The sequence below is a fragment of the Nicotiana tomentosiformis genome, chromosome 7 (assembly GCF_000390325.3).
Source record: "Nicotiana tomentosiformis chromosome 7, ASM39032v3, whole genome shotgun sequence".
Classification (NCBI taxonomy): domain Eukaryota; kingdom Viridiplantae; phylum Streptophyta; class Magnoliopsida; order Solanales; family Solanaceae; genus Nicotiana; species Nicotiana tomentosiformis.
Genome location: NC_090818.1, coordinates 61,866,605 through 61,938,693, shown reverse-complemented (window position 1 = coordinate 61,938,693; position 72,089 = coordinate 61,866,605). Strand labels below are relative to the sequence as shown.

General features: G+C 39.9%; 1 protein-coding gene across 1 annotated transcript; it reads left to right on the top strand.

Annotated features, from left to right (window-relative positions):
* The first annotated feature begins 32,340 nt into the window (after positions 1-32,340).
* LOC138895669 (uncharacterized) lies at positions 32,341-48,297 on the top strand. The gene is made up of 4 exons (XM_070180384.1): positions 32,341-32,548; positions 46,902-47,221; positions 47,757-48,029; positions 48,175-48,297. The coding sequence occupies exons 1-4, from the start codon at positions 32,341-32,343 to the stop codon at positions 48,295-48,297; spliced, it is 924 nt and encodes a 307-aa protein (XP_070036485.1).
* The last annotated feature ends 23,792 nt before the right edge of the window (positions 48,298-72,089 follow it).

The following is a 72,089-nucleotide window of genomic DNA, read 5'->3' as shown; positions in this document are numbered from 1 at the left end:
AGGAGTAAAAGCTTTGTGCAGTCATGATATTTGTATGGTTATAAAAGTTTCTCATTAAGGGTAAAATGGGTAAAATGAAGAGTTTAAAGTTGAATTATTTCCAAATTTAGAAATGTGTCTTCTATTTTGGAACGGACTAAAAAGGAAAGTACCTTATCTAATTTGAAATAGAGGGAGTATACAACTTGTATATAACTTTTTGTTGTATAAAATCTGGTAAATCACATACAACTTACATAAAACTTATACGCATTTATGTTAGTTGTATGTATTTTGTATGACATTTGTACACCCGACATACAAAACGCATACAGTTTATTTATGTCTTCTTCTTCGAGTTTTAATCTGAAATTTCAACCAAAAACAACTTCGAGTTTTCATCAAACTCCCTCAAAATTGAGATATAAACTCCAAAGGATATTCCCAATCATTTGTAACAATACCCAATCAAAACAAGTAATAATTTCGCAAATTCAATTTTTCAAATTTAAAGTTTCGAAACTTTTAATGGTTGTTAATGGAGTTTAACCTCTTGTCTTCACATTTCATACACCTATACAAAGTCTAATTTTCTTTCACTTCAATTTCAATAAAATTCTTTGACAATATTTTCCAAAAAATTAATTCTTAAAGACAACTATTGTATAAATTTTCAAATAAGCATCGCTCTCATTAAGAAATTATATCATAATTGAATGACACATACTTTATTTGATAACCCTATGAGCCCATGATTAGTATTTGGTCTAATATAACGGCTCCAACAACCTTGACATCAGCTGGGTGGAATGAGGGAGGAAGAAGAGGGAGAGAAAAATAGGGAAGATTGGAGTCTAATTTATTACTTTGTACACTATTGGTAATTATGTATATGATTTGTAATTAAATACGAACCTCTTATCACGACCCAAAATTTCATCAATGATCGTGATGACACCTTATTCCTATTGGCTAGGTAAGCCAATAATCATAATCAACCCAAACCAAACATATCAAGATATATAAGCTGTCATAACATAAATTGTCACGACCCGTATTCCTAACCTCGGAACCGTGATGTCGCCTAACATCAACTTACTAGGCAAGCCAACATTAGATAACCAATTAATTATTTTACCAATTTAAAGCAGAGTGAAAATAATTATTAACGATTAATAAAGCCGTAATACATAAGATAACTCATAATACAATACGGTCTAGTCTAATCCCAGAAATCTAGAGTCACCGGTACATGAGCAACTAGAAGTCTACAAGTATGGTTTGAACGAAATATAACTGTTCGAGATGAAATAAATAGTAAAGATAGAAATAGATGGGGACTTCAGAGAGTGCGAACACCAACAACTCTACCTCAAGTCTCCATTGTAGATATGATTCGAGCAAAAGTACCACTAGACACCGTTAGGACCAATCACCAATCCAGAAATCAAATAGCGCAGTGAAATCAACAGTGATAAGGCATCACCCTCTCTCATCCTCACCATATAATAATGATATGATAAATGAAATGGTACGGAATCACCCTTCATACTTTTACTCTCTTCCTCATATGGTATGATAAATGATAATAAGAAATCAAGTACACGATATCACCCTTCATACTTTAATCCTCACAATCTCTCAAATCAATGATAGTATATGCAAATGAGGCACGACAACAGCCTTCGTGCTTTCACTCTTCCTCACCGAGAAACCAAGGTACCAAAGCAAGGTGGAAAATAAATTTCACTTCAATCATAGCATTATGATGAATAAACACAACCTTCAATATCCCATAACTTCAAAATAACCAATAAAATATGAAGGCGGACAATTGGAGAAATAATAAGCTAACTAAGGCATGGAAAGCATGATCAATGCAACAACACTATAAAATAAATAATTTTCACCCTCTTGCTTTAACCCAATGACAATACATATGTACTCGCCACCTTACATATACGTCATCCCCATACATAATTCACGTAGCAAATAGACCAACAAATCCTAATTCTCTCAAGTCAAAGTTAACCACGATACTTACCTCACTCCGCAACCAAGTCAATCAACCAACCACGACCTTGCCTTTTGAACAAGCCTCCAGACCAACCAAATCTAACCAATTATTGATCAAACAATTCAAAATAAGCTTCATAAACTACTCATGAAGGATAAAGGTTCAATCTTTGATGAATTTTAAAAAGTAAAAACCGGGCCCGCTTAGTCAAAACTCGAGATTCAGACCAAAATCAGATTTCTCATTCACCCTCGAGCCCGGTTATATGATTTGTTTCGAAATCCGACCTCAATTTGAGGTCTAAATCTCAAATTTACAAAATCCCAAATTTCCACCCAAATCCCTAATTTCTACCATGAAAATCCTAGATTTGATGTTGAAAACACATGAAAAGTATTGGGTAATTGAAAGTAAATGGAATAAAGTTGCTTACCAATGATTTTGGAAAGAAAACTCTTGAAAAATCGCCTCTAGAGTGTTTAGGGTTGAGAAATGGTGTAAAATGAGCAAAGTCCCGATTTTTCCTTCTTTTACCTAAATGCGGATGTCGCAATTGCGAAGTCTTGTTCGCAATTGCGACCACCGCAAATGTCGAACACATATCGCAAATGCACACTTTGCCCCCAGCCTACATAAGTTGCAATTGCGACAAAACCATCGCATTTGCGATATCTCATCCAACCACAAATGCGATCAAAGGTTCGCATTTGCGAACCTGCCTAAGCCCAGTGCTCAGACGCAAAATCGACCAAGTCATCGCAAAAGCGAAGTCTGGGATATGCGTAGTTGCAAACAATTCTTCGCAAATGCGAAGATAACCCTGCCCAGTCCTCCATCGCAATTTCAACTTTGTAAAAGTGGAGTTCGCATTTGGGAACAGGTCATCGAAAATGCGAGAGCTGCAGCCCAGTACTAGAACTGAAGCACACCAGTAGTCTTCAACCATCCCAAACTCATCCGAAACGCGTCCGAAACTCACTCGAGCCCATCGGGCTCTAAACTAAACATACACACAACTGTAATAACATCATATAAACTCGCTCGCACGATCAAAATACCAAAATAACATCTAGAACCACAAATCAGATATCAAAACATATGAAATTCAAAAGAAAACTCAAGAACCTCTAGAATCGCAACCAAGCGTCCGAATCCTATCAAAACAACTTCGAATGACACCGAGTTTTGAAGAGAAGTTTCAAATAGAAAAATGGACCTATTCCAAGTCCCAAAATTAAATCCAAACCTGATAACTATAAAATCAACCTATGGTCAAACCTAGGAAATTTCCAAACTTTCAAATTGCTAACTTTCGGCAAGACAAATCAAATCAACTTAGGGACCTCCGAATTTAATTTTCGGAATATGCCCAAGTCCAAAATTATAATACGAACCTATCGGAATCGTCAAAACATCAATCTGGGGCCGTTTACCTAAAATGTTGACCATGGTCAACTCTAACCTTTTTTTAGTCAAACATTTCTTGTTTTAATCAAAATTTCATATAAAAGCTTTTTGAAAAGCGATACGGATCATGCACACAAACCAAGAAACATCAAATAAATCTAATATAGGTCTTGGAATATGGAAATAAGGGCTAGTACTCAAAATAACCTATCGGGTCGTCACATAAATAGATATAATAAATCTCACAATAATAACCCAAGCAAAAATACTACAAATAACTCCAAAAATTTGGTATTACGAAGTCATGAGTTTTTAGAATAAAATACATCCGTGTCTCAAAAAATATAACAATACTGTTTGAATCAAACAACAATAAAATAAATAAGTGTAATGACCCGGCCGATCGTTTTGAGAGTTGTAGCCTTGTTCCCCCACTTACTACTCATTTTGTACTTTATAGCTATTATGTGACTTGCCGTGGTAGTCGGTTCGGGCCCGGTGAGGTTTTGGAATGAATTGAGACACTTAATCTCAAGGTTGAAAACTTAAGTCGAAATGGTTAACCGGATATTGACCCATGAGTAAATGACTCCGGAATGGAGTTTTGATAGTTTCGTTAGCTCTATTGGGTGATTTTAGACTTAGGAGCATGTTCGGATTATGATTTGGCGGTTCGTAGTGGAATTAGGCTTGAAATGGCGAAAGTTGGATTTTTGAAAAGTTTGACCGGGAGTGGACTTTCTGATATCAGGGTCGAATTATGATTCCAGAATTTGGAGTAGGTCCTTAATGTCAAATGTGACTTGTGTGCAAAATTCGGAGTCAATCGGACGTGATTTGATAGGTTGCGTCATTTGTAGAAGTTGGAAATCCTTAATTTCAATAGGCTTGAATTGGGGTGTGATTCGTGTTTTTGAAGTTGTTTGATGTGATTTGAGGGCTCGACTAAGTTCGTATGAGGTTTTAAGACTTGTTGGTATGTTTGGTTGAGGTCCCGGGGGGCCTCGGGTTGATTCCGGAGGGTTAACAGATCAAAAGTTGAAGTTGAGAAATTGCTGAAGTTGGACCCCTGCTGGTGTAACTGCACCTACGGAGCTTTGATCGCAGGTGAGAGCTCGCAGGTGCGAGCTGAGGACACGACCAAGATTGGGGAGGACTGTGGTCGTATGTGCGAGGAGTTTTCCGCACCCGCGTGGCCGCAAGTGCGGCGTGAAGGGCACAAAAGTGGATGGTGCGCAGGTGCGATGGGGATTTTTGCACTTGCGATTACGCAGATACGGGGGATAGGACCGCAGAAGTGGAGGCCCAAATCCAGTGGTTCACCGCAGAAGCAGGTGGATTGTCGCTTCTGCGACGCCGCATATGCGGTTAAGTGTCCGCAGAAGCGGAAAGCCTGGGCAGATTATTTAAAACAAGGGTTCACGATTTTGGCTTCATTTCAAACATTTTGAGCTCGGGTTTTTGCAATTCTTGAGAGGGTTTTCGAGGGGATTCTTGAGATAAGTCCCTTGTGCCCATTTTTGATCAATAATCTTGCTTCCCCATTGATTTTTCCACCTAGTTGATGTGTATATAAGGTGTAAATTGGGAGTTTGAGGCTAGAGATTTGGAGAGTTTGATTTGGGGATTTGGGTGATAATTTGGTGTCGAATTTTGATAAATTTGGTATGGTTGGACTCATGGTTGAATGGGCTTTTGGGTTTTGTGACTTTTATCGAATTTCGAGACATGAGCCCGGGGGCCGACTTTTGAGTCGATTTTTGACTTTTGATTAATAACTTAGCATTTTGTTATGGAGTTGATTCCTTTAGCCTGTATTGATTATATCTAATTGTTTATGGCTAGATTCGAGGCATCAGAGGCTATTTCATGAGGTAAGAGTGTGTTGGAGTAGAGAGTTGCTCGGATTGAGGTAAGTAACAGTTCTAAATTTGGTTCTGAGGGTACGAAACCCCGTATTATATATCATGTATTTTGCTTTTGAGGTGACGCACATGCTAGGTGACGGACGTGCATCATAGGAACTATGGATTCGCCAATTATATGGAACTGTGTAGTTGAATAATCTGTTGTTTTCTGTACATTTTTCCACGTATTAGAGGAATTGAACTACTAATCATGTTAGAAGTCATGTTTAGACCATCTGTTGACACTGTAGGGACCCACAGAGGTCGTGTACATGTTGAATTATCTGCTAAATTGCTGTTTTGTACTCAGTCACAGTTTTACTTGCATATTACATCTCAGTCTCTATTGTTCATTATGATGTATTATATCATTGCTGTTTGGGCTACTTATCATGATTTATGAGATTCCGGGAGACTAGAGAGGTTGATGACTGAGTGAGACCGAGGGCCTGATTGTGAGGATATTTATAGGATCGGGTTGCACGCCGCAGCATGTTTCATTGATATATTCCATGATTGGCTTGTTATTGCGCTTGGGCTGAAGGAGCCCCTCCGGAATATGTACACATCCCCAGTGAGCGCAGGTACCTACTAAGTGCGAGTGCTGAGTGCTGAGTGACTGAGAGGAATGAGTGACTGTGAGGAATGAGTGATTGTGAGGTTGGAGTGAATGGGAGGACTAGGTGACTACTGCTCTGTGAGGATGCATTTGACTTCATTATTTTTGCACTTCAGCTGTTATATATCACTGTCTTGAAATTTTTGAGGGATATTATCTTATGTTTCAATTGAACTTGACATGAATTAACTGTTTTGGCCTTAATTGTCGAACTTGAAAGCATGCCTACCTTCCTATGTTGAAATCACTGTAGCTGAACTTTAACTGTGAAGCTCGTCACTACTTTTAGTTCTTTATTTAGTCTTGTTACTTACTGATTTGGTTGTACTCACGCTACACCCTGCACTTCGTGTGCAGATCGAGGTGTTTCCGGACACGGTGGGTGTTGATTCCATCGCACAGTTGATCTTTTGGAGATTTCAAGGTAGTTGCCCGGTGTTTGGTAGACCTTGTCTCTCATTCCCTATCTTTCCGCTTATTGTATTTAGTTTCAGACTTTTATAGACAGTATTTTCTTTCCAGGCTTGTGATGTATAGATGCTCATGTACTCTGTGACACCCCGATAGTTGGGAACTTCCGCATTGTGTTTTGGGTTTCTAACCCGTTTATGAGAACTTGTATTTTTTTAAGCTACCTTAATTCATTTTATATTAAAAGTGTTGGAAATACTTTGAAATGTCAGCTTGCCTAGTACCACGATAGGTACCATCATGACAGGTTAGGATTTTGGGTCGTGACAATAAGAAGGGACTTCATAAGCTGTGAAGAAAGAACGACAGCTTACCACGAAGTCTCCAAATAACCTCTTAGTGCCCTTTGGAAAGCCGCTAGGTCTAGTACCAAGATATGAAAAAAAAATATACAGAAGTATAGTATGATTATAAATACAACGTGTACTTAGTAAATATCAAGTCTAATCTCGAAGAAGTAATGTAGAGATTTTGACAAAAGCGTGATACTCACTTTTTCAACCAGAATAGTTCATAATAGCATGAAATCATAGAGAGTCGCCAAGAATAACATATAAACTAATGAAGTGCAAAATCAGAGATAAGATAAGCATTCTTTTTAAATAAGATAGCAAAAATACAATACAATAGTTAAATCCGCAAATAAACTTGATACTATAATGACCCGATCAGTTATTTTGAGAATTAAAGCATAGTTCCGCTAATTGATGCTTTTCATATGTGTATTTGATATTTAATGACCTGCAGGGATGGTTGGTTTGATTTTGGAAAGGTTTGGGAGTGAATTGGAATACTTAGTTCTATTTTGGAAGCTTTAAGTTGTAAGAGTTGATCAATATTTGACTTTTGAGTAAACGACCATGGATTGGTGATTTGATGGTCCCAATAGATCCGTATGATGATTTTGGACTTAAGTGTATGTTCGAATTTAGTTTTGGATATTCATAGGAGATTTTGACTCTATTTACTGAAAGTTGACAATTTGAAGAATTAAGAGTTCATAAGTTTGACCAATGGTTGACTTTGAGGTTATCATATGTCGATTATTATTCCAGGACTTTAGATAGGTTTGTGTTATTGTATGAAACTTGTGTGCGAAGTTTGGTTAAGATCCGAGGTGTTTAGGCATGTATGGGATGTTTGGTTGGAAGTTTAAGAAGTTTTTGAACTTAAGAGAAGTTCAATAAGTAGTTGATTTTTTATTCTTAGATGTGATATTTTCGTATGTGTTTTGAGGTCTTGGATAGGCCCGGATAGTATTTATGAACTTGTTGGTATGATTGGACGGAGTCATAGGGGGCTCAAGTGAGTTTCAGACCACCTGAAGCATGTTTGAGATGGCTAATATTTGCTGGTGTCTGGTGTGCATCACGAATGCGGGGGTAGGATCATGTTCGCGATGAAGAAATTCGGCTTGGTAGTTTTGGACTGTGCATTCGTGAAGGTGGAGTCCCATTCGTGGAAGGGGATGAGTCCTTGGCCTTATCATTCGTGAGGGTGCTGATTGCATTCACGAAAAATTGAGGTAGATGGCCTTCGCATTCGTGTATTCCTATCACGTTCGCGAAGAAAGATTTTGGGCGGTGGCTTTTTGTGCTTCGTGAACGCGAGACAGTGGCTGTGTTCGTGAAGGGTATTGTTGGCAGTGATAATTTTGAGCCCTAATTTCGAGACTTAACTCATTTTTTACCATTTTACATTTTGTAGAGCGAGAGGGGTGAGATTATTAAGAAAGATTTCAATACTATCTTGGAAGTAAGTAATTTTCACTTGGATTTGATCATATATTCTACACCTAAAATATGGAATATTGAAGTGTAATCTGGGATTTTTGTCTACAACTTAAGAGAGTGAAAATTAAGGTTTTGAGCATCGATTTGGACTTGGATTTGAAAACTAAGCACATATTTGGACTCGGGGGATAATGAATAAACGAGATCTAACCTTAGACTCGGGGTTTGACCATGTGGGCCCGAGTTGGCTTTTATTTAATTTTTGAAAATTGATTAAAGATGAAGCTTTATTATTTGGAGTTGATTCCTATGAGTTTATTTGATTTATTTGAGTCGGGCAGAAGTAATTTCTAAAGGAAAGGTGATTTTGGAGGTTGATTTGACTTTCAAAGGTAAGTATCTTGACTAGGCTTGGCTTGAGAGAATCCACCTTAGGAAATTAGCCTTATTTGATTGCTTGCTATGTTTTGGGAGCATTGTATATGCGTGGTGACGAGCGTATATACGAGTGCCATGGGCTATTGATGCTCGGGTAGATTTCTAGGCTATTTTATGCCTTGATTTAACTTCATATGCTATTTATGACTTATTATCTATTTTGTATGATTACATGAGCTCTATTTATCATGATAGAAATCATGCTTAGGCCACTATTGCTTCGTTGATCGGAACCAGCTATTCTTGACATCATGTTCTATTTGTTCTAGCCGTAGTCGTACTATTCGCTTGCCTACATCCTTATATGTATATTTCGCATGTTCATACATATTATTCGTCTTATTTATGGCACATATGCATATATTTTGATTATGGAGACTTTTATATGTATTGAGGTTAAGGAACATGAGTTGTCTGTGCGATTGGCATGGTTAAGGCACGTGAGTTGTTCGTGCGAGTGATATTGGTATGAGCACGTGAGTTGTCTGTGCAATGTATGTATTTGGATGCATCCCTTCGGAGTTAGGTGATCACCATTGTACCTTGGGCCTGTGCGCGCAAGTTTGTTGGACACTTAGGGAGTGTCGGATGTTGGAACTAGTCTTATTCATGCATAAACATTATATACTCTAATACTTGGAATGATAATAATGCTTTGTGATCCATATCATCTTTATATGCTGATTTGATGAACCAATGTGAGTTTTGATTATTTTTTATCTGAAAGCATGATATTGTTCCTGTTAGTTGCTCAGGATCATCTTATACACTATTTATGCTAGATTCTTATATTGTATTTCTTTATGGGTTGTTCAGATTATGATAGTAAGTATCAATTGACCAATCTCACCACTACTTTACCGAGATTAGTCTTGATACTTAGTGAGTACATTGAGTCGGTTGCACTCATACTACACTTTTGTATATTTTTGTGCAGAACTAGGTGTTGGGACTAGCAAAGCTGAGGAGTAGATCATTGTAGTGCTATGATACTCGAGGTAGTGCAACATGTTCATACACAGATCTCGAAGTCACATTCTTTTTTGTATTTTGAGACTGTTTTTTATTTCAAACCGTGTTATATTTATTCAGACTATTGTATTTAGACACTCTCAGAGCTCATGTACTTGTTGACACTAGTTTCTAGGAGATTATATTACTATTTTTGCTTGATGCTGATGTTTTAGACTTATTTATGCTAAGAATTGTTTGACTTATTATATTGCTTCATTCTGTTATTTATTCAGTTGTTGAGTGATTGGTTCATCTACCTGGTGTGTTAGGTACCATCATGACCATTTGGTGGGATTTTGGGTCATGACAACTTAGTATCAGTGCCTAGGTTGCATAGGTCCCACAAGTCATGAGCATGTCTAGTAGAGTCTCGTAGATCAGTTTAGAAGCGTCTATTCTTATCTTCTAGAGGATGTGGGACATCTAGGAAACTTCACATTCTTTCATTCTCAATCGTGTGGATTTAATTTATCGCATAATTTTGAATCTTTACCCTTCTATTCTATCACAAATGGCGAGGACACGTCCGTTAGCCTCAACTGCGCAAAAGCCAAAGCTCTGGGGTGTGGCCACCACTAGGGGTAGAGGCCGGGGTAGGGGCAGGGCTAGGGCCCAACCTAGAGCACATGCAACAACACCCATAGTTACTCACGCTCGTGTTAGAGCGACAACAGATAAACCGCAAATAACTCCGGACGGTGAGCAGATTGCAGTTTAAAATGAGACTGTAGGGCTAACTCAGGTTCCAACAGGGTTTATTTCCACCCTTTGGGATGCGTTGGTCCGTATTATTAGTTTCTTGGAGAGCATGTCTTAGGAAGGTGTACTTCCTATGGCTCTAACTACTTCTCAGGCTGGGGGAGAAGCTCAGACCCCCACCACTCATATCCAGAGCAAATAATGCATGGGTATCAGACCTCGGAAGTGTTACTAGCCGGTGAGGTTCAACCTATCATTGTAGCATGACCCGAGGTTAGGCTCGCTATGTTTGTGGATGAGCAGAAGAGGATAGATATGCTCCAGAAGTTGCGGCCCCTGCAATTTGAGGCCGGTCCTTTGGAGGATGCTCATGATTTCGTAGATAGATGTTATGCATTTTTGCGTACTTTGGGACTTGTGGAGTCCAACAGAGTGGATTTCACTGCTTTTCAGTTGTGAGGGCCAACCAAGAGGTGGTGTGTACGACCCAACCGGTCGTTTTATGCATCTTAGCCCCATTTTCCCTTTTAAAGCTTCTCATATGTGTACTTGTGATTATGTGACTTACCGGGGTAGTTGGTTTGGTTTCGGGAGAGTTTCAGATTGATTTGGGATACTTAGTCTTTGGTTGGAGGCTTAAATTGTAAGAGTTGACCGGAATTTAACTTATATAAAAACAACCCCGAAATGGTGTATTGATGGTTCCAATAACTTCGTATGGTGATTTTGGACTTAGGCGTATGTCCGGATTTAGAGGTTCCTAGGTTGTTTTGACTTTAATTGGCAAAAGTTGGAAAGTTGAAGATTGATAGGTTTGACCGAGAGTTGACTTTATTAATATCAGGCTTGGATTACAGTTCTGAGAGTTAGTATAGGTCCATTGTGTCATATGAGACTTGTATGCAAAATTTGAGGTCATTTCGAGTTGATTTTCTATGGTTCGGCATGAGTTTTGAAAGTTGAAGGTTCATTAGTTCATTAGGCTTGAATTAATGAGCGATTCGTAGTTTTAATATTATTTGGTGTGATTTGAGGCCTCGAGTAGGTCCGTGTTATGTTTCAGGATTAGTTAGTGTAGTTGGTCGGGACCCAGGGGCCCCAGACATGTTTCAGATTGATTTCGAATCATTTTTGACTATTGTATTCTGCTTTTAGTTATGCTATGGTACTCTTCATCTTTCATTAATATTTAAGTTGGTATTTTCTGTTGATCTCATTATGTGACAGGCTTACCTAGTCTTATGAACTAGGTGCCATCACGATCTTTAAGGTGGTATTTTAGGTCGTGACATGGTGGCTAACTTACAAGCATAGTAGGCCACTAGGGTCACTTCCTCTCTCATGGGTTCAGTTTTCACATCTCTTCTTGGAGAAGTTCATCCTACCAACTAGGAGAGATTAGCTCTATAGCCAATTTGAGCATTTGGTTTAGGGTAGTATGTACTGTATTAGTACGAGATGAGATTCTCAGAGTTATCACACTATGCAGCTTTTTGATTCCCACCAAGAAGGAGAAGGTGCAGAGGTTCATTCAGTGTTTTCCCTTTGGTATCAAGGTTGTGAGGGCATGTGGGACTAAGACAGAGACTACTTCTCATCAAGTAGTGGAGATTGCTAGGAAATTGGAGCACATCCGTATATAGGGTAGGGAGGAGCACGAGGCCAAGAAGCCTCGTAGTACTAGAGGATTAATTTTTGCCTCATATGGAGGCAAGGGGAATTATGGTAGGGGACATCATGCCAGGCAATTCAGTCAGTACTTCAGATCTCCTGTGGCACCCTAGTCATTCATGGCTCCCATAGTGCTCGCTCTGGACAACTACTATATAGTGCACCTTTAGATTATGGCCCTCATAGTGTACCCTCAGGGCGAAGTCAATTCAGTGGGTATCTAGATCGTAAAGGCTAGTCATAGGTTCAGAAGCCTCACGAGAGGAGATGACAATTTGAGTGTAGGGATTTGGGGCATATAAGGATGCATTGTCCTAGGTTGCAGAGTGCTACACCATGGCAGTGCACTCAGGCTATGGTTCCATTCCTAGTTGCTACACCACCTACCTAGCCAGCTAGAGATAAAGGTCAGATAGGTAGAGGTTGTTCTAGAGGTAGAGGCCAGGCCCGTTGTTATGCTTTCCCAAGTAGACATGAGGCGGTTGCCTTTGATGCAGTCATCAAAGGTATTGTTTCAGTTTGTCATAGAGATGCTTCAACATTGTTCAATTCGGGTTCGATTTATTCATATATGTCATCTTACTTCGCATCGTATTTGAGTATGCCTTGCGATTCTTTGGATATTCCTATTTATATGTCTACACTTGTTGGAGATTCTGCTATGATAGATCATATCTATTGGTCTTGTGTGGTTATTATTAATGAGTATGATACTGTGGTGGATCTTTTGTTGTTGGACATGGTGGACTTTGAGGTGATTCTTGGCATGGATTGGTTGTTTTTGTATCATGCTATCTTGGATTGTCATGCCAAGACTGTGACTTTGGCTATGCTAGAATTGCCTAGACTAGAGTGGAGAGGGTCACTTGGTCATTCTACAGGTAAGGTGATCTCATTCCTGAAGGCTCAACATATGGTTGAGAAGGGTTGTCTAGCATATTTGGCTTTCATTCGGGATTCTAGTGCATAGGTTCCTTCCATGGATTCAGATTAGTACTGAGAGAGTTCTGAAGGTGTTTGCTATGGATTTGCTGGGCATGCCACTAGATAGGGATATTGACTTTGGTATTGACTTGGTACTAGACACTCAACCTATATCTATTCCACCATACCATGGATCTATCTGAGTTGAAGGAATTGAAGGAGTGGTTTCAAGATATAAGGGATTCATTAGACCTAGTGTTTCCTTGGGTCACGCCAGTGTTGTTTGTGATGAAGAAGAATGGTTCCATGAGTATGTACATTGATTATAGGCAATTGAACAAGGTTACTATGAAGAACAATATCCATTTCCTTGCATTGATGATTTGCTTGATCATCTTCAGGGTACTAAGGTGTTCTCTAGGATTGACTTGAGATCGGGTTATCACCAATTGAATATAGGGCTCCGGATATCCCTAAGATGATTTTTAGGACTCGTTATGGTCATTATGAGTTTTCATGGTTCAGCGACGTTCATGGATTTGATGAACATGGTGCTCAAGCCTTATTTGGACTCTTTTATGATTGTATCTATTGATGATATCTTGGTTTACTCTCGTAGTAAGGAGGAGCATGAGAAGCAATTGAGAGTAGTACTTCAGACTTTGAAGGATCTAAAGCTTTGTGCCAAGTTTTTGAAATGTGAGTTCTGGTTGGATTCCATTGCATTCTTGGGCCAGGTTGTTTCTAGTGATATTATTAAGGTTGATCCCAAGAAGATTGAGGTGGTTCAGAATTTGAATAGACCTACTTTAGCTACAAAGATTTAGAGTTTCTTGCGTTTGGCAAGATACTACAGTCACTTTGTAAAGGGATTTTCATCTATTGTAGTTTGATAGACTAAGTTGACTCAAAAGGACATTCTTTTTAGATTTCGGGCCATACATGCTATATTGTGATGCTTCTCCTATTGGTCTTGGTGCAGTTTTGATGCGGGAGGGAGGGTGGGTTTACTTGTGCGTCATGGAAATTGAAGCCTTATGAGAAAAATTATCCAGTTCATGATTTAGAGTTGGTAGTGATTGTGCATATAAGATTTGGAGGAATTGCTTGTACGGTGTGTCATGTGTGGTTTACACTGATCATCAAAGTCTTTAGCACTTGTTCAAGAAAAATAATTTTAATTTGAGGCAACGAAGGTGGTTGGATTTATTGAAGTATTATGATATCACTATCTTGTATTGCCCGGGTAAGGCGATTGTGGTAGCAGATGCCTTATGCAGAAAGACGGAAAACATGGAGGAGTTTGGCAAATATTCAAGCTAAGGAGAGGCCTTTGGCTATGGATGTTCAGGCTTTGGCCAATAGATTTGTAAGATTGGATTTTTTGAGCCTAGTAGGGTTCTTGCTTGTGTTGTTGCACGTTCATCCTTGTATGAGCGTATTAAGGCTTGCCAGTATGATGACCCGTATTTGTTGGTGTTGAAGGAAACAGTGCAACAAGGTGGTTCCAAGAAGATGATTATGGGAGATGATGGTGCATTGCAACTTCAGGGTCGAGTTTGTATTGCTAATGTCAATGGTTTGAGGGAGTTGATTCTTGAGGAGGCTCACAGTTCGAGGTATTCTATTTATCCAGGTGTCACAAAAAGATGTATTCTCACTTGAAGCAACACTATTAGTGGGGAAGGATGATGAAAGACACTGTTAGACATATTTTACGGTGTTTGAATTGCTAGTAGGTGAAGTATGAGCATCAGAAACTAGGTGGTTTGATTTAGAGGTTGGTGATACCAAAGTGGAGGTGGGAGCACTCACTATGGACTTTGTGCTAGGCTTTCCATGACCTTGAAGATGTTTAATTTGATGTCATTTGGGTCATTGTTGATAGATTGACTAAGTCCGCACATTTTATTCCGGTGATGACTTCTTACACTTCAGAGAAGTTAGTTCAGATCTACAGAAGAGAGATTGTTCACTTGCATGGTATACCTATTTCTATCATCTCGGACCGGGATACTTAGTTCATTTGGCACTTTTGGATAGCCGTTCAACGTGAGTTGGGTACACGGGTGAAGCTTAGCATAGCTTTTCACCCACAGACAAACCAGTCCGAGTGGACTATTTAGACCTTGAGAATATATTGAGAGCTTGTGTTAATAGTTTTGGAGGTCATTGTGACTAGTTTCTACCATCGGTGGAGTTTTCATACAACAACCGCTACCAATCCATCATTCATATGGCTCCGTATGAGTCTTTATATGGTAGGCAATGTCGTTCTCCTATTGATTGGTTTGAGCCCGGTGACACTAGGTTATTGGGTACAAGTTTGGTTTGCGATGCTTTGGAGAAGGTGAAGTTAATTTAGGAGCAACTTTGTACAACTCAGTCCGGGTAGAAGAGTTACACAGACAAGAAGGTTCACTGTGTGGAATTTAAGGAGGGTGAGAAGGTACTTCTGAAGATTTCACCCATGAAGGGAGTGATGAGGTTTGGGAAGAAAGGAAAGTTGAGTCCGAGCTTTACTGGTCCGTTTGAGGTGCTAGAGAGAGTTGGGGAGATTGCTTATAGGCTTGCTTTGCCTCCTAGTCTTTTGGGGGTTCATATGGTAATCCATGTTTCTATACTTCACAAGTATCATGAAGACAAGTTGCATGTTTGGACTTTAGCACATTGCAGTTAGATGAGAATTTGGCTTATGAAGAAGAGCCAATGGCTATTTTGGATAGGCAGGTTCAGAAGTTGAGGTCAAAGGAGATCATATTGGTGAAGGTGATTTGCAGAGGCCAACCGAGTGAGAAGGCTACTTGGGAGACCGAATCAGATATGCGGAGCAGATATTCACATCTTTTCAGTATCTCAGTATGTTCCTAAACCCGTTCGAGGACAAATATTTAATTAAGAGGTGGAGAATGTAACAACTAGATTGATCATTTTTAGAATTAGATCCATGTTCGCTTATTTGATTCTTTATGTATGTGTATTTGATATTTTTAGACTTACATGGATAGTTAATTTGGTTTCAAGAAGGTTTGGGAGTGAATTGGAACACTTAGTTCTATTTTTACAGCCTTAAGTTATAAGAATTGACCAAGGATTGACTTTTGAGTAAACGAACCGGAATTGGTGATTTGAAGGTTCCAATAGGTTCGTATAATAGTTTTGAACTTGCATATGTTCGGATTTGTTTTTGGATATTCCTATGAGACTTTGACTCTATTTGTTGAAAGTCTGCAATTTGAAGAACAGGAGAGATCATAAGTTTGATTAATGGTTGACTTTGAGGTTATCAGATCCGATTATTGTTCCGGAACTTGTGATAGGTTCGTGTTGTCATATGGAACTTGAGTGAGAAGTTTGGTTGAGATCCGAGGTTCTTAGGCATGAATCAGACTCATGGTTGGAAGTTAAGAAGTTCTTGAACTTAAGAAAAGTTCATCATGTAGTTGATCATCAATCCTTAGATGTGATATTTTCATATGTATTTTGAGACCTTAGATAGGTCCAGATAATATTTATGGACTTGTTGATATGATTGGATGGGGTCCCAAGGGGCTTAGGTGAGTCTTTGACCACCCGAAGCATGTTTGAGATAGCTAATTTTTGTTGGTGTCTAGCATGCATTACAAACGTGAGTGTAGGATCGCATTCGCGAAGAAGGAATTTGGCCTGGAGGTTTAGGCCTTCGCATGAGATCTGGTAGCGTTTGCAAAGAGGTGAGGCAGATGTCCTTCGTGTTCACGTTACTCCTGTCGCATTCGCGAAGGAGGAATTTGGGCAGTGGCTTTTTGTGCTTCACAAACGCGAGGCAGTGGCTGCGTTCACTAAGGGTATCATTGGTAAGGGTATTTTTGAGCCCTAATTTCGGGACTTAGCTTATTTTTCACCATTGTGAATATTGGAGAGCGTGAGGGGGAGATTCTGAAGAGGGATTTCACTACTATCTTGGAGGTAAGTAATTTTCACTTGGATTTGATCATATATCTTGATTTCTCATGGATATCTACACCTAAACCATGAAATTTCGAAGTGGAATTTGGGTTTTTTTAACTACAACTTAAGAAAGTGAAAATCGATATTTTGAGCATCGATTTGGACTTGGATTTGAAAAACTAAGCACATATTTGGACGCATAGGGTTATGGGTAAACCAGATCTACCCTTAGACTCGAATTTTGACCATTTGACCATGGAATTTGGACCCGAGTTGACTTTTGTTGACTTTTTTAGAATTGATTAAAGATTGAAGCTTTATTGTTTGGAGTTAATTCCTATGGGTTTATTTGACTTATTTGAGTATTTGTTGATTAGATTTGTGCAGGGTGGAGGTGATTTCTAAAGAAAAGGTGATTTTGGGGGGTTGATTTGACTTCCAAAGGTAATATCTTGACTAGGCTTGGCTTTAGGGAATCCACCTTATGAAATTGGTCTTATTTGATTGCTTGCTATATTTTGAGGGTATTGTATATGCATGGTGGCGAGCGTATATACGAGTGACATGGCCTCAAAGTCTCGAAATTGATGAAACGAACTTATTTCAATTCTCAAAACAACAATCTAACCCCGATAGCCTCAAAGTCAACTATCGGTCAAACTTATGAACTTTTCAAACCTTCAATTTTTCAACTTTCGACAATTAGGGCCAAATCAACCTAGAAATCTCCAAATCCAAATTCGAGCATATGCCTAAGTCTATAATCATCATACGAACCTATTGGAACCATCAAAACATGAATGCGAGATCGTTAAGTCAAAAGTAAAACCTTGGTCAACTCGTGCAACTTAAAGCTTCCGAATTGAGAATTACCCTCCCAAATCAACTTCGAACTTCTCAAAAATTGAAACCAACAATATACACGAGTCATAATGCATAATGTGAAGCTACTCAAGTTTTCATACCGCCAAACGAAGTGTTAAAACTTAAAACAACTGGTCTGGTCATTACATTCTCCCTTACTTAAACATACATTTGTCCTCGAACGTGCCAAAAGTCATGCCCAAATTAACACAAGCAATCATATCCAACATAACCCGCAAGTTTAATAGATACAAACATAAGAGCATAATGCTATGAATTCATTCCACAAAGGAGAAGAAAAACACACAAAATGAACACAAGCAATCATATCCAACATAACCCGGTTGCGGCGTACAACCCAATCCATATATAACACCATTACGACATGCAACCCGATTCACATATATTAATCCACATGGGAATACCCATCGATACGCAATACTCATACTCATTAAACATATGTGTAACCACAAAACGCACGTATAGTGCATAAACACGACTGTGAGAAGATGGATAGAATAACGTGCTACGATAAAGACCAAGCACAACTAAGGTGCAATAAGAAAATCAACATCTCAAGAACCATCTTGCTCAAATATCTTCACAAGGCTTAAACCGGACCCCAACATACGTGTGAATAATCAAGTAGCCTCACAAACCATTATAGCATAAGGAAGTAACACATGAAATGGATCAAGGAAGGAATAACATCTATTCCGCCTGATGGCACACCCGTAGAAAATGCTAAGCTGAAAGAGCGAATCCAATCCAGTGTAGAATGCGCATTCTCATTAGGCCTACCAATGGGCTTCAAACCGATTCAGGTCATTCCAAAATAGGTCAATAACTTTCCAAAAGTCCACAGTGACCCCATCCACGACACATACTATCAGTTGTCAAATCCTGAATACACTTCCATAGTCCATAACCATAGGTATAGTCCGCCTCTCAAAGATATGATCTCCAAACCATGAGAATACCAAAATCTCCATACATGATCTCTAACTCTCTCACTCAAATGACTGACATATCATGCATACACAATCATTCCATGAGAGGTACTCCCATAACCTTCTGCACCAAGTAGCAAAACCTGAACATAAATGGCTACCAACCATGCGATTCCTGTAGTACTAGTCAAGCATCTGCAATTAATATATAATGCATCTCCACAACGTACACCCTTATTGGGCAATACAAAAATAGTGCTAGCATTTTCTTAACATCTGATATTTTCCATGGTGTCTAGAACTCATCACATTCCTGTCAAAATTAACCGCAACCTTGTCCATGGAATCCTAATTTCACACAGCTCACCGTATCAATCATGCTAAAAATACGAGAATTCCATTATCAAACCTGAATCACGAATAAGATACATACTCCATCAACCAGAAACCTTCCACTAAGCTCAATTCAGTATACAATCACAACACACAACAAAATTTCCATACTTATAGAAGACACCAACTGCAAGTCGTAGTCAACATCATCGTGAACTCTTCGAAACCCATATGCACACTACCAAACCAACTAAACTGAATCCCTTTAGACCATCCAAGTCGTACAGACTGCTAATCCCTACAGTATTACCACGAAATACCTTCAAAGTCCTATAATACCAAATGAATCGATCGTCTCTGTTACCAGGCTGACCCAAGCCACTACTAAATGGACCCAACTCCTTCAGATTAATCACGACCTGCCTTTATGGTAATGCTGCTCTTCCCAAGTATACTATGAAACTCAATCAAAACTCATTCCAAGTGATCCCAACATGAAATCTCACTGTCCTAAGGCTCGTGAGCCACTTTATTCCCTCTTATACATTCGATAGTACCTCAAACCGAAATGCCTACTCAGAAGAGGCCTTCTTTGAATCTGAAGTTGTTTCTTTTACCTCTCAAACACTGTTTCACAGAACCGATAATGATAAAGAAATGCTCCAGTCTCTTTCACAAACCAACACCAATCTCGAATCTTCAGTAACACACAAATCCGGAAATCCTTAGGTACCACATATTGAATTTTGAATCCATTAAAAAATTCTCAAGATTCACCCACTCAATCCTAGTCCCGAATACATAACCAATCATGCCAAATGATTAGTACTCCATTAGCACAAGAATACTCCAAAAGAAACAACCGCTCTAATCTCCCCTTGCACGGTACCTCCACAGGAAAGTATTGAACATGTGTCCTCCCACAGCCTCCATATATCACCAAGGTGAAATAAAACATGCACTCAACAAATTCCTTCATTGAATCATCCTCGAAGTCTTTCCCCTAAAATTCTATCAAATCCACAAACATCCCTCAGTCCAAAATTCTTATCAACACATGACTAAGTGGCCCAATCGCTGATGGTAGACTCCCCCACATGGCTCTAAGCCACAACCACATAATCCACGAACCCATAATGGTTGCTCCTCTATAACTACCATGATCCTACACTATTAATTTGCTGAATTTCTCATAAGATCATGCCGCACCAACCATAATGCAGCCCAAATTATCAATCCAATTCACTCTCAACCTCGAAAGTCATGCCATCTTCTTCAAGCGATCCAAACCCATATCATCGCACACATACTCTACTGTATAGAAGGTAAAACTCTTCATAGGAATCTCATAAGAAATCAGGCAACCCCTAACTTCCTCACAGGAGATAGCCCACCCATGTGACCTCATATCAACATCTTTCGATGACCTGTCATGGTAAAATACTATGCAATCAATAACTCCTCCCGAGTCCACACTCGTCCACAAGTTACAAAAATATATTACGTTCCACTAATGAACAACTAGAAGACCCTTCAACACATCCCAACTCAAAACGGTATGCTCACCAAGATGATAACCAAGCATTCACTATCCCTTAGTAGCTCAAGCAAACCCTTCTCGTCAAATTTGAACTCTCAAAATGTAAGAAGTCGCCGCCAATATGAAATACCCTCAATGGTCCATAGTGACCTCATAACATCAAACATCCTCGATATCCGTGGCAACCCTACCACAATACCTATAATGATATGTTCTCACTTTTACATCAGTATAGTCATTTCCCAAAGTAAACCACTCGGTCTCTGATGCTCATTGTCGACATGCTGAGGATCAAATACCATGAAACTAGCCCAAAAATTCTACCTCGAATCATGATACCTCTATGTAATACCTGGACGAATAGAATAGCACAATTACACACATCCTTAATCATCTCCCTCGAATCATCAACACTGGGAATGAAAATCCGACCCGAAAGTTGCAACACATCGTCCCCACCAAGTACCACCTCCTTAGCACCAACTCGCAATACCGTGTCCTTGAAGACGCGCAAATAGAAACCATCATACTGATGGTTCTTTATGCGCTCAAACAAGGATGACTACACAGCAACAAGAGAGAACTCTACTAAACACAAAATACCCAATCTCGTAAATCTATTGACCGGGTCCTGAACATCCATAGCCCAAATGCCTCTCCTCCGATGGAACAAATGCCAAACTCCGAATCCTGAACTAAGTAATTCTTCTCATGGGCTGCTATGGAACCTAAGCAATCACCATATCATTCTGATCTCACTCTGTGTCAAGAACAACATGTGAATCATCACAATATGTTGTATAAGCCCTCGAACCTATGGGCAATGCCAACATTAGGACTGCAATAGACGGCAATTCATCCGTAAAGCGACAATAGTAGTCTGACCTCCTGCACAAGGGAAAAACATCCCACACCATGTTCGTATTATTATCAAATCTCACCGGTGCCTAACTGAGATCGAGTACTCAAAGTCGCATACAATATGAGTAGGAAGGAACTGAAGATACATGATTCAAGCCGAGATAAAATCACATGAAAAGGGAACAAGGAATTGGAAGTTTTCTAAAGCCCTAAAGCCTCTCGAAGATAAGTACATACGTCTTCATATCGATCCGCAAGATTCTACTAGGCCTGTTAATGACTCATGGGATCTATGCAACCTAGTGCTCAGATACAAACGTATCACGACCTAAACTTCCACCGGAGCCATGATGGATCCTAACACTTCTTGCTAGGCAAGCCAATAACAAATATGCTGAAATAAACTTCAATAATGATAAGAAATAGTCTCAAAGTCAGAAATGGTATAAATAACTAAAGTTAAAATATCAATACAAATGAATTCACCCTAAACTTGGTATCACCGAGCGCATGAGCTTTATTGAATACTAAATACAAAGGCCGAACAAAATGCAATACTCTCTAGAAGACTGAAAAGTAAGCACATGAGATAAAATAGGGAACTTCAAGGCTTTCGAAAACCATAACAGTGCTACCTCGAGATGTCTTAGCTAATCCAGATATACTCACTGGCAACCACCACTATCAGCAATACATAAATCTGCACATGAAGTGCAGAGTGTAGTATGAGTATAATAGACCCTATGTATTCAATAAGTAGCGAGCCTAACCTCGGGCAGAAAGCGGTGACGGACTTTTTAAGATCCGATGCTCACTTTCCACAACCAATAATAGCAATAACAATAGAATAATAACATATACAGAAAAGCATCTCAAATAATTAAGGCTCAACTTAACACAACAAATGAAAAACTATACATGCTTTTCAGATATAACAGTCAAGACATCAACTTCCACATAATTCACATTGAAAGACTTTTAACAAGATAAAACTGTAATATCAAGTTCAGAACATCAAGCGGAGACATCAAATACCAACTAGCATGAGGAATACACGTCACCTCACTATCAAGATTAACACTGATATATAGTCCAAGATCAATCATCAATCCTCTCAAGCCTCAATATAATCACATCTCATAGTAACAACAATCAAATACCGCACAGAATATACCAACGTGCCACAATTTAACTCAAACTTGTGTCACACAGGGGCACCAACAACATGTGAGATAACATTTAAAAATGCATGGAGACAGAGACATAACACACGTATTTGATATCATGACTGAAGAATATGACTACGGCTAAGGCAAATAGCTCAACATAGCAAAAATGGTCATATCATGCCTCAACAGATAAGCAAATAGCATAGACATGATCTCAAGAATGAATAATAGTTCATGTACTCGTAGAAGTGGAGAAAACATGATATTAAAAAAGCATGATAGCAAAACAAGGCATTTAATAACCTAAGATCTACCCAAATCATGAATAACCACGGTGCACACATATATGCTCGTAACCTCGCATATACGTCGCCCCCAACATATAACAAATATTGTAGCCAACGGGGAATTTATCCTCAAACCAAACTTAAGCAAGATACTTACCTCACTCGGGCTAGTCTTCAACTTTGAATTATGTCAAAACCTCGATCTAGCTCTCCAATCGCACGAATCCAAGCCAAACATCATCCAAGGAAGTCAACAATGACATAAGAAGCGATCCCAATCCATAAAACTTTAATCTTTGAAGAAATTCTCAAAAGTCAACAATAGTCAACCAGGGTCAATGTGCCCGAAATCTGAACCAATACCAAAATCCAATGACCTATAACCTGCCAAGTCCAAATATATAATCAGTTTCCAAAATCAAGTTCAAATCAGTACTCAAATTCCCAAAATACACCATCTTAAAGTATCGATAAAAACCGCAAATTTCCTTTTAAAATTCAAAGGGGTAAAAATCTATGGGTAATCAAGATATAAAGACAAATCTAAGTAAAATTTACTTACCTCTATGCAGTAGTAAAATTGCTATTTAAAATCTCCTTATCTCGAAGTCTATGGCTCAAAATATGAAATAATGGGTAAAGTCCAGAAATTGGCAACTTAAATATCTTCTCCAGGTAAACCCGTCGCGATTGTGGTCTAAAATTTTGCGATCGCGAAGCACACAGTGCCATTGCCAAGAAAAACTTCATCGCGAACGCGGGATCCTCATCGCGAACGTGATGTCCAATCGACCAGACCAATGCGTACGCGAGCTTTCAACTGCAAACGCGAAGGCCCAGACCTTCCAACTGATCACTTACTCTTCACGAACGGGCTCCTGACTCGCAAACGTGGAGCATCTGCTCCCAGCAATACGCGAATGCGACTGCCAGGTCACAAATGCAATACACTAAACCCTAACGACCAAATTACTCTATGCGAACATAGCCCATTGACTGTGAATGCGAAGAACATCAGAACACCAGAACCTCAGCAATCTCAAAGTGGTTCAAAATTATCTGGAACCACTCTGAAACTCACCTGATCTCCTCGAGATCCCGTCTAAACATGTCAACAATTCCATATACATAATTCAAATTTATCCAAATGCTTCAAATACCGTAATTAACATCAAAACCAAGAATTGTCGATCAAGATCAATCTCTTAAGTTCATAAACTTCCAACTTCAAACCGTGCATCCGATACAAGCCTAACCAGTCCAAAATGAATTCAAACTTTGTACGCAAGTCCTAATTGACGAAACAGACCTATTACAATTCTCGAAACAATAATCCGACCTTGATAGCCTCAAAGTCAACTTCCGGTCAAACTTATGAACTTTCCAAACCTTCAAATTTTTAATTTTCAACAATTAGTGCCAAGTCAACCTAGAAACCTCCAAATCCTAATCTAAATATATGCCTAAGTCTAAAATCACCATAGGAATCTATTGGAACCATTAAAATACAAATCCGAGATCGTTTACTAAAAAGTCAAGCCTTGGTCAACTCTTCTAACTTAAATCTTACGAATCGAGAATTATTCTCCTAAATTAACTCCAAACCTCTCGAAAATCAAAACGAACCATATATGCAATTCATAATGCATAATGTGCACCTACTCAAGATATCAAACTACCGAACAAAGTGCTAAAACTCAAAATGACCAGTCGGGTCATTACACGCACACACCCTCATGTGTCTGCAATTTAATCCCAGCCAAAGCTACGCGATTACAAGACTACAAACGCTATTCACTGCCCTGGCACTAGAAAACTAACAATTCCATCTTAGCTCAAATGATCTGAAATTATCCCGAAACTCTTTAGAGCCCCCAGGCCTGCACCCAATCATCCTAACAAGTCTATATATCCTATACAAACTCTCCTAAGACTCGAAACACTAGAAACAATATTAATACCAAGAATCATGCATCAGACCAAGAATCTCAAATTCTCTTAAGTAAAATTCTAACTTTCAGCCAAAAATTTAGTAGTAATTAAATTTATAATATAGTATAGATAGGTAAAAATCCATAGAAAAAAAAGGACTGACAAAGAATCTTTGGCTTTGCATTATAAATCAATGATAATAATACCAACAATCGCCCATTAATGCAAAGGCAAAGAATATGAACAATTACTTGGAAAAGGAAGGATTAAATACTTAAGTACCAATATCTTTTGATTTGAATTGACACATAGTAAGGTGGGGAAAAAATGAATGTCCAAAAATATAATGTACTCTTGAACTGAATAGACTTCATTTCAGACCTCCACAACATATTTTATATTCTTAAATTTATGTAAACTCTGCAATACTTATAAAGTGCTTTTATGGTCATGCACACACGCCGGTTCTCATGAGCGATCTAGAATGACATTCTAAGTCTCTCATAAAAGGCACCATACATTTACACTTACATAGATGATTCTATCAAGTTTATCTCTACTCAGACCATCTTAAGGCTATGAAATCATGAAGAGAAAAATAAGCTCAACCTTATAAAGCACTACAACATGACATAAGGATAGAAAATATAGTGCATATTGAGGGCTCATATGGCGTCGTTTGACTACAAACGCGTATCCACCGTACTACCCAATTTCATAGGCTTAAGCACCACCCCTTTTGATGTTTTAATGATCTCTCTCCTTGTAAATTACTTTCTTAAAGGATCTATTAAATTATTTTTGAACCTAACATATTCCAAAGAAATCTTATTTTGTTTCAACAACTGTTTGGCCACACCATGTTTTAATGCGATTGTGTCTTTTTTTTTTTTTATTGTACATTGTTCTTGATAATTACAATTGCTTCCTGTGGGTCATTATGTAAAGAAACTAGTGAAGCTTATCTTCCCCACAATAGTATATATGCCAATAGGTTATCCACTCTGCTTCTTGCCTTGAAAACTCGAGAGCAATAAATTCAGATTCTTTAGTATGTTATACGAGTCTATTTAGAAGACTTCCATAAAATAGAACCTGCACCCAAAGTAAACACATAACTACTAGTAGAACTAACTTCATCATTGTTACTTATCTAGTTTGCATCAGAAAATTCTTCTAATTAAACAACAGAAAATTTATTAAAATTTAAACACCAATCCCTAGTGAATTTTAACTGCTTAAGCAATGAAGAACATTCTAATGTTACTACTTCGGTTTTGAGTGTATCGATTCAATTTGCTAACAAGATACGCTATGTCCGATCGAGTATAATTCATTCGAAATATTACACTAATAATTATCTTAGCATATCAAGTTTAAAAAAATACCAGACTCTTTATTCTTCTTCAAGTGCATGCTAGGATCATAGGGAGTCTCACAGGATCTACATCAGAACAATCAAATATTTTAAATTTTTTCTCAATATAATGAGACTCACATAATAAAAAACCATTAGCAATTCTTTTGATTTTAATCCCTAAAGTCACATATATTTCTCCAAAGTCTTTCGTTTCAAATTCAGAAGACAAAAACTCCTTAGTATCACTAACAACATCCAAATTAGGGCAAATGTTAATATGTCATCCACATACAGACATATAATCATACAATGTTATTCTACCATCTTAGAATAAACACAAGTATCAGATGCATTAACAATAAATTCATTGTCCACTAATGTGCTATTAAATATTTTATACCACTATTTAGATGCCTGCTTTAGGCCATATAGGAAGTTTTAAGTTTGTATACTTTACTCTCATTTATTGGGATAAAAAATCCCTCATGTTGAATCATTTAGATGCCTTCTTCTAAATCACCGTGTAAAAGGTTTTTTCAACGTCTATTTGGTGTACCATAAAACAATGAATAGGGCTAAGGCAACAAGATTTGTAATGATCGCTATTTTGGTCATATAATATTAAGTATCAATTGTCACCATCTGATTTCTAGCTGAGTTACAACTGACACTCGGTACCTTAACTTGATCGAGAGAACCGTCTAATCTTTCTATTCAACTAAGCAGGTAAAGTATTTTAAACGAAACGAAATATTATTCTTGAATTCTGAAAACTTTGTCTGGGAATATTCATCATAACTTGAATATAAAAAACACATGTATGATAAAATATACTTTCTCCATTTTAATTTATGTGAACCTATCTGACTAGGTACATAGTTTAAGAAAAAAGAGAAGACTTTTGAACTTGTGATGTAAAATGAGGCACATATATTTTGTGTGACTATAAATGATTGCATAGAGGTAAATTATTTCCAAATATGAAAATGAGTCATTCTTTTTGACACAGACTAAAAGAAAATAGGTTCATATAAATTAAAACAGAGGGGGTATTTGTATCAAACCATTCTTTCTGATTCTACAATGTCTATGAAGCCTCTAAACCTATTCCTACATTGACATAAGCCAATATAGGTTCTGAAGAAAAATTAATAGAATATTAGTACACCATGGTAAAATTCAGTGAGTAAAGCAATCCTCTCACTAAACTTGACATTGAAAGAAGTATGCACACATGAAATAATAAAATTCTAACAGCTTCTACTATGTAGTTGAAATGAACAAATTATATCTTTCTGGTAAGACTCATATACTTCTCTAGGAAAATTGTTTTTCGTTTCTTTTATGAAAAGATCTTTTTTTCTTTTACTATTTCTAAGGAGTACCAAGGATTCTGACATAATTCTGATTCTTGCATAAATCAGGGACGATCCCAGCCTGATCATCTAAGGCTCTGTCCATGCGGTTCTGCACAATTTCAGGTTCTATCATGCTCCAGTTTGTATGTGTAACGATCCGGCCGGTCTTTTTGAGAGTAATAGCCCCGATACCTTATTTTCCGCTTTCCCTGTATCTGTTTCTGCTTATGTGACCTGCCGGGAGGTCTTGTTTTTGGTTTCAGAGTGTTTTGGGATACTTAGTCTTAGGAGTTTGGCCGTAGTCAGAATTATATGCAGACGACTTTAGAATAGAGTTCCGTCGGCCCCGTTAGCTCTGTTGGGTGATTTTGGACTTAGAAGCGTGTCTGAATTGTGAATTTGAGGTATGTAGCTAATTTAGGCTTGAAATGGCAAAAATCAAATTTTTGAGAAGTTTAACTGGGGGGTTGACTTTTGATATCGGGGTCGGATTCCGATTATGGAAGTTGGAGTAGGTCCGTAATATTGAATATGACTTGTGTGCAAATTTTGAGGTCAATCGGACGTGGTTTGATAGGTTTCGGTGTCGTTTATGGAATTTGGAAATTTTGTAATTCATTAAGTTTGGATTGGAGGGTGATTTATTTTTTTGTTATTGTTTGACGTATTTTGAGGACTCGACTAAGTTCATATGGTATTTTAGGACTTGTTGGTATATTTGGTTGAGGTCCCGGGGACCTCGGGGGTGTTTAGGATGCTTAATGGTTTGAATTTGGACTTAGGCAAATGGCTGAAGTTTTCTGATATCTGGTGGTTTCGCACTTGCGGTCGGGAGACCACAGGTGCGTACTTACACGTGCGGGTGAAGGAGCGTAGAAGCAGGAGTAGAGGAGATGGCCAGAGGTCACAGTTGCAAGGACATTTGTGCATCTGCGAGCCCGCAGATGCGTTCGAAGCTCCGCAGATGCGGAGAATGAGATGGAGGGGAAGATCGCAGAAGCGGACCTTTGTCCGTAGGTGCGCACACGTAGGTGCAAACACTTGCTCGCAGATGCGGACCCAGTCCCTTAAGTCATTTCCGCACCTGCGAGAGAAATTCTGCAAGTGCGGCATCGCAGGTGCGACTGTAGGTCCGCATATGCGGAAGAACTGGGCAGAAAAATAGGATTTCGAGGGTTTGATTCCCATTTCGATTTTGGGACTTTGGGAGCTCGGTGTGAGTCGAATTTCGAGGTTTCTTCAAGAAGATTGTTGAGGTTAGTAAGTCTAACTCGGATTGGACTATATTTCATGAATCTATTGCTATTTTCATCATCTAATTAGGGATTTGAGTTGTAAATTTTCGGAAAAATGGTAGAAACTTCACAGGCTAAAATTTCTATTTTTGGAAGGTGATTTGAGGTTGGATTCGAGTAATTCTTGTATGGTTGGATTTGTGAGTGGATGGGTGTTCACATTGTGTCACTTTTGTCGGATTTCGAGAGGTGGGCCCGGGGGCCGGTTTGAGCCTATTTTGGATTTTGGGCTATAATTTAGTAGTTTGCTTGTGGAATTGATACCTTTAGCCTGTATTAATTATCTCGTACTGCTTGTGGCTAGATTCAGGGTATTTGGAGACTGATTCAAGGGGCAAAGGCATTTCAGAGTAGGATTTTGCGCAGTTGAGGTAAGTAACGCTTTCAAACTTGTTTCTGAGGGTTCGAAACCCCAAACTATGTGCTTTACGATGGGTATTGAGGTGATGCACCTGCCAAGTGACGGGCATGCAAGCGTGCACCATGAGAATTGTGGCTTGGTTGATATCCTTGTTTTTATCTTGTGATAAAGTAATTGAGCTGTCAATCATGCTAGATATCATGTTTAGGCTTTATGCCGATACCGTTGGGACCCTTAGTGGCCGTTTGTTGCTGTCATCTCACTGATTTCATTGATATCATGTACTCAGTCATGTTCATGCATTTTATATAATATCTCAGTCTCAGTTGTTATTTATTGATATATCATATTATTGTTTCGGGCTAGTTTTCATGATATCGTGAGCTCGTGAGTGAGACTGGAGAGATTGATGACTGAGTGAGGCTGAGAGCCTGATTATGAGTGACAGATATGGGATAGGGCTGCACGCCGCAATGGTTATACTGATTTTATGATAGCGTTCGGGCTGTAGGAGCCCCTCCGGAGTCTGTAACACACCCCCAGTGAGCGCGGTTGATATTATTAAGGGATGGATCTTCCTGGACATGGATCTTGTCCGAAGTACTTGATACCTGGAGATGGATCTTCTTCATAGGGCTGGATTGGCCTTTCCTCGGTACTGGGTGACCTATGATCAATGTTGTATATGTTCTGGGATGGATCTTCCCTGGGCCGTGTGGTCCATATACAGTACCGAGTGGTTGAGATGTTGAGAGTGTCAGCATGGTGCATCACTTACAGTATGTGCATTGGCATGTAGAGATAACAGAGTTATATTTATTACAATGTTCGGATCTGCTATACTTTAGTGTTTGAGTTGCCTATGTGATTTGAGAGCATGCCTACGTTTCTGCACAATTATTTCTATTTTATCTGTACCAGTTGAGTTCGTCACTACCTTTCAGTTCAAAGTTTGGACTTATTATTTACTGAGTTGGATGTACTCACGTTACTCCCTGCACCTTGTGTGTAGATCCAGTCATCCCTGGTCATGGCGGCGGCTGCTGATTGAGGCATCTGAGTTCACGGAGCTGCATGGAGTTTGCAGGCCTTGATTTCCCTTCCTTATTCTATATGTACTTTCAGTTTTATTCTCTAGATACTGTTGTGGACTATATTCTAGTTTTAGACGCTTATGTACTCAGTGACACCCCAGTTTTAGGATAGATTGTACTGTATTTTGGTTAAATTCTGTTTTAAAATGGCTTTTCATTAACATAAATTATTCCACTGTTATTTCTAAAAGAGTATTTTACTTTGTTGAAATTGTTGAGTTGTGGCTTGCCTAGTTCTACGATAGGCGCCATCACGACGGTCATTTTTGGTTCGTGACAAGTTGGTATCAGAGCCTATGTTACATAGGTCCTACGAGTCATGAGCAGGTTTAGTAGAGTCTTGCGGATCGGTATGGAGACGCCTATACTTATCTTCGAGAGGCTGCCGAACCCTTAGGAAATTTCATATTCTTGAATTCTTGTCGTGCGAATCTTTTGATTCTGGTAACTAAATTTCTGTTGTTCTAATTCTCTCACAGATGGTGATGACGCATACTACGAGGCAGGATGGACAGCCACCAGTACCACCAGTCAGGGCCGTGAAAGGCTGAGGTCGCGGTAGAGGCCGCGGTAGGGGCAGAGCTGCAGCTCCACCGTAGCTAGGGCAACACCTGCAGATCCGCCAGTTGCCCCAGTTCAGGAGCAGGCTCCAGTTGTGGATGAGCCTGTGGGACCAGTTCAGGCACCACCTATGCCTATTGTGATTCCAGGCCTTCAGGAGGCCTTAGCTCAGATCCTGACCGCGTGTACCAGTCTTGCTCAGGCGGTCTCTGCTCCGGTTGCAACAGCCACTTCTCAGGCCGGGGGAGGTGCTCAGACTCCCGCCGCCCGCACACCAGAGCAGGTGGTACAGGGATTCTAGACACCGGGGGCATTACCAGCCCAGCCGGTTGTAGCTGCTCAGGACTATGTGGTTCCTGCTATGCCCGGCGCAGCACCCCTTACCTGGCAGCAGTTCTCCGTTCTCTTTTTGGAGAAGTTTGTACCTCAGTCCCGTAGAGAGGAGCTACGCAGGTAGTTCGAGCAGCTTCGTTAGGGTGATATGTCCGTGACGCAGTATGAGATGAGATTTTCAGAGTTGGCCCGTCATGCTATCTAGTTGGTTCCCACAGACAGGGAGAGGATCTGGAGGTTCATAGATGGCCTCACTTTTCACTTATGACTAGAAAGAGAGTGTCTGGTGCTACTTTTAATGAGGTTGCCGACATTGCTCGTCAGATTGAGATGGTTCGCAGCCAGGAGCGGGTTGAGAGGGAGGCCAAGAGGCCTCGTGGCTAGGGTGGATTTTGCGGTGTTCCTTCTGGGGGTCAGTTCCAGCACGGTAGGGGTCGTCCATTCAGACATGCTTAGACGGCTCGCCTAGTTCACTGTGGTACATCATCTGGCCATGGGTCACACCGTTATCAGTAGGGCTAGTCATCATTCAGTACACTACCAACTCAGAGCTCATCTCATGCACCATCAGCTCAAGGTTCATCTGTGTCAGGACCTTCTAGTAGTTATTCCGATGCCAGGGGTTCCCTTCAGTCCCCACCGCCATTCTTAGCGAGAGGCTGCTTTGAGTGTGGAGATTTGGGTCATATCAAGAGGTATTGTCCCCGCCTTTTAGGACGTTTATCTCAGTAGAGGAGTCAGCCTTCGACTTCAGCGCCAGTTGCTTCACAACCCGCCCACCCAGCTAGGGGTGGAGCTCAGTCAACTAGGGGTCGCCCGAGAGGGGGAGTCTGATCAGGGGGCGGCCAGGCCCGTTTCTATGCTCTCCCTTCCAGACCAGATGCCATTGCTTCAGATGTTGTGATTACAGGTATTGTCTCAGTTTTCCACAGAGATGCCTCTTTATTATTTGACCCTGGTTCCACTTATTCATATGTGTCTTCGTATTTCGCTCATTTTCTGGATATGCCCTGTGAGTCTCTAGTTTCATCTGTTCATGTATCTACTCTGTTAGGCGAAACTATTATTGTGGACCATGTATATCGGTCATATGTGGTGACTATTGGGGGTCTGGGGACCAGAGTAGATCTTTTGCTGCTTAGTATGGTTGATTTTGATGTGATATTGGGTATGGATTGGTTGTCTCCATGTCATGCTATTTTAGATTGTCACGCTAAGACCGTGACGTTAGCGATGCCAGGGTTGTCGAGAGTTGAGTGGAGTGGTTTTATATACTATGTTCCTAGTAGAGTGATTTTATACTTGACGGCTCGGCGGATGGTTGAGAAGGGTTGTCTATCCTATTTGGCTTTTGTGAGGGATGTTAGTGCAGAGGTCCTTGCTATTGATTCTGTTCCTGTGGTGTGTGATTTCCCGGATGTGCTTCCTGCAGACCTGCCAGGTATGCCGCATGACAGGGACATTAACTTCAGTATTGATTTGGTGCCGGGCACTCAGCCCATTTCTATTCCACCGTATCGTATGGCACCGGCGGAGTCGAAAGAGTTGAAGGAACAACTTCAGGAACTCGTTGATAAGGGGTTTATTCGGCCTAGCATGTCACCTTGGGGTACACCGGTTCTATTTGTAAAGAAGAAGGATGGTACTATGAGAATGTGCATTGATTACAGGAAGTTGAACAAGGTCACAATCAAGAACAAGTATCCATTACCGCGTATTGATGATTTTTTTGACCAACTTCAGGGAGAGAGGGTATTCTCCAAGATTGATTTGAGGTCAGGGTATCACCAACTGAAGATTCGGGACTCAGATATTCATAAGACAGCTTTCAGGACCCTATATGGCCATTATGAGTTCCTTGTGATGTCTTTTGGGATGACCAACGCCCCAGAAGCGTTCATGAATATGATGAACAATGTGTTTCAGCCTTATCTTGACTCGTTCATTATTATATTCATTGATAACATCTTGGTGTACTCTCGTAGCCATGAGGACCATGCCCATTATCTGAGGATTGTGTTACAGCGGTTGAGGGAGGAGAAACTTTCTGCAAAGTTCTCCAAGTGTGAATTTTGGCTCAGTTCAGTAGCGTTCTTGGGACACGTGGTGTCCAGTAAGGGTATTCAGGTAGACCCAAAAAAGATAGAGGCGGTTCAGGGTTGGCCCAGACCGTCCTCAGCCCCGTAGATTCAGAGTTTTCTCGGTTTGGCTGGTTATTACCGCCGTTTTGTGGAGGGCTTCTCATCTATTGCATCGCCCTTAACTAAATTGACCTAAAAGGGTGCTCCTTTCAGGTGGTCAGAGGAGTGCAAGGAGAGCTTTTAGAAGCTCAAGACTGCTTTCACCACGACTCTAGTTCTAGTTCTACCATCAGCTTCTGGTTCTTGCACAGTGTATTGTGATGCCTCGCGGATCGATATTGGGTGTGTTCTGATGCAGGAGGGTAGAGTAATTGCTTATGCTTCGCACCAGTCGAAGCCCCATGAGAAGAACTATCCTGTCCATGACCTTGAGTTAGCAGCTATTATTCATGCCTTGAAGATTTGGCGGCACTATTTGTCCGGGGCCCATTGTGAGATTTACACTGATCATCGGAGTTTGCAACATTTGTTCAAACAGAAGGATCTTAACTTGCATCAGTAGAAGTGTTTGGAGCTTCTTAAGGACTATGATATCACTATTATGTACCATCCCGGGAAGGCCAATGTAGTGGCCGATGCCTTGGGCGGAGAGTTTGGGGAGCTTAGCATATCGTCCAACAGTAGAGAGGCCATTGTCATTGGATATTCAGGCCTTAGCCAGCCAGTTTGTTATATTGGATGTTTCTGAGCCGAGTCGAGTATTGGCTTTTGTGGTTTCTCGGTCTTCTATTTATGATCATATCAGGGAGCGTCAGTGTGATAACTCCCATCTGCTTGTCCTTAAGGACACGGTCCAGCACAGTGATGCTAAGAAGGTCACTATTGGGGATGATGGTAGTGCATTGAGGATACAAGAAAGGTTATGTGTGCCCAATGTAGATGGTTTGTGTGAGCTGATTCTCCAGGAGGCTCACAGTTTGCGGTATTCTATTCATCCGAGGGCTAAGAAGATGTTTCAGGACTTGAGACAACATTACTGGTGGAGGAGAATGAAGAAGGACATAGTGGAGTATGTAGCTCGATGCTTAAATTGCCAGTAGGTGAAGTATGAGCATCAGCGACCAGGTGGGTTGCTTCAGAAGTTAGAGATTCCGGGGTGGAAATGGGAGCAGATGACAATGGATTTCGTTGTTGGGTTTCCACATACTCAGCGGAAGTTTGATGCAGTTTGGGTGATTGTGGATAGGCTCACCAAGTCAGCTCATTTCATTCTTGTGATGACTACCTATTCTTCCGAGCAGCTGGCTCGAGTGTATATCCGCGAGATCGTCAGGCTTCATGGCGTACCGGTATCTATCATCTCTGACAGGGGTACGCAGTTTACATCACGGCTCTGGAGGGACGTGCAGCATGAGTTGGGGACTCGAGTGGAGTTGAGCACAACATTTCACCCTCAGACTAACGGACTGTTTGAGCGCACTATTCACATATTAGATGATATGCTCCGTGTGTGTGTGATAGAGTTTGGGGGTTCGTGGAATCAGTTTTTGCCACTAGCGGAGTTTTCCTACAACAACAGTTATCAGTCGAGCATCCAGATGGTACTGTATGAGGCTGTGTGTGGTAGGCGATGTAGGTCTCCGGTGGGTTGTTTCGAGCCGGGCGAGGCTAGATTATTGGGTACAGACTTGATTCAGGATGCTTTGGAGAAGGTTAAGGTGATTCAAAATAGACTACGCACAGCCTAGTCCAGACAGAAGAGTTATACGTATCGGAAGGTTCGCGATGTTGCATTCATGGTTGGAGAGCGGGTCTTGCTCCGGGTTTCGCCTATTAAGGGCATTATGAGGTTCAGGAAGAAGGGCAAGTTGAGCCCAAGGTTCATTGGTCCCTTTGAGGTGTTGCGGCGAGTTGGGGAGGTTGCTTATGAGCTTGCTATACCTCCCAGTCTATCGGGAGTTCACCTAATATTCCATGTTTCTATGCTCCGGAGGTATCACAGTGATCTGTCTCATGTGTTGGATTTCAGCTCAGTCTAGTTGGACAAGGATCTATCTTATGTTGAGGAGCCAATGACTGTTTTGGACAGGCAGGTCAGAAAACTAAGGTCAAAGAACATTGCTTCCATGAAGGTTCAATTGAGGGGTCAGTCGGTCGAGGAGGTGACTTGGGAGACCGAGCATGATATGTGCAGCCGTTATTTCCCTGGGCCGTGTAGGCCATATATAGTACCGAGTGGTTGAGATATTGAGAGTGTGAGCACTTGAGGTTGTCATCGTGGTGCATCACTTACAGTATGTGCATTGGCATGTAGAGATAACAAAGTTATATTCATTACTCTGTTCGGATCTGCTTTACTTTACTGTTTGAGTTGCCTATGTGATTTGAGAGCATGACTACGTTTCTGTACATTTATTTCCATTTTATCTGTACCAGTTGAGTTCGTCACTACCTTTTAGTCCAAAGTTTGGACTTGTTACTTACTGTATTGGATGTACTCACATTACTCCCTGCACCTTGTGAGCAGATCCAGTCGTCCCTGGTCACGGCGGCGGCCGCTGATTGAGGCATCAGAGTTCGGGGACTATCGAGGTAGCTGCATGGCATTCGCGGGCCTTGATTTCCCTTCCTTATTCTATATGTACTTTCAATTTTATTCTCTAGATACTGTTGTGGATTGTATTCTGGTTTTAGACGCTCATATACTCAGTGACACCCTGGTTTTGGGATGGATTGTACCGTATTTTGGTTAAATTCTATTTTAAAATGGCTTTACTTTAACATAAATAGTTCCGTTGTTATTTCTAAAAGAGTATTTTACTGTGTTGAAATTGTTGAGTTGTGTCTTGTCTAGTTCCACGATAGACGCCATCACGACGGTCGTTTTTGGAGCGTGACAGTATGCCTTATCAAAACTGTTTTGTAGTGCTCGAACCACTGACGCACTAGGTATCATAGACCATCAAAGGTACTAACTTCTCTCAGATCTAGAAACTCCCAAAAGTAGTTTTGAACAGTTCTTAAATCAAATAGCTCAAATCAAAGATAGTTCTTTCCTATTCTTATTAAAACAAATCTACAAATTCGTATAAAAGGCAAGTTTAGTATTTCAGAATATTCTAAGAAGATTTGCAACTCATGTAAAATGAATGAAACACAATTTACAGAACACTTAATGATTCTTGTAATATTAAATTAGACAATCCTCTAGACACTTTTTTACAAATTTAATTAGATAACGTTCGCCCGCTCGCTCCAACAGAACCCACATTAATAATCTATACCAATAATAATTTTGTAAAATATTATTAGAAGAAAACTTTAGTAAAAATATTTTTTTAACTAACCTTGATTTCTTTCTGTCGAATGATACTCACTCCAATTCACTCAACGGTTACCAAACACGTGGAATCTACATTGAATACTATCATCAAATGTTAACAACTAAAATCACCATTAATGTTTTTGACAACTTGTGTCACAACAAAAAATCCCACCTTAAGGTCATGATTCCGCCTAGCTGCACTTGCTAAGCAAGCCAACTCACAATCCCAAAAAAATTCAGATTCCTTTAATTAACAAAGATATATAAATAAAGACAAAAATACTTTCAAAGCAATAAAATATCTGAGTACAATCAAAACATGTCCTAAATACGGTACAACTCCCAAACTAGGTGACAAGTACACGAGCAACTATGAAAATAGAACAAATTTGTATGCATAACAAAGCTGTGTGAAATACAAATAAATAGAAAATAGTAAAGGAACAGGGACTCGGGCACTGTAAATTGAATCAATGGAGTGCAGCTCTCCCTGTGTCTTCATTCTACCACCTAAGCTCAACGGGAGGCTCCACTAGTACTAACCCGATGATCTGCACAAAAAGATGTGCAGAAGTATAGTATGAGTATACCATAATCGGTATCCACTATGTATCAAGTCTAACCTCAAAGAAGTAGTAGCGATGCTAGATGAATCTGTGTACTTACAACACAAATATAATAATAGAGCTAGAATAGAACGGTAAATGATCTCATGAATAACAAGTACCAAAAATATCAACAGACGAAGAGTATAAAGCATGCTTTTCCGGCACAAGAGATAATCATAATGCTGCTTAGATATAGTCTTAAAAGATAGCATGCTTAAACAATGAAGACGAAGCTCCCATCTAGCATATAAAGATATCATGCAACAAATAGCAGCTAAATGAATACTTCTGATTGTGTCAAAGATATCTATACATGCTCAACCCGGTAAGAGATCCATGTACCATGATAGACAGTCCATGTATTACCATAACCCGATACAAAATTCACGTATCGACCCTATACACAATTCATGTATCAACCACACTTACAAGGCCCAAAGTAATATGGGAAATCACCTGACTCGAGAGGGACATATCCAAATCCAAGCCAAAGAGGATCTTAATTGCTCACTCATAATTAAATATGCGGATCATCATGTCCTTTGTGCCATAATTGTATTTCATCCGCACGCCTTACTTTTTATGCCAAAATTCTCAGTCCAGCTCAAATATCCATATAAAAATATATATACATATGTTCAATAATTACAGATAAAAGATGCACAATGACTTAATAAAAATCATACGAATATGTGCTCATGTAATTTCTATATGACTACGGATAATTCAAGCAATTCAACATATCAAGAATACGTTCCTATGCCTTTACAAATAATTATAAACCTAGGCATAATATTTAACATGAATAATAGAGCGAACGTAGTCATATAAGCCAAACAATCATGAATCAAATGAGCACATATTCAAAACAAGGCATAAAGTATTCCACTTCTACCCCGATCATGATATACACTTGGTAAGTATATATACACTCGCCACCCCATATATACACCACCCCAATACCTTAAACACATAGCAATAAAGTTAAATTCTAGGAATTTCCCTCTTAACAAGGTTAGCCAAGAGACTTACCTCCACCTGGTAGCCTTCAACCTTCCAAAACAGCCTTTCCTCGAAAATCAACCTCCGAACGGGTCGAATATAGACAAATACAACTCAATAATGTCAAACCAAACCATAGGAATCAATTCCAAATAATAAAGTTTGAATCTTTAATCAAATCCCCAAAAGTCAATCTGGGCCCACACAGTCAAAATTCGAGTTAAGGGATAGATTCTGACTACCCATTATCCCACCGAGTCCAAATGTCACTTTCCAAAATCTACCTAGTCGTGATGGCACCTAGCCCAACCCGCTAGGTAAGACAAATAACAGTTAACATAACTCTATTGAAATAATAAGAAATCAATAAATGAAATAATTAAAGTTTTATACCATAACCAAAGATTGATAGTATAAGTCATGAGCCACTAAGACTTCGATTTACAAGTGATGGTATGAAAATATGTAAAGCATATATTTGGAATATACATAAACAGATTACAAATCTAAAACTACCAAGAACAAGTGGTAGCTACATCCGGAAAGCAGGCACATCTACAATGCCAACTTCCGCCATCCATAACAACTCAGCTCCAAGATTTGCGCGCAAGGTGCAGAAGTGTAGTTTGAGTACAACTGAGTCCATGTACTCCGCAAGTATCATAACTAACCTCGGCGAGATAATAGAAGTAAGAATTATAAATGATACTCACTAATCACCTGTACAATTTATAATTCCAACAACTACAGAACAATAATATGATCAAGTCATGAATCACAGATAAAATTATTTTTGTGCACACATATTTCTTAACAGACTCTACTCAATCAGCAATCCAGCATATAAGGAAGATATGCAAATAAATCAGGTAAACAACCAAAGAAATTACAAGTAAAGATGAAATACAATAACCAAATATTAATCCATTGCGGCACGCAACCCGATCCAAATAAAAATCACAATACAACTCTAAGGCCCACATCAGAATCTCAATAACTGAACCAAACCATTGATCACCTTTCCCAAATTCCACATCAACCATAAACCGATCGGTTTTTCATAATTCGCGTGTACCCTATCAAGAAGACATATGAGAGGGTGGATCCATATCCATACGCTGCATGGACAACTCACGAGCTATTATATCACAATCCTCCCGGCTGGCCACATGTTCAATATCACGAATTTGCTTGACGTAATCATAGGCTCAATATCAAAATTTCTCCGGTGTGGTCACATGCTCAATATCACAATCTGCACAGCGTGGTCACATGCTTAATATCACAATCTGCCCGACATGGTCATATGCTCAATATCACAATTCGTCCGGTGTGGTCACGTGCTACCAGTCCAATCCATATCACACAGAAAGCATATATGTAAGAATGCATGTACATGATCATTGAACACCAAATGTCATACTCCTGGACAAATATAAATGATATGCTAAGGTGTATGCATGTGCAAAGTATGCTATCATAGCTCAAATCAGGAAAATACCTTATGAAAGTAGCAATTATCATGTTCAATCAGGAGATTACCCACTATGTAACCTCAAACATGGCTTAAATAGCTCACAATATGGATACAAATATAAGAACCATCATAGTATGAAGCTTAGCAATCAAGTCATGGCATATCATAGCCTAAACACTACCCCGAGCATGAATAATACCCTGGTTCACACACATGGACTCAACCCCACACATGTGCGCTCCCCATAGCATGTAGCTATTACAAATAACTCAGTCAACTAGTGCCTCAATCAAGTTTAGGTAAGATACATACCTCATGCAAGTCAAACCAATACTCTAGAAATGCTACCCCACGAGAATCAACCTCCGAACAACTCGAAACTAGCCAAAAGCAACTCAAAAATATTAAATATTGCCATAGGAAACGAACCCAAACAATAAAGGTCGAATCTTTAATTAGATACTCAAAGTCAATCAAAAAGTCAAATCGGGCTCGCATTTCGGAATCCAACAAAACTCACAAATTCCGAATACCCATCTGAATTCGAGTCCAAATATATAATTGGTTTCCAAATCCAACCTCAATTTCATGTTTAAAATTCAAAAATTTATTCTCTTAAGTTTAAGTCAAAAGTCCCCAATTTTCCCTTTCAAATCCTTGATTTAGGTATAATAATCCATGAAAAAAATAAAATATATAATCAAAATAATTATAAAATTACTTACTCTCATGATTCGAGTGTTTGTCTCCTCCAGAATCGCCCTACTTGTGCTCCAAGGACTCAAAAAGTGAAGAAAATGAACTCAAAATCCTGAAATTAGACGTTTAAAGTTTGCCAGTCGTCCTTCTTTGCGGTCATGGTCACTAACCTCGCGATCGTGGTTTATAAAATATCAAGTATGATTTTACCCTTCGCGATCGCGACCAAGAAGCCCCGCGATCCTGATGAGCAAATCTATGAAATACTTGCCCAACTCTTCCCATATAGCCTCTAGTGAAACAGACATAACTTTCTGTACAAAGCTCCAAGTAACAAAGGGTTTCAACTTCAGAAAACTATACACAAAGGGCTACAACTTTTATTTTTGGATCACCTCGAAATTCCTTATAGATTGCAAGATATAAGCTTCCGAAGACAGCCCAGTGACAGCAGAAATTTCTTCTTAGAGATCGCGAACAGACCCTCTGCGAATGCGATTCACAATTCCAGAAATGCATTTTACTCTTTGCAATCGCTGCCTAGAGCTCCGCGATCACGATGTACACACCTGTAGCCAAAAATCATCAGTTGAAAAGAGCCAAAAAAGGGTCTGAAACCACACCAAAACTCACCCTAGCCCCTCGCGACCGCGTCCAATCATACCAACAAGTCCATATACCTAATCCAAACTTATCCAAAAGCTTGAAACATCAGAAATGACTTCAAAACCAAGAATCGAAGATCAAGATCATTATCTTAACCTTCAAACCATCAAACTTTGCCGAACCCGTCTGAATCCTACCAAATTAACTCAGAATAAAATCAAACTTTTCACACAAGTCCCAAATGACAAAATGAACATATTCCAACTCCCGAAACAACAATCCGAACCCGATAACATCGAAGTCAACTTCCGATCAAACCTATGGACATTTCAAACTTTAAATTGCTAACCTTCTCCTAATAGAGCCGAAACATTATTGAAATATTTAAATGCAAATTTTGGGCATACGCCCAAGTCCAAAATTACCATCCGGACATAATGGAACCATTAAAACTCTGATCCGAGGTCAAATATACAAAAGCCAAATTTGGTCTGCTCTTCCAACTTAAGGCTTCTTAGTTGAGAATTATTCATACAAATCAATCCCGAACCAATCAAAAACCAAAACTGACGATACACGTAAGTCATAATACACCATATGAAGCCACTCGAGACCTACCACCAAGCGAAATGCAAATGCTCAAAATGGCCGGTCGGGTGGTTATACCAAATATGTGATTAAATTCCAAAACTGACTCGAAATCAACCTTCAAATCTCCAAAATACACCATCTTAAGTTGTATACAAAAACCCCAAATTTTCCTTTGAAATTTATGTTTTAAGGTGTAGAAGTCCATGGAAAAATATATAAAGTAAAATCCAAGTGAAAATTCTTCATCTCCAATGGTGTTGTGAAATATCTCTTCAAAATCTCCCACTCTCAAAGTAGGGCTCAAAATACGAAAACGTTCCAAAATCATAATTTAAATATTCTTCCTAATGGTGTTCATCGTGATCGCGACAAACCCTACGCGATCACGAAGGCTAAAAATCTAACAAGCTGCTACTTCTCTTCGCGAATACGAAGGACCCCTTACAAATGCAATGCCTTCCTAGCAAAGCCTACACAACTGTGGTTCCATACCTGCAAAGGCGAGGGCAGTCCACCTGCCTGACAACAAGCTTTCATGAATGCGGCCCCTGCACGCGAATACGAAGCAGTGGACCTCAATCCTCTGTGAACGCGACCCTACTTATGCAAATGTGAAGTACAAATATTATACTTCCAAATCCCCTTTCTCCACAATCGTGAGCCTCACTCCGCGAAGAAGAAACCTGCACCAGAAAACTAGCTATTCCAAACGAAAGGGAAATGGTCTGAAACGATCCCGAATCACTCCTAAGCCCACCAGGACCCCATCCAATCACTCCAAAAAGTTCCAATACCTAATAAAATATTGTCCAAGGGCTCGAAACACCACGAATTACATCAAAATCAATAATTGGCGATCAAAATCACACTCTTAACTTCAAGAACTTCCAACTTGCAACTAAGCGTCCGATTCAAAGTCCGATTTCCAGCTAAACTTTGCACACAAGTTTAAAATGATATAAAGAACCTATACCAAGTCCCAGAACAACAATCCAACTCTGATATTATCAAAGTCAAACCCCAATCAAACCTTTAAACTCTCTAATCCTATAAATTGCCAACTTTTGGAAAATAGAACTAACATATCGTAGGAACCTCCAAATCAAATTATGAATATACGCAGAAGTCCAAAATTACCATATGAACCTATTAAAACCATCAAAATATCAATCCGAGGTTGTTTACACAAAGGTCAAACCTTGATCAACTCTTACAACTTAAGCATCCAAAATGAAACTTAAAGGGATTGTTGAAATTTCTGAGTCCTGATGCTTTCACACCTGCGATGGATTGGCCACAATTGCGAGGCTGCAGAAGCGTCTGGATGACTGCAAATGCGGAGTTGGCCTAGCTGAGTTTGGGTCCGTAGATGCGGACAGGGAGGCGTAGGTGCACAGGCGCAGATACTCAGGTGAGGCCGCAGATGCAGTGATCCACAAAAGCGAAAGTTCGAGCCTTTGGAGGGGATCCCTGAAGCAATCCATTGACTGTATCAGCTGCATCGCAGGACGACTAAGTGGACCACAAGTGTGATTTTTCTTAACAGTTTTATATTCGAAAGGTTTTGTTATTTCCTCATTTTGGGAGTTGTGGAACTCGCCTAAGGGCAATATTTGGGAGAGTGTTTGCTGGAATTTAAGAGGTAAGTGAAGTTTATTCAATTTTGATGATAGATATTGATTACCAATGGATTATTTCATCTAGTTTATGTGAATATATGGTAAACTTTGGAGATTTCTTATTATGATTTTGGAGAGTGAGAACTGATGATTAGAGGGTCAATTTGAGGTCGGAATTTGATGTAATTGGTATGATTGGACTTGTAGTTAAATGAGTGTTAAATATTTGTGAATCTGGTCGGGTTTCTGGGTGCGGTCCAGGGGTTGCCTTTTTGGGTTTACTCTGTGATTTTGATTAAAGATCTTAGATTTATCATTTGGAATCATTTCCTATGGCTTTTATTGATGATATTAAGTTATTTTGGCTAGATTCGTGCCGTCCGGAGATTGATTCATGCTGAAAGGGCTTATTAGAGGAGTGATTTGGCTTGCTTGAGGTTAGTATCTTACCAAAACTTAGCTGAGGCACTAGTTAGCTGAGTTATTTGTGATAGCTACGTGCTATGGGTGGCGCACATATGTGGGGCTAAGCCCATGTGTGTGCACTGGTGTAAATTCCATGCTCAAGGTAGTGCTTAGGGCATGATATGCCTTGAATTGATTGCTAAGCTTCATGCTGGAATGTTTCTCTTATTTGTATCCATGTTGTGAGCTATTTGAGGTATGTTTGAGGTTCATGGAGGTTAAATCCCTGATTAATCCTGATAGTTGCTATTTTGTGATGTATTTTTCTGATTTGAGTTATGATATCACACTTGCACATGTATACACCTTAGAATTTCACTTATACCAGTCTAGGAGTATACAATTTGATGTTCTTTGATCATGTAAATGTATTATTGCATAACCGTTTTATGTGCGGTATGGATTGGACTGGTATCCTGTGACCACGTCGAGCGGATTATGATATTGTGCATGTTAGCAGATCCATGATATTGAGCCTGTGACCATGCCAGATGGATTAAGATATCGAGCCTGTAACCACGCCAGGCGGATTATGATATTGAGCATGTGACTACGCCAGGCGAATTTTGATTATTGCACGTGACTACACCATGTAGCGTGTGGATATAGATCCATTCCCCTAGGGTCACCCTCTCATATGTCTTCTTGATGGTGTATACGTGGATTAAGGAAAACTGATCAGTGGTTTGGTCCTGTTATGGAGATTCTGAGGAAACTTTGGCCAATGTTTGATTTGGTTGTTGCATTTCAACTTTACTTGCAACTTCCTTGACTACTATCTGCTTTAATTGCATATCTTCTTTATATGTTGGATTTTGACTGAGCAGAGTATGTTAAGTAATTGTGTGCACCAAGGTGGTTCTTTCAGAGGTTCATGACTTGATCATATTATTGTTATGTACTTGTTGTTTTTATTTATGAACTGTACATGTGATTAGTGAATATCATTTAAAATTCTTGCTTCTATTACCTCACCGAGGTTAGTTGTGATATTTTCTGAGTACATGAGGTTGGTTGTACTCATACTACACTCTACACTTAATTGTGCAGATCCAGATGTTCGACCCAGTCATTAGTAGCTGAGGCATATAACTGAGTTGGTCATTGAGAGACGAGGTAGAACTGCATCTCAATTGTAGTCTTGGCATCTCTTTCCATTTTGAACTTTTGTCTTTATTTCAGACTGTATGGTTATTTAGCGCTTCAGACTTGTATTTCCAATTAGAGCTCATGACTCTGTATTTACCAGTTCTGGGTGATTTATCATCCATTGGTGTTGTTATATTATGTTTTGTCTTGTTATGTTCAACTTGCCTAGCAAGTGTGTTAGGCGCTATTATGTCCAATTGTTCTTTTGGGTCGTGGAAAGTTGGTATCAGAGCCCTAGGTTCATAGGTATTACGGGTCATGAGCATGTTTAGTAGAGCCTTGTAGATCGGTACGGAGATGTCTGTACTTATCTTCGAGAGGCTACTGAACTATTTAGGAAACTTTATTTCCTTATATTCTTGTCGTGCGAATTTGTTATCTCCGAAGTTTGAACCTTTACTCTTCTATTCTCTCACAGATGGAGAGGACACGTGCAACCAGATCAGGCAGGCAGGCACTAGTACCACCAGTTAGGGCCATGAGAGGCCGTGGCTGAGGTGGGGCTCGTACTACAGCTAGAGCAGCACATGTGGAGCAACTATTTGCTCTAGTGGAGGAGCATGTTTTGGTTGCCATTGAGCCAGTGGGACTAGCTCAGACACCAGCGGTACCTATTGTTATTCTTGGTCTTCAGGAGGCCTTGGCTCAAATCTTGAGTGTATGAACGACCTTAGTTTAGGCGGTTACTATACTAGTTGCATCGGCTACCTCATAGGCTGGGGGAGGTGCCCTGTCTCTTGCCACCCGTACTCCAGAGCAGCTAGCTCAGGGTCATCAAACAATAGGGGTGTTACTAGTTCAGCTAGTTGTATCTGCTCGGGCCGAGGTTAGTCCACCTATGACTGATGAGGACAAAAAGAGGTTGGAGCAGTTTAAGAGGCTCGACCCTCTTGAGTTCGGCGTGGAAGAGTCAGATGATGCTCACGGTGTTCTAGATCCGTGTCATCAGATTCTTCACACAACCGGTATTGTGGACACCAGAGGAGTTGTCTTTAATACTTTTCAGCTGATAGGGGAAGACTACAGATAGTGGCAGACCTATGAGTCAGGCAGGCCAGCTGGTGCAGCGCCATTTACATGGCATGAGTTTTCAGTTCTCTTCGTAGAGAAGTTTATCCCACATACTCGCAAAGAGGAGCTGCGTAGGAAGTTTGAGTAGCTACGTTAGGGGAATATAACTATGATCCGGTATGAGATGAGATTTACAGATTTGGAACGTCATACTATATGGTTGGTTCCCACTGAAAGAGAGAAGATTAAGAGGTTCATTGATGGCCTCAACTATGGTTTACATTATAGTTTGTCTCGAGAGGCTAAAATAGATGCAAGATTTGACCAGGTGGTAGAGATTGCTAGACGTTTGAAGTAGGTTCGCAGGCTTGAGCTTGAGGAGTGAGAGGCCAAGAGGCCTCGTGGTCTAGGTGGTTTCAGTAGTGCCTCATTTGGAGGACAATCACATTATAGAAGAGGTCGTTCTTTTAGACCTGCTCAAGTGGCTCGTTATGTTCCTTGTGGTTCTTCAGTTAGCCACAGTTCATACAATGCTTGACCAGTTCAGTCATCATTTAGTGCATTGCAGTACAGAGTTCTTACCACACTCCATCTGCTCAGGTTTCCACATGCAGTTCTTCGGTTTATTAGGGACATCGGCCTTATAGGAGGCATTTTTACGAGTGTGGGGACTTGAGTCATCTTAAGAGGGATTGCCCTAGACTTCTGAGTACGGTTCCATAGCAGAGCTCACAACCTATGATTTCAGCACCAGCAGCTTCATTAACTGCACAACCAGCTAGGGGTGGGGCTCTAGCAGTTTGACGTCTCCCTAGAGAGGAAGGTCGATCTGGTGGTGGTTAGGCTCGTTGCTATGCATTTCCAGCCGGGCCAGAGGCAGTTGCTTCCAACGTCGTGATCACAGGTATTCTTTCAGTATGTCACAAGGATGCTTCAGTATTATTTGATCTTGTTCCACTTATTCATATGCGTTATCCTATTTCGCTCGTTATTTGGGTATGCCTCGTTATTCCTTAGTTATGCCTATTCACGTATCTACACTGGTGGGGGATTCTATTATGGTGGATCCTGTATATCAGTCGTGTGTGGTTACCTCTAGGGGTTGTGAAACTAGGGTTGATCTGTTATTACTCAGTATGGTTGATTTTGACGTAATTTTAGGCATGGATAGGTTGTTACCATATCACACTACTCTTGATTGTCATGCTAAGACCGTGATGTTGGCGATACTGGGGTTGCCTAGGGTTGAGTGGAGAGGTTCCCTAGATTGTGTTCCTAGTAGGGTGATTTCATATTTGAAGGCTGAACGGATGGTTGTGAAGGGGTGTGTGGCATATTTGTCCTTCATGAGGGATGTTAGTGCTGAAACTCCTACCATTGAGTCAGTTTTAATAGTAAAGGATTTCCTAGATATGTTTCCTACAGACCTGCCGGGCATGCCACCTGACCGGGATATTGATTTTGGTATTGACCTGGTGCCGGTACTCAGCCTATCTCTATTCCTCCGTTTCGTATGACACTAGTAGAGTTGAAGGAATTGAAGAAACAACTTCAAGAATTGCTTGATAAGGGTTTCTTCAGCCCAGTGTGTCGTCTTGGGATGAACAATTTCTATTTATTACGAAGAAAGATGGTTCTATGAGGATGTATATTGACTTCAAGCAACTGAACAAGGTAATCGCCAAGAACTAGTACGCACTACCACGTATTGATAATTTATTTGATCAGCTTTAGGGTACTAGGGTATTCTCAAAGATTGATTTGAGATCAGGGTACCATCAGTTGAAGATCTGGACTTTAGATATTTAGAAAAAGACATTCAGGACCTGTGATGGTCAATATGAGTTTTTGGTGATGTTGTTTGGGCTGACTAATGCCCTAGTAGCCTTTATGCACCTGATGAACAATGTGTTTCAGACGTATCTTGAGTCCTTTGTTATTGTGTTTATTGATGATATATTGGTTTATTCTCGTAGTCACGAGGATCATGAGCATCACTTGAGGATCATGCTTTAGACATTAAGGGAGAAGAGGCTATATGCTAAATTCTCCAAGTATGAGTTTTGGCTTGATTCAGTGGAATTCTTGGGTAATGTAGTATCCAATGAAGGGATTAAGGTGGGTTCGAAGAAGATTGAGGTAGTTCAGAGTTTGCCCAGACCATTTTCTGCTACTGAGATCTGGAGTTTCCTTGGGTTGTCTAGGTATTATCGCCGTTTTGTGGAGGTTATTTGTTTTATCTATTGCAGCCCTATTGACCAGATTGACGCAGAAGAGTGCTCCATTCAGGTGGTATAATGAGTGCGAGGAAAGCTTTCAGAAGCTCAGTACTACCTTGACTACAACTCCGGTTGTAGTTTTACCTTCGGGATCGGGTTCTTATACAGTCTATTATGATGCTTCTCGGATTGATATTAAGTGTGTGTTGATGCAGGAGGGTAGAATGATTGCTTATGCTTCGCATCAGTTGAAGCCCCATGAGAAGAACTACCTTGTACATGATTTGGCGTTAGCAGCCATTTTTCATGCGCTGAAGATTTGGAGGCACTATCTTTAGGACGTGTCATGTGAGGTATTCACGGATCACAGGAGTCCCCAACATTTATTTAAGCAAAAGGATCTGAACTTGAGGCAACGGAGGTGGTTAGATATACTAAAGGACTATGATATCACCATTCTTTATCATCCGGGGAAGGCTAATGTGGTGGCCAATGCCTTGAGTAGGAAGGATAAGAGCATGGGGAGTCTTGCTTATATTCCAGTTAGGGAGAGACCGTTAGCATTTGTTGTTCAGGATTTGACCAATCAGTTCGTGAAGTTGGATGTTTCGGAGTCTAGTAGAGTTTTTGCTTGCGTGGTTTCACGATCTTCTTTGTTTGAGCGCATCAGGGTGTGTCAATATAATGATCCCTATTTGCTTGTCCTAGGGGACACGGTGCAGCACAGTGATGCCAAGGAGGTTACTATTGGTGATGATGGGGCATTGAGACCACAGGGTCATATATGTGTTCCGAATATAGATGGGTTGCGTGAATTATGATTATTGCACGTGACTACACCATGTAGCGTATGGATATGGATCCATCCCCCTAGGGTCACCTTCTCATGTGCCTTCTTGATGGCTTATATGCAGATTGAGGAAAACTAATCAGTGGTTTGGTACTGTTATGGAGATTCTGAGGAAAATTTGGCTAGTATTTGATTTGGTTGTTGCATTTCATCTTTACTTGCAACTTCCTTGACTGCTATCTGTTTTAATTGCATATCTTCTTTATATTCTGGATTTTGACTAAGCAGAGTATGTTAAATAATGGTGTGCACCAAGGTGGTTCTTTCAGAGGTTCATGACTTGATCATATAAGTGTTCTGTACTACTTGTTTTTATTTATGAACTGTACTGGTGATTAGCGAATATCATTTATAATTCTTGCTTCTATCACCTTGCAGAGGTTAGCTATGATACTTGCTAAGTACATGGTGTTGGTTGTACTCATACTACACTGTACACTTAATTATGCTGATCCAGGTGTCGGACCTAGTCATTAGTAGCTGAGGCATATAGCTGAGTTGGTCACCGAGAGACGAGGTAGCACTGCATCTCGATCGTAGTCTTGGTGTCTCTTTTCATTTTGTACTTTTGTCTTTATTTCAGATAATATGGTTATTTAGCGCTTTAGACTTGTATTTTCAATTAGAGCTCATGACTCTGCATTTACCAGTTCTGGGGGATTTAGCATGTATTGGCGCTTTATACTTGTATATTTTCTTAGATTTGGTTACTATGTTTTGTCTTCTTATGTTCGGCTTGCCTAGCAAGTGCGTTAGGCGCCATCATGCCTAATTGGTGGTTTTGGGTCGTGGCAGAACATTAGCATTGATTTTAGACTTATCATGTGTACTTTTGAGTTGCTTTTACCCTAAATTATTATCTTGCTGTTAGTATTTAATTCTAGTTCTTTCGTACTTTCTGTTGAGTGTTGGCTTGCCTAGCAGGCAGTTTTAGGTGCCATCATGATCCTACATTGGTTAGGATTTTGGGTCGTGAGAGCAAGTCACAAAACCACAAACACAGATACAGGAAGCATCATAGGAAAACGAGGCTCAAATACATAAAACGGCCAGCCAAATCATTATATTCTCCCCCTCTTAAATCGGCGCTCGTCCTCCAACAAGTTTAGAAACATACATGGAATGCCAAAAAAATGAGGGTATCTGCTATACATATCATACTCGATCTCAAAAATCGCCTCCTCGATCAGTTGACCTCTCCACTGAACCTTCACTGATGCAATCTCATTCGACATCAATTTTAGAACCTACCTATCCAAAATAGCCACTAGTTCCTCCTCAAAAGCCAAGTTCTCACCCAACTGCACCGAATTGAAATCTAACACATGTGACTGATCCTTATGATACTTCCAAAGCATGGAACTATGAAACAACGGATGAACCCCTGACAAGCTGGGTGGCAAAGCGACCCTATAAACCGCCTCACCTACTCTCTCCAAAACCTTAAATGGACTAATGTACCGAGGGCTCAACTTGCCATTCTTCCCAAACATCATCACGCCTTTCATAGGCAACACTCTGAGAAGAACCCTCTCACTTCCGCTCGGACTGCCCATCTGTCTGAGGTTGAAAAGCAGTACTCAAATCCACCTGCGTGCCTAACTCACGCTAAATGTCTCTCCAAAAGTGATATAAACTGAGTGCCTCGATTGAAGATGATAGACACAGACACCTTATGTAAGCAGACATTCTCTCTAAGATAGATTCAAGCCAACTACTCAAAAGTTTCGGAAATCATGACTAGAATAAAATGCACAGACTTTGTCAATTTATCCATAGTAACCCAAACAACATCATATCTCCCCAAGGTTCATGTCAACTCTACCACAAAATCCATAGTGATACGCTCCCACTTCCACTCCGGTATATCTAACCTTTGAAGCAAACCACTCGGTTTTTGATGCTCTTACTTGTCCTGCTGACAATTTAGACATCGTGAAAACTGTCAAACAATGTCTTTCTTCATCCCCCGCCACCAATAATGCTTCTTTAAATCACGATACATCTTCATAGCTCCTGGGTGAATAGAATATTGTGAACTGTTAGCTTCTTCAAGAATCAACTCTCGCAAGCCAACCGCATTAGGAACACAGATCTGATTCTAAACTCTCAATACACCCTCATCACCAATATTCACCTCCTTAACACTACCTCACTGCACCATGTCCTTAAGGACATGCAAGTGGGGATCATCATACTGGCGAACCTTGATGCACTCAAATAAGGATGAATGTGAAACAACATAAGAAAGGACTCTACTCGGCTCAAAATATCCCATATCACCAACCTATTTGCCAATACATGAACATCCATAGCTAAAGGCCGCTCCATGGCTGGAATGAATGCCAAACTCTCCATATTCTCCGACTTTCTACTCAAGGTGTCTGCTACCACATTACCCTTTCCCGGATGGTAGATATTAGAGATATCATAATCCATCAACATCTCCAACCATATCCGCTACCTTAAATTAAAATATTTCTGTTTAAATAGATGGTGGAGACTCTGATGATCCGTATACACCTCACAAGACACGCCATATAAGTAATGCATCCAAATCTTGAGCGCGTTTACAATACCTGCTAACTCCAAATCATGCACCAGATAATTCTTCTCAAGGGGCTTCAACTGGTGTGATGCATAGGAAATCATCATACCGTCCGACATCAATACACATCCAAGATGAACATACAAAGCATCACAGTAAACCGTGTACATCCCCAATCCTGAAGGCAATACAAAAATTGGAGTCGTAGTCAAAACAGTCTTGAGATTGTGAAAGCTCTCCTCACACTCGTTAGACCATATGAAGGAGAACCCTTTTGAGTCAATTGAGTCAATGGGGCTGCAATAGATGAAAACTCCTCCACAAAACGACGATAATACCCAGCCATGCCTAAGAAGCTCCTGATCTCCGTAGAGGTAGAAGATCTGCGCCAACTCTAAAATACCTCAATCTTCTTTGGATACATCTTTATCCTATCACTAGGATACCACGTGGCCCAAGAATGCCACCAAGTCCAACCACAACTTACACTTGGATAACTTAGCATAAAACTTCTCTCTCAGAATCTGGAGTACAATCTGCTCGTGCTCCTCAGCACTACGGGAATATACCAAGATATCGTCAATGAATACAATAACAAAATAATCCAAATAAGGTTGGAACACATTGTTCATCAAATGCATGAAGGTTGTTGGGGCATTAATCAAATCAAAAGACATCACCAAAAACTTATAATACCCATAACAAGTCCTGAAAGCCATCTTAGGAATGTCCGAAGCCCTAATCTTCAACTAGTAATAGTCCAATCTCAAGTCAATATTTGAGAATAACCTAGCACCCTGAAGTGGATCAAATAACTCATCAATGCGAGGCAGTGAATACTTGTTCTTGATGGTAACCTTGTTCAATTGTATATAGTCAATACACATCCTTATAGAACCATCCTTCTTCTTTACAAACAACACCAAGGCACCCCTTAGTGATACACTGGGCCTGATGAACTCCTTATCCAGAAACTCTTGCAACTGTTCTTTCAATTTATTCAACTCCATTAGAGTTATGCGATACAGTGGGATAGATATGGGCTGAGTGCTCGGTGCCAAATCAATACCAAAATAAATATCCCTATCGGGTGGCATGACCGGTAGGTTTACCGGGGAAACATCCGGAAACTCCCTCACTACTGGAACTGATTGAACAGTAGGAGTATCAATACTAACATTTCTAACAAAGGCTAAGTACGCCAAACGACCCTTCTCAACCATTTGCTAAGCTTCAAATTTGAAACCACTCTACTTGAAGTATGCCCAAGAAAGCCTCTCAATTCCAACCTTGGCACCCCTGGCAGAGCCAACGACGTGGTCTTAGCATGACAATAAAAAATAGCATAGTACAGAGATAACCAATCCATATCCAAAATCACAATGAAGTCCACCATACTAAGCAACAAGGGATCAGCATTGGTCTTATAGCCCCCAACGACAACCAAAAGAGTTTGATACACGCGATCCTCCATAGTAGAGTCACAAATATGTGTAGATACATGAACATGGATATCAAGAGAACTAAATGGGAAATCCAAATGCGATGCAAAGTACAATGACACATAGGGATGCGTAGAACCAGGATCAAATTGAACTGATGCATCTCTGTGACAGACCAGAATAATACCTGTAATAATTACATCAGAAGCCTCTGCCTCGGGTCTAACTGGAAAAGCATAACATGTCGCGCCCCAAAACTGTGGAGCGCGACCAGCGCTCAACCGAGTGAACCCGACTGAGCAAGCCTGTTAGATTTCTTCTACCCAAACTCATTCATGAATAAAGAGAATATATGATTTCCTTAATTAAACAATAAAGTGGTCATGTATGCAATTACCAATTTCTTACCTTAAGTTTCACCATTTTTAAATTCTCAAATGGATAAGTAATACAACCACAACATAGCATAGTTTGTCTTTCCCAATACCAATACACAACCCACACTATGTCTACGGAGCCTCTATAGATAAAAAAGAGTACAATGATAATGCCGGTAACAAGGCCCCGGCTATACCTCAACCATAATACATAAAGAACAAAAGATACATGACCCCGGGATGAAGTGGGGCTCACCAAGTCAGATGGGAAGAAGGTGTACTGCTATCTCTGATCAATGTCTCCTGCTGTGGAACCACCTGCATCCATTTAAAGATGCAGCGCCCCCGGCAAAAGGGACGTTAGTATCGTCGAATAGTACTAGTATGAAAACAAAACACCAATTTAAGAATTTAGAAATACAAGATAATTATGATGAACCAGTGCAGCAATAGAATAATATAGATAATCGTCTCAACCATAGCAAGCTTATTAAAAGCTATCAACAACATTTATAGGATTTAAGATGAGATCCTCTATAACCATCTTCACACAAAGAAGCCTCGCCGCCTCACCCGACGTATGCAGGTGGAGGTGTACGTATAATACCACAACTCTAATTAAGCGGCCCTGCCGCCTCACCTCAATGTATGCGGGTGGATGTATAACCACAGTACCAAAAACCTACACAAAGTGGCTATGCCGCCTCACCCCAATGTATGCGGGTGGAAATGCATCAACGATACCAATACCAATACAAAGTGGCTATGCCGCCTCACCCCAATGTATGCAGTGGTGGTGCCACAACAATACCAAAACCATACACAAAGCGGTCGTACCGCCTCACCCCAATGTAAGCGGGTGGAGGTGCAGTCCCACAATATGATAATGCCTACACAAAGCGGTCATGCCACCTCACCCCAATATATGCGGGTGGAGGTGTATCATAATCACAATCTCTACACAACTTGGCATAATAACTTTCACATAAATCATGACTAAAAATTATAACATGTGGATACGTAATCCATGGTTTGTGACGCATCCTCAATTTATAATGCAATATGATAAGAGCATTTGAAATACGAATTGAACATATATCTTCATCACAAAACTTATCGGAATACTCGATTTATAATAAACATCTCGGAACTTACAAGGATAATGAGAATTCCAACTCTTAATGAAAAGTTTAGCCAACATACCTCGATTTAGCTTCCTTAAACTCTAAAACATTTCAGAATTCTTAGCAACTTCAATCTATTTTAGAAATATAACAAATTGAACCACAATTAGGAAGATGATTATGGTTCTAGCTCATTTGAGCATTTTATCAAACACTAGGTGTGTATTAAGGTTTCAAGGCCCTTTTTATGGAGGATTCCATCATCCCACAATCCAATCTTTACCATTTTTAGCTCAACAATCTTCCTACATCCTTTGATAACACATGCACGTAAGATAACCAATCCTCTTGCCCATAAATTATCTTGCTTATTATCCATTTCTACAAAAAATTCGAAATTGAGGGTTAGGGTGTAGAATCTTACCTCTAGGATGAAAACCTAGTGAGTTTCCCTTCTTAATCTTCCAAAACTTGGGCAAGAATTGAAGGACAAATATTGGAGAACACCTTCTCACTCTAGGGCACCCTCTCTCACTCTAAAATGTCAGATAATAGCTCAAAAATGAGCCAAAGAGTGTATTTAATGAACTAGGGTCGGGTTTTAAAAACCCAAAACAGGAGCTCCAGAACAAGGTATGTGATCGCGTAACCGATATGCGGACCGCATATCGGTCGCATAGTTGGTTAAAAAATAGCCAAAAGAACTGTTTGTGTATACGGTCACTATGCAGTCCGCATAACCATTAAGGGATCGCATAATGCACCGCATAACCAGATATGCGGTCGCATAGTTGACCGCATAATTGTTTCCAATTGGACCAATTAACTTCCTCACTCTGCGGCCATTATGCGGTCCGCAGAGTGATTCTGTGGTCGTATAATGGACCACAGAAATGCACCTTTCTGCCAAATATTTTTCTTTACTTTCCGGTGTATTGTTCAACCCAAAAAGCCCGAGCTTTACACAATCCTCAAGCACGTAAGCCTAGCCCGGCACCTTGAAATATTATTTTCTTTGCAAACTTTACCGGGCTTTACACTTAAGTACTTCAAAAGTTTCCGGGGTGTTACATAACCGTGGGCGTGACCTTTGCCCGACTGACCTCCACCTTTGGGACGTCCCCTAATTGCTTGGGCTCTCTCTCTTTCTGGTAAGGTCGGTGGTGTAATGACTGGTGCTGGAGTCATGATTTGAGAAACTCCTATGCTGCACCTCTACCACGCCAGGGGAAATCCTTCTTGATATGCCCCACCTCTCCACACTCAAAACAACCTCAATCTGAGAATGTCAGTTGAATCTGAGTCTCTCTTTGATAACCTGAGTACCTACTAGAAGAACCCTGGACTGAAGGAGTACGGTAGGAACTCTGCGCTGGTAATGTACTAAATGAAGCACGTAAGCCTAGTCCGGCACCATGAAACATTATTTTCTTTGCAAATTTTACCGGGCTTTACACTTAAGTACTTCGAAATTTTCCGGGGTGTTACATTCTCCCCCACTTAGGCTCATTTGTCCTCGAATGAGGGTAAAAATCTGTCATTAGCATCTTATGCAACTTAGTTTGTTTTATACCACAAACTAGCAGCCCCAAATTTGACTAACTCCCTAAATTTTCAAAAATTTTGCTAGAGTTTCTCTTGTAATTAGGCCTATCCACCTGTCAGAGAGCCCAGAAATACATCCTAACAGCATATACATAATCCAACAACGTAACATCATACAAAACAACGCCAACTGTGGCCTCACAAGTAAATATATTACCAGAACGGAACATCCTTAACACCGAATGTACAAGTCATACATATTTTATAGGAATATCCCTTAGCATTTTCATAAGGCACAACTCATAATTACATGGTTATTCAAATAAATAAAGATACTTTTTCTTCATTCTTCTTCGGCCTCCCAAGTAGCCTCTTCAACCTGTTGGTTTCGCCATATCACTTTTACGGATGCAATTTCTTTGTTTCTCAACTTTTGGACTTGCCGATAAATAATAGAAACTGGAATCTCTTCATAAGTCAACTCTTCATTTACTTCAACAACCTCAATCGGAACAATGACTGTCGGGTCTCCAACTACTTTCTTTAACATAGACACATAAAACACAGGGTGTACTAATGACATCTGAGGTGGTAGCTCAAGTTTGTATGCTACCTCACCGATCCTCTGAATGATTTTGTATGGTCTGACATACCTCAAATTCAATTTCCCTTTCTTACCAAATCGCATTACACCCTTCATGGGGGAAACTTTCAAAAATACCCAATCATCTTCTTTGAATTCCAAATCTCTACGACGAACATCCGAATAGGATTTCTGATGACTCTGAGCAGTATTCAACCACTCCTTATTGATTTTAACTTTTTCCATAGCCTGATGCACGAGGTCTGGCCCTATCAACTCTGCTTCCCCAATTTCGAACCACCCAATGGGAGATCTACATCTCCTACCATATAAAACCTCGAACAATGCCATTTGAATGCTAGCATGATAACTATTGTTATATGCAAATTCTATGAGTGATAAATGATCATCCCAGCTACCTTTGAAGTCTATAACACAAGCGCACAATATATCCTCAAGCGTTTGAATATTCTGTTCTGCCTGCCCGTCAGTCTACAGGTGAAAGGCTATACTAAGAATCACTTGAGTACCCAAACCTTGTTGAAATATCTTCCAAAAATTAGCAGTGAATTGTGCCCCCCGATCATAAATGATGAAAATTGGGGTTCCATGCAACCTAACTATTTCTTTGATATACAACTGAGCATACTACTCCATTGTGTCGGTAGACTTAACCGGAAAAAATGTGCTGATTTCGTGAGTCGATCCACAATCATCCAAATTGAGTCAAACTTGTGCGGAGTGCGCGGTAATCCTACCACAAAGTCCATATTAATCATTTCCCATTTTCACATTGAAATTTCTATGTTTTGTGCCAACCCACCGGGCCTTTGGTGTTCGGCCTTCACTTGCTGACAGTTCGGACATCTTGCTACAAAGTCCTACACATTCCTCTTCATATCATTCCACCAATAGCCTTCCTTAAGATCATGATACATTGTTGTAGAACCTGGGTGCACAGAATACCTAGAAGTGTGAGCTTCAGCCAAAATTCTTTCACGGAGACCATCCACATTTGGAACACATAGTCGCCCTTGGTACCTTAGTGTACCATCATCCATGCCAAGAGAAAAGGCCATGGTCTTATGTTTATGAATCCCCTCTTTCAATTGCACCAATAATGGATCGTTGTATTGCTTCTCTTTAACTTCTACAACAAGCGATGATTCGGCCCTATTTTGCAAAATTACCCCTCCTTCACTAGAGTCCGTAAGATGAACTCCCAAACTAGCCAATCGGTAAACTTCCTTGGCTAATGGCCTCTGATATGCCTCCAAGTGAGCCAAACTACCCATAGATTTCCGGCTAAGAGCATCAGCCACAACATTGGCCTTTCCCGGATGATATAGAATATCGATGTCGTAGTCCTTGAGTAACTTAAGCCATCTTCTCTGCCTCAGATTCAATTCCTTCTGCTTGAAAATATATTGAAGGCTCTTATGGTCCGTGAATATATTAACATGGACCCCATATAAATAATGATGCCAAATTTTTAATGCAAATACCACTGTCGCAAGTTCTAAATCATGTGTTGGATAGTTCTTTTCATGATCCTTTAGTTGCCTAGAAGCATAAGCTATCACCTTCCCATGTTGCATTAATACATACCCAAGCCCGATTCTTGAAGCATCACAATATACCACAAATTCATCCATACCCTCTGGTAGAGTCAACACCGGCGCCGTAGTCAGTCTTGCTTTCAATTCCTGGAAAATCTTTTCACAAGCATCTGACCATTGGAACTTAATTGCCTTCTGTGTCAATTTAGTCAATGGAGAGGTAAGAGTAGAAAATCCCTCCACAAACTTTCTGTAATATCCAGCTAAGCCTAAGAAACTGCGAATCTCTGTTGGAGTTGTAGTCCTCGGCCAATTCTTCACCGCTGAAATTTTCTGAGGATCAACCTTAATTCCTTCACTAGAAACTACATGACCCAAGAATATGACTGATTCAAGCCAAAATTCACACTTTGAAAACTTTGCATATAACTGGTGCTGATGCAGGGTTTCAGAACTACCCTGAGATGATCGGCATAGTCTTCTCGACTTCGTGAATATACAAGAATATCGTCAATAAACACTATCACAAAAGAGTCGAGGAATGGCTTGAAAATGCGATTCATAAGATCCATGAAGGCTGTTGGGGCATTTGTTAGCCCAAAAGACATCACCAGAAATTCAAAATGCCCATACCGGGTTCTAAAAGCTATTTTCAGAATATCCCGCTCCCTGATCTTCAATTGGTGATACTCGGATCTTAAATCAATCTTGGAGAAGTACCTAGCACCTTGAAGTTAATCAAACAAGTCATCTATCCTCGGCAGTGGGTACTTATTCTTGATTGTGACCTTATTAAGTTGCCAATAGTCAATATACATTCTCAGTGACCCATCTTTCTTTCTTACAAAAAGGACCGGTGCGCCACAAGACGACAAACTCGACCGGATAAAACCCTTTTCTAACAAATCTCTCAATTGTTCCTTTAGCTCCTTCAATTCTGCCGGTGCCATTCTGTAGGGTGGAATAGATATAGGATGTGTCTTTGGCATCACATCAATCCCAAAATAAATCTCCCTGTCTGGTCGAATCCTAGAAATTTCATACGAAAAGACTCCTGGAAATTCATTCACAACAGACACAGACTCAAGTGTAGGTGCCTCAGCATCGGTGTCCGTAACCCGGACCAAATGGTAAATACATCCCTTGTTTATCATCTTTGTGGCCTTAAGGTAGGAAATAAACCTACCCTTTGGCACTATATCATCACCCTTCCACTCAATAACTGGCTCATTTGGAAATTCGAACCTAACAGTCCTAGTTCGGCAATCAAGCTTGGAAAAACAAGAATAAAGCCAATCCATCCCCATTATCACATCAAAATTGACCATTCTCAATTCAATAAGATCAGCCATGGTGCCCCGATCGCGCAACGTGACAACACAATCCCTATAAACCCGCGCAACTAAAATAGACTCACCAACCAGAGTAGATACAGAGAATGGCTCATAAAGCTATTCTGGTTCTATCCAAAATTCCATAGCAACATAAGGAGTGACATATGACAAAGTGGAACCGGGATCAATAAGAGCATATACATCATGAGATTGGACAATCAATATACCTATGACAACATTTGGAGAAGCCTCTGATTCCCAACATCTCCGCATAGCATAAAATCTGTTGGGTCCTCCCGAATTTTGTGCACCACCTCTAGCTGCACCACACCCTGCGGTTGCTGGGGTACCTCGAGCTGGAGGTGCTGTGGATGTAGTAGCTGTAGAATTAGCTGGCTGTGCCGTGCTTCTGCCCATATTTCGGCGAGACGAGCGGCAATCTCTCTGAATGTGACCCCGCAAACCACACCCATAGCATACTTATAGGTCCATGAAACATGACCCAAAGTGCATCTTCCCACACTTAGGGCATGCAAGCCTCCACTGCTGAAACCTGCTGTCGGGCCGACCCTGCTGGTGGGGTCTCCTGTTGCCCTGACTGGGTCCAGATGACTGTGCACCTATCGAAGACTGGGCGAATGATTGGGATGGTCCTGATGACCCTCCCCTGAATGCCGACCTACCACCACTACCACCGGAAGAACCACCAAAGTTGCCCGCGGACCGGGCCTTGTTGCTACTCTGACGCCTATTCTGTCCTTCAATTTGCGGGTCTCTGTGGCTTGAGCAAATGCCACCATCTTACCATAGTTCATATCTCAATTTAAGGCAGCTATAGAGGCCTCATTTATAACAAAGGGGATAAGGCCCTGTACAAACCGGCACACTCTAGCCTCCATAGTGGGCAACATGTGAATAGCATACATGGATAGGCACGCAAACTCCATATGGTACTCCTACACATTCATACTACCCTGCTTCAGACTTTAAAACTCAGCGGCACGAGCTGCCTTAGTTTCGGCAGGTAAGAAATGATCCATAAAGGCATCTGTGAACTCACCCCACCTTGCCGGAGGGCTTCCCTCCTCACGGGATTCCTCCCACAACTCAAACCAAGAATAGGCCACCCCTTTCAGGCGGTAAGAGGCCAACTCTACTCCCTCCTTCTCTGTAGCATGCATAACCCGGAGAGTTTGTGCATCTCATCAATGAAGTCCTGGGGGTCCTCCTCGGGATCAGTACCCGTAAACACTAGAGGATCTAACTGAAGAAACTTGTTCACCCTAGAACTAGTGGATTCTCCTGGATGACTGGAAGGAGTAGGCCCAACACTCAATCTCTGGGCCTGAGAAGCCACTATCTATGTCAACATTTGTATGGCTCCCCTAATATCAATATCAGACACACCAGAATCGGAAGCTAGAGCTGAAGGTGGAACTGGAATATCGGATGGAGGAACCGTTGCACCTTCTATAGGGGTAGGGACAAGTGCGGCTTGATCAGTTGTAGTAGAGTCAGGCAGTGTAGTAGCTGGAGGAATATTCTCACTCCTCGGGTGCTCACCCGCATCATCAATTATAGGATTAACCGTCACTCCTGGGGTGACATTGGCTCTTTGGCTAGTTCTTGCCTTCTTCTTAGGTGCCATGTACTGAACATTTGAGCAACACAGGAGTTAGAGGAGGAACAATCTTACAACCAACTTTATCGCATGATCAAGAACATGAAAGAAGGGTATTATTCCTAAATGCCCAAGTAGCATCCTAATTATAGATGTGGTCGACAACACACCGATAATAAGGACTCTATTAGACACGGCTCCGAGACATCCTAGGACACTTTAAAACCTTAGGCTTTGATACCAAGTTTGTCACGCCCCAAAACCGTGGAGCGCGACCGACGCTCAACCGAGTGAACCTGACCGAGCAAGCCTGTTAGATTTCTTCTACCCAAACTCATTCATGAATAAAGAGAATATATGTTTTCCTTAATTAAATAATAAAGTGGTCATTCTGCAATTACCAATTTCTTACCTTAAGTTTCAACATTTTTAAATTCTCAAATGGATAAGTAATACAACCACAACATAGCATAGTTTGTCTTTTCCAGTACCAATACAAAACCTACACTATGTCTATGGAGCCTCTATAGATAAAGAAGAGTACAATGATATTGCCGGTAATAAGGCCCCGGCTATACCTCAACCATAATACATAAAGAACAAAAGATACATGACCCCGGGATGAAGTGGGGCTCACCAAGTCAGCTGGGAAGAAGGTGTACTGCTGTCACTTATCAATGTCTCCTGCTGTGGAACCACCTGCATCCATTTAAAGATGCAGCGCCCCCGGCAAACTAAACACCAATTTAAGAATTTAGAAATACAAGATAATTATGATGAACCAGTGCGGCAATAGAATAATATAGATAATCGTCTCAACCATAGCAAGCTTATTAAAAGCTATCAACAACATTTATAGGATTTAAGATGAGATCCTCTATAACCATCTTCACACAAAGCGGCCCCGCCGCCTCACCCAACGTATGAAGGTAGAGGTGTACGTACAATACCATAACTCTAATCAAGTGGCCTTGCTGCCTCACCTCTATGTGTGCGGGTGGATGTATAACCACAGTACCAAGAACCTACACAAAGCGGCTATGCCGCCTCACCCCAATGTATGCGGGTGGAAATGCATCAACGATATTAATACCAACACAAAGCGGCTATGCCGCCTCACCCCAATGTATGCGGGTGGTGGTGCCACAATAATACCAAAACCATACACAAAGCGGTCGGACCGCCTCACCCCAATTTAAGCGGGTGGAGGTGTAGTTCCACAATTTCATAATCCCTACACAAAGCGGTCATACCGCCTCACCCCAATGTATGCGGGTGGAGGTGTATCACAATCACAATCTTTACACAACTTGGCATAATACCTTTCACATAAATCACGACTAGAAATTATAACATGCGGATACGTAATCCATGGTTTGGGACACATCCTCAATTTATAATGCAATATGATAAGAGAATTTGAAATACGAATTGAACATATATCTTCATCACAAAACTTATCGGAATACTCGATTTATAATCAACATCTCGGAACTTACAAGGATAATGAGAATTCCAACTCTTAAAGAAGAGTTTAGCCAACATACCTCAATTTAGCTTCCTTAAACTCTAAAACGTTCTGGAATTCTTAGCAACTTTAATCTATTTTAGAAATATAATAAATTGAACCACAATTAGGAAGATGATTATGGTTCTAGCTCATTTGAGCATTTTATCAAATACTAGGTGTGCATTAAGGTTTCAAGGCCCTTTTTATGGAGGATTCCATCATCCCACAACCCAATCTTTACCATTTTTAGCTCAACAATCTTCCTACATCCTTTGATAACACATGCATGTAAGATAACCAATCCTCTTTCCCAGAAATTATCTTGCTTATTATCCATTTCTACATAAAATTCATAATTGAGGGTTAGGGTGTAGAATCTTACCTCTAGGATGAAGACCTAGTGAGTTTCCCTTCTTAATCTTCCAAAACTTGGGCAAAAATTGAAGGACAAATATTGGAGAACACCTTCTCACTCTAGGGCACCCTCTCTCACTCTAAAATGTCAGATAATAGCTCAAAAATGACCCAAAGAGTGTATTTAATGAAGTAGGGTCGGGTTTTAAAAATCCAAAAATGGAGCTCCGGAACAAGATATGCGATTGCATAACCGATATGCGGACCGCATATCGGTCGCATAGTTGGTTACAAAATAGCCAAAAGAACTGTCTGTGTATGCGGTCACTATGTGGTCCGTATAACTGTTATGCGGTCGCATAATGCACCGCATAACAGTTATGCGGTCGCATAGTCGACCGCATAGTTGCTTCCAATTGGCCCAATTAACTGCCTCACTCTGCGGCCATTATGGGGTCCGCAGAGTGATTTTGCGGTCGCATAATGGACCGCAGAAATGTACCTTTTAGCCAAAAAAAATTTCTTTACTTTTCGGTGCATTCTTCAACCCAAAAAATCCGAGCTTTACACAATCCTCATGCATGTAAGCCTAGCCCGGCACGATGAAACATTATTTTCTTTGCAAATTTTACCGGGCTTTACACTTAAGTACTTCAAAATTTTACGGGATGTTACATAGCAGTGGGCCTGACCTCTGCCCGACTGACCTTCACCTTTGGGATGTCCCCTAATTTCTTGGGCTCCCTCTCTTTCTGGTAAAGTCGGTGGTGTAAAAACTAGTGCTGGAGTCACAATTTGAGAACCACCTATGATGCGCCTTTACCACGCCAGGGGAAATCCTTCTTGATATGCCCCGCCTCTCTACACTCAAAACAACCTCAAGCTGAGAATGTCAGTTGAATCTGAGTCTCTCTTTGATAACCTGGGTACCCACTAGAAGAACCCTGGACTGAACGAGTACGGTAGGAAATCTGCGCTGGTAATGCACTAAATGAAGACTAAACTAGAGTGCCACGAGAGGGGTGATAAGCTGAAGGAACTGACCTACTAGAATGGCCTCTCCCAGAATGATCCCTGTCTCAAGATGAGGCATCACTGAAGCTGCCAGAATGTCGGGACCTCTTGCCCCTAATCACCATGGCCTTCCTGCTTTAACCCTGAATATGCTCAATCATGCGCTATGTCCACAGCCTAAAGGAGTATAGGACCAGTCTCCGCCTCTCTATCCATAGCAAACTTGATACCAAAATTCAACCGCTTAATGAACCTCCTCACCCTCTCAACCTCGGCGGGGATTATAAAAGTTGCATGACGGGATAGCTCAGTAAATCTCATCTCATACTCGGTCACAAACGAACGACAATGCTGATGGTGCTCAAAGTAGCCATGCAGCTCCTCCCTCTCTGTGAGAGGAATAAATTTCTCTAAGAAGAGTTGTGAGAGATGGATCCAAGTGAGTGGAAGTGACCCTGCAGGCTTGCTGTGCTCATATGACTGCCACCATCTCTTAGTTGGCCCCTTGAGCTGAAAAGTAATGAAATTGACCCCATTTGAGACAACCAAACCAAGATTTTGTAGAATCTCCTGACAACCATCTAAGAAATCTTATGCATCTGCCAAAGGATAGCTATCAAACTATGGAGGAACCACTTTCCTGAACTGATCAAATCTTTTCTAGTCATCCTCAGACACAACGGCCTTCATTACTGGCCTAACAACAACCACATGAGGCTATCCCCCCAATCGGTACTACTCCTGGCATCTAATAAACAACAGTAAGCTACTCAGGAGTATGAGTAGCGAGAGTTTGTGCCCCTTATCCGGCCTGAGAAGTAGCTGGTTCCATAAGAAGTACTCCAGTCTGTGCCAAACCCTCCACAAGTCCAACCAAAATAACAAGATCATCCTGAAGTATTGTGGTAGCAATAAACCCCTCCGGGGCCAGAACTAGTCTAACTAGCTCACCCTGGCAAAAAAACCTGCTCCACAATCGGAGTTGTTGGTGGCTCCACGGTGGCTGCTCTAGCATAGGCTTTAACTAGACAGCGTGCTCAACCCTTGCCTCTACCTTGACCCCGTCTTTTTGCGGCTCTAGCCTGGGGTGTTGGCGCCTACCCAATTACTGCCGATGAGTGTGTTCTCACCATCTGTGGGAGAATAAAAAGGGAATGATTTGCACGTCGGATCAATAAAGCCGCATGATAAACAATGAAAGAAAGGAAAGTTTTCTAACATCTTGAAGTCTCTTGGAGATAAGTACAAACGTCTCCGTACCGATCCATAAGACACTACTAAACTTGCTCGTGACTCGTGAGACCTACACAACCTAGAGCTCTGATCCAACTTGTTGTGATTGAAAGTCCCACCTTAAGGTCGTGATACCGCGTAGCTGCACTTGCTAAGCAAGCCAACTCACAATCCACAAAAATAAAGCCAAATTCCTTTAATTAGTAGAGACATATAATAAATAAAGACAGAAATGATTTCAAAGCAGTAAAATATCTGATACAATCAAAACATGTCCTAAAAATGGCCAATACGGTACAACCCCCAAGACTAGGTAGCACAAGTACACGAACAACTACGAAAATAGGACAAGTTTGTATACATAACAAAGCTATCTGAAATACAAATAAATAGGAAATAGTAATGGAGTGGGGATCGGGCAGTGCAAAATAAATCCATGGAATGTAGCTCACAGTCAGTCTCCGTGCTACCACTAAGCTCAATGTGAGGCTCTGCTGGCACCAACCTGAGAATCTGTACAAAAATATGTGCAGAAGCAAAGTATGAGTACACCACAATCTGTATCCAGTAAGTATCAAATCTAACCTTGAAGAATTAGTAGTGAGGTTAGATGCATTCGAATACTTAAAACACAGATATAATAACAAAGCTAGAACGGAACTGTAAATGATCTCATGCAGAATAAGTCCCAAGGATATCAATAGGTTAAGAGTATAAATCATTCTTTTCCAATAAAAGAGAGAACCATAACGCTACTCAGATATAGTATAAAACGATAGCATGTCCAAATAACGGAGATGAAGCTCCCAGCTAGCATATAGGGATATCTTGAAACAAGTAGCAACTAAATGAATACTTATGATTGTGTCAAAGGTTTCTATGCATGCTCAACCCAGTACAAGATCCATGTACCACGATGCACAATCCATGTATCTCCATAACCTAATACAAAATTCATGTATCGACCCAATATACAATCCATGTATCGACCGCGCTCACAGGGCACAAATTAATATAGATAATCACCTGACTCCGGAGGGATGGATCCAAATCCACTTGCAAAGAGGAGCTTAATAGCTCACTCATAATCAAATATCTAATCATCATGCCCTTTGTTCCATAACTATATTTCATCCGCACACCTTACCTTTCGTACAAAAATTCTTAGTCCAACTCAAGTATTCATATACAAAAATATATGCATATATTCAAGAATTACAGATAAATGATGCACAATAACTTAATAAAAATCTTATAGATATGTGCTCATGGAATTTCTATATGACTACGGATAATTCAAGTAATTCGACATATCAAGAATATGTTCACATGCCTTCATAAATAACCATAAACCTAGGTATGATTTCAAACATGAATAAGAGAGCGAACGTAGTCATATAAGCCGAACAAATCATGAATTAAATGAGCATATAAAAAAAAATAAGGCATAAAGTATCCCAATTCTACCTCGGTTATGATGTAAACTTGGTAAGTTCATATATGCTCGCCATCCCATAAATACACCATCCCCAATACCTTAAACTATAGCAATCAAGTCAAATCCAAGGGGTTTCACTCTTAACAAGGTTAATCAAGAGACTTAACTCTGCTCGGTAGCCTTCAACCTTCCAAAATAGCCTTCCCTCTTAATTCAACCTCCGAACGAGTTGAATCTAGTCAAATACAACTCAATAATGTCAAATAAAGTCATAGGAATCAATTCAAAATAATAAAGTTTGATTTTTTTATCAAATCATCAAAGGTCAACAAAAGTAAACTCGGGCCCACACATTCAAAACTTGAATCAAAGGGTAGATCCCGACTATCCATAACTCCACGAGTCCAAATATGTAATTAGATTCCAAAATCGACTCCAAATCAATATTCTATGTGATGACCCGATAGGTCATTTTTAAATTTAACATTTAATTCTGTGCTCCGAGACCTCGAATAGCAACATTCAGCACTCCTCGACTTGTGTGCGTAGTCCGTATATTTCTCCGGAAATCTTTTATGTGAAATATTGATAAAAATATAAAATAGTGCTTTAAAACTTACTTAAGTTGACTTCGCTCAACATTTATAGAAAACGGACTCAGATTGGTATTTTGACGGTCCTGGTGGGTCCGTATCATGATTTGGTACTTGGGCGTATGCCCGAAATTAAATTCGGAGGTCCCTAGCTCAAATTATCGCCATTTGAGGAAAACTCGAAACTTAAAAGTTAAAGATTTCCAAAGTTTGACTGTAGATTTGTCTTTGTCTATATCGGACTCGGATTGAGATTTCGAGAATTGGAATAGCTACGTTATGTCATTTGGAACTTATCTGCAAAATTTGAAGTTAGTCCGGATTGATTTGATATATTTTGACGCGAGTTATAGAATTGAAAATTTCACAAACTCATAAGTTCGAATCGAGGTGTGAATTGTAGTTTTGACATTGTTTGACGTGATATGAGACCCCGAGTAAGTCCGTATTATGTTACGGGACTTGTTGCGATATTCAAACGAGGTCCCTAGGGGCTTGGGTAAGTTTCGGACGGGTTTCAGACCATTTTTGTTCAAGAACACAAGTCTGGTTCTGTTGCGTCACACTTGCGCAATTTTGGCCGGAGGTGCATGGTCGCTTCTGCGGAGACAATGTTGCTTCTACGAAGCTTGGGGAACAGATGCGATGCCCGCTTTTGTGGTGCCATGATTGCAGATGCGATCCTTCACGCTTCTGCGCAGTCGCATCTGCGACGTGAAGGTCCGCAGATGCGGTCCTCTGCCTGGATGCCTTCGTTCGTAGATGCAAGATTTTTCTCGCAAAAGAGAGACCGCAAATGCGAAAAATATAGTACACAGATGCAAAAATGCGGGACAAAATACATAAAATCGGGTGTTTGCTATTTTTGCTCATTTTTGAGTTTTAAGTCTCGGATTTGAGCGATTTCAAAGGGTTTTTCCCAAGTTCGAACTATGTAAGTGTTCCTTATCCTATATTGATTATATTTTATGATTCCATACTTATTTATATCATGAATCTGTGAATTTAATGGGAGAAAATCAGAGTTTTGTAAAATCTTCCAAAAATGTAAAATGAAGATTTGAAAGGCAATCTCATGTCGGAATTTGATAACTTTTGTATGGTTGAACGCATATCAGAATGGGTGTCTGGATTCCGTGATTTTTCATCGGGTTTTGAAAAGTGGGCCCCACATTGACTTTTATGAAAATATCCCAAATTAAGTCTCTTTCGAATTGTGAATAATTTCTAAAGCTCAAATTGAATTGTTGGTAAATAAATTGCTAGGTCTGATTGGTTTGGAGAATAACTCGAAAGGAAAAGCCGTGGTCGAGTGATCACTTGAATTGCGAAGTAAGGTAAGTATCGTGGTTAACCTTCACTTGAGAGAATAGAACTCTTTAACTATGTGTTATGTGGATTTCATGTGTAGCGACGTATAGACGAGGTGACGAGTGTCTATACGTCGTAAAATTGCTTTCTTCCATGTTTGTACGTATTTCATTAATTATCTTATTTCATGAATTAATTGTTATATTAATTGATTCGCTTATTTTCATTGCCTACTATTATGCCTTGATTTCATGGATTAATTGCTACCTGCTTATTTGATTTTTGTGCCATAATTGTTACTTGATAATTAGCATTTCATATATTTAATTGTCTATCTCCTCCCTAGTTCTACACTTATTTGTTACTTGCCCATATTTATTTCCTACATACTTAATAATTATTGCATACCTTGTTGCCTAATAATTTCTTATTAATTGTGGCATTTATTGAAGTAGTCTTACGTATAAGTATTGTTAATTTATATTGTTGGATAGGGTTGCACGCCATAATAAAATTTATTTGAAAGATTATATTGTTGGATCGGGTTGCACGCCACATCGGAATTTATTTTAAATTTATATTGATGGATTGGGTTGCACACCGCAGCAGAATTTAATTGAAGGATTTTATCGTGGGAACGGGTTGCACGCTTAACAGAATGATAAAAGAAATAATTGGTTGCGACTGCTGAATTGACCTCGATTGTTTATATGACTTCCATGTCTTACCTCTATTCATGTTATTCTTATTATTATTGCGTACAGGTTAATGTAAGTGACCTTCCTTAGCCTCGTCACTACTTCGTCGAGGTTAGGCTCGACACATACATAGTACATGGGGTCAGTTATACTCATACTACACTTTGCACTTCTTGTGCAGATACCAGAGTTGGTCCCAACAGCGTACTGTAGATTTGCTCGGATTCAGCTATCAGAGGAGATTTGAGGTATAGCTGCACAGCGTTCGCAACTCTGAAATCCCCTTCTACTTTATCTTTGTTGTGTGCTTTCTTTCAGACAACTTTATTTTGTTCAGACCCTTATTTGTATTATTCTAGAAGCTCGTGCATTTGTGACTCCAGTTCTGGGATGTTATTTCGGCATCGTTATTATTTTGGTTTACTCACTTTAATTCAGACATTATTCTAGTTGTTTGACTTCTTTACTATTTGATTAAAAAGGAATTGTTAAAAATGGTTAAAATTATTCTAATGTTCGCTTGCCTAGCAAGTGAAATGTTAGGCGCCATCACGGTCCCGAAGGTGAGAATTTTGGGTCGTGACATTCTAATCCCCAAAATACACTCTTTTTGATATATTATTATTTATACCAGGGGAATGCCTCATACACTTATGTGTTTAGACTTTTATTAGAGGTTTCATGACTTGCTAATGGATTTAGATTTCAGACATGTTCATATTGCATTAATATTCAATTTTCAAGCCAATATTATCCTAAATTTTTATTTTAAATTTCTTGAGTATGATGTTCAGTTCAAACCTCCAGCTAGTGAGTACATGGTTCACTCGAGTAATAAGGTAGGTTGATCGCTATCACATCCTGCCCTAGTTTCGAAGCGTGAAAACCGCTGGCAACACGACCATCAGTTGCTATTACTGCTAGCTTTTAGATATTCTTACAATCAATATTTATTACACCATGTAAATTTATGATTTTTTTGTATATTATATGGATATAAGTTTTTTAAATAGTTATCTTATTTGAATTTTTTTATATATTAGTATTTAAATAAAGGTAAATTATACATATTCTGACCTTGAATAATCTGATTTTCTTTATTATCAGTTATTCATATTTAAAATAATATCCTAACAATCAAAGATCTAAACATCTTAATCCTAAAAAAGAACAAACGGGCCTAAGTGATTCGAAAATATCTGTATTTACTCTAGCTGGACTTTTCTTATTACCTGTATGCTGAAGATGCAATACCTAGTAGATAAGTAGACACAAAACTAACTACATATCTTAGTTCTTGTTAAGTTGTTTTCCTAATGGAAGACATTATTTGTTGCCAACAAGAAGAGACAGAGTGTGATAGAACAGAAAAAGAGGATGAAACACAAAAGCCGGAAAATAATTCGAATTTTGAACTGACAAAAAAGTGTTTGAAAGAGAAATGAATAAAATTTGGGTCCAATTATTTCTGAAAAATGAAGAGTGGTTTGTACCAAAAAAACACTACCTTATCGGGTTAGTCTTAAAGTTGTGGTCATTTTCCTTTGAGAAAAAAGTCAGTAGGGGCAAAAAGAAGTTTATTTTGAACATGTGGGACTACAGAAGTAGAATTGTCTAAGCATGCATTGTCAACTCTAAAAAGAAGCTTAGCAAGTACATGAATTTTCATGGAAGTGGGAATTCCTATTCTAAGAAAACAAAAGTACCAAAAGTCATTTGCTTCTTCTTTCAGCTTATCAACAACTATATCATACATAAGGGGCTAGTAAGTCATTTTGTTTATTCTCTTCGTTTCTATTTTTCTAATGAACTAGCAATACTGTATGAATTAAAGGAAGGACAAAGAGAGAGTGTTAAAAAAAAAAGATAGTAGAATGAATGGGCACAATCTTTAAAATTAACACACTCTATTAAACTTTCACGCAGGTCTCCATGTTTTGTACTTTTGTTCTTTATTTTTCTCATTTGTTGACCTTAAGTCTTTAGGATGGTAACTTTGAATTTCTAACGAAAATGAAAAAGGAATAGAAAAATAACTCCGTAATAACAGAACACAAGGATCTTGATTTTGAGAAGAGTAAATTTAACATTTTATGTTAATTGTGGGATCAAAATGAGAAGAGTAAATGACCTTCTTAGTATGAGGTAATTGAAGTCCTTAGAAGTATTTGAAAATCAACAATAACATATGAATTCTTACCGTCTCTTTATTTTAGCTCATCTTGGACTCACATTTTAAAATAAAATTAAGCATTTGAAAATCACTAGACACTAATTAGACAACAGAATACTTAAAGCAGTTGAATCGATAAATAAGAGTGATGTGCATAGAAGATATGAACAACACATACATGATCGCTTATGAAGATACCGTACTTGTTAGTCTCAAAGTTGAATAGAAGAAAATAGGTACGTCACTAATAATCAAGATCATTGAAGCCACATATATGGAAAGGTCATTAATAATTACAAATATAGAAGGAATCAATCAAATTTCTGATTATACGCGATTTGCTATTATTGCCACAATTGTTACAAATCATTCACGTAACGGCAATTAATGCAAAAAATATTGATAACATGAAGGAGCTAAACAAGGCAAATCGTTACGAATTATAATACTACTTTAACCCCCTTTCCATAACTTGTTTCCCATCGAGAAAACTACTAAATTGTAATATCAATTATCAATATTTTAACTATTCTTTATTATCTTTATTATTGAAAGAATAGCTCTTTCCAACTATGAAGAAGGCGACCATCATTAAGATTTCTGTTACCTTATTCTCAAATTTGATTCTTTATTTTTTATTATTGTCACGATCCAAAATCCCAACCCGTCGTAATGACTCCTAACACACCGGCTAGGCAAGCCGAAACATAACAAAGAAACAGAACAACAAAACTTATAGAGATAACATAAGTCTGAAATATCAATACAACGAAATACCGTTAATACAAGGTAAATCCCTCAGAAACTGGTAAATACAGAATCA

What these genes read in the sequence shown, in the direction of transcription:
- LOC138895669 (XM_070180384.1), top strand. Translation starts at nt 32,341, where the DNA reads ATGCCAGGGTTGTCGAGAGTTGAGTGGAGTGGTTTTATATACTATGTT. An exon ending in TTGGTATTGACCTGGTGCCG is followed by an intron (nt 47,222 to 47,756) that starts GTACTCAGCCTA and finishes ATCATGCTTTAG; the next exon opens with ACATTAAGGGAGAAGAGGCT. An exon ending in CAGAAGAGTGCTCCATTCAG is followed by an intron (nt 48,030 to 48,174) that starts GTGGTATAATGA and finishes GTGTTGATGCAG; the next exon opens with GAGGGTAGAATGATTGCTTA.